This window comes from Melampsora larici-populina (genome assembly GCF_000204055.1).
Source record: "Melampsora larici-populina 98AG31 unplaced genomic scaffold MELLAscaffold_8, whole genome shotgun sequence".
Taxonomy (NCBI): domain Eukaryota; kingdom Fungi; phylum Basidiomycota; class Pucciniomycetes; order Pucciniales; family Melampsoraceae; genus Melampsora; species Melampsora laricis-populina.
The window spans coordinates 575,834-646,805 of record NW_006768772.1 but is presented as its reverse complement, the minus strand read 5'-3'; the positions used below and the strand labels follow the sequence as shown (position 1 = coordinate 646,805).

The 70,972-nt window shown below is 42.5% G+C and overlaps 11 protein-coding genes across 11 annotated transcripts; 6 read left to right on the top strand and 5 right to left on the bottom strand.

Moving 5' to 3' along the window:
- Positions 1–6,432: 6,432 nt before the first annotated feature.
- Positions 6,433–7,839, bottom strand: MELLADRAFT_95842 (uncharacterized protein; the record flags this gene model as incomplete). The annotated part of the gene is made up of 3 exons (XM_007407059.1): positions 6,433–6,468; positions 6,552–7,396; positions 7,476–7,839. The coding sequence occupies 3 exons, from the start codon at positions 7,837–7,839 to the stop codon at positions 6,433–6,435; spliced, it is 1,245 nt and encodes a 414-aa protein (XP_007407121.1).
- Positions 7,840–8,625: 786 nt separating this feature from the next.
- Positions 8,626–9,486, bottom strand: MELLADRAFT_95841 (uncharacterized protein; the record flags this gene model as incomplete). The annotated part of the gene is made up of 2 exons (XM_007407058.1): positions 8,626–8,661; positions 8,737–9,486. The coding sequence occupies 2 exons, from the start codon at positions 9,484–9,486 to the stop codon at positions 8,626–8,628; spliced, it is 786 nt and encodes a 261-aa protein (XP_007407120.1).
- Positions 9,487–10,444: 958 nt separating this feature from the next.
- On the top strand, positions 10,445–13,014 carry MELLADRAFT_95840 (uncharacterized protein; the record flags this gene model as incomplete). Its single annotated transcript, XM_007407281.1, has 8 exons — positions 10,445–10,519; positions 10,566–11,000; positions 11,074–11,226; positions 11,297–11,482; positions 11,542–11,961; positions 12,210–12,338; positions 12,401–12,557; positions 12,638–13,014. 8 exons carry the CDS (start codon positions 10,445–10,447, stop codon positions 13,012–13,014), a joined length of 1,932 nt encoding a protein of 643 aa, XP_007407343.1.
- A 12,629-nt stretch (positions 13,015–25,643) lies between these two features.
- Positions 25,644–27,496, top strand: MELLADRAFT_104064 (uncharacterized protein; the record flags this gene model as incomplete). Its single annotated transcript, XM_007407282.1, has 9 exons — positions 25,644–25,653; positions 25,676–25,914; positions 26,100–26,192; positions 26,467–26,506; positions 26,588–26,647; positions 26,743–26,841; positions 27,014–27,081; positions 27,185–27,373; positions 27,464–27,496. 9 exons carry the CDS (start codon positions 25,644–25,646, stop codon positions 27,494–27,496), a joined length of 831 nt encoding a protein of 276 aa, XP_007407344.1.
- A 2,388-nt stretch (positions 27,497–29,884) lies between these two features.
- Positions 29,885–30,512, bottom strand: MELLADRAFT_104063 (uncharacterized protein; the record flags this gene model as incomplete). Its single annotated transcript, XM_007407057.1, has 2 exons — positions 29,885–30,107; positions 30,394–30,512. The coding sequence occupies 2 exons, from the start codon at positions 30,510–30,512 to the stop codon at positions 29,885–29,887; spliced, it is 342 nt and encodes a 113-aa protein (XP_007407119.1).
- A 296-nt stretch (positions 30,513–30,808) lies between these two features.
- MELLADRAFT_104062 (family 26 glycoside hydrolase) lies at positions 30,809–32,413 on the top strand (the record flags this gene model as incomplete). The annotated part of the gene is made up of 9 exons (XM_007407283.1): positions 30,809–30,847; positions 30,997–31,138; positions 31,288–31,347; positions 31,453–31,554; positions 31,628–31,651; positions 31,772–31,839; positions 31,937–32,128; positions 32,208–32,236; positions 32,314–32,413. 9 exons carry the CDS (start codon positions 30,809–30,811, stop codon positions 32,411–32,413), a joined length of 756 nt encoding a protein of 251 aa, XP_007407345.1.
- A 1,225-nt stretch (positions 32,414–33,638) lies between these two features.
- MELLADRAFT_95838 (uncharacterized protein) lies at positions 33,639–40,175 on the top strand (the record flags this gene model as incomplete). Its single annotated transcript, XM_007407284.1, has 18 exons — positions 33,639–33,875; positions 33,949–34,479; positions 34,554–35,043; positions 35,124–35,628; positions 35,694–36,034; positions 36,113–36,350; positions 36,429–36,575; positions 36,646–36,986; positions 37,045–37,123; positions 37,205–37,263; positions 37,331–37,410; positions 37,488–37,764; positions 37,846–37,910; positions 37,966–38,271; positions 38,351–38,435; positions 38,506–39,362; positions 39,442–39,555; positions 39,630–40,175. The coding sequence occupies 18 exons, from the start codon at positions 33,639–33,641 to the stop codon at positions 40,173–40,175; spliced, it is 5,298 nt and encodes a 1,765-aa protein (XP_007407346.1).
- A 13,108-nt stretch (positions 40,176–53,283) lies between these two features.
- MELLADRAFT_61056 (uncharacterized protein) lies at positions 53,284–53,646 on the top strand (the record flags this gene model as incomplete). Its single annotated transcript, XM_007407285.1, has 1 exon — positions 53,284–53,646. One exon carries the CDS (start codon positions 53,284–53,286, stop codon positions 53,644–53,646), a length of 363 nt encoding a protein of 120 aa, XP_007407347.1.
- Positions 53,647–61,423: 7,777 nt separating this feature from the next.
- MELLADRAFT_95837 (uncharacterized protein) lies at positions 61,424–63,191 on the bottom strand (the record flags this gene model as incomplete). The annotated part of the gene is made up of 3 exons (XM_007407056.1): positions 61,424–62,617; positions 62,690–62,700; positions 62,837–63,191. 3 exons carry the CDS (start codon positions 63,189–63,191, stop codon positions 61,424–61,426), a joined length of 1,560 nt encoding a protein of 519 aa, XP_007407118.1.
- A 611-nt stretch (positions 63,192–63,802) lies between these two features.
- MELLADRAFT_95836 (uncharacterized protein) lies at positions 63,803–64,996 on the top strand (the record flags this gene model as incomplete). Its single annotated transcript, XM_007407286.1, has 7 exons — positions 63,803–63,843; positions 63,902–64,172; positions 64,271–64,403; positions 64,452–64,652; positions 64,713–64,742; positions 64,786–64,852; positions 64,912–64,996. 7 exons carry the CDS (start codon positions 63,803–63,805, stop codon positions 64,994–64,996), a joined length of 828 nt encoding a protein of 275 aa, XP_007407348.1.
- A 3,681-nt stretch (positions 64,997–68,677) lies between these two features.
- Positions 68,678–69,022, bottom strand: MELLADRAFT_61055 (uncharacterized protein; the record flags this gene model as incomplete). Its single annotated transcript, XM_007407055.1, has 1 exon — positions 68,678–69,022. One exon carries the CDS (start codon positions 69,020–69,022, stop codon positions 68,678–68,680), a length of 345 nt encoding a protein of 114 aa, XP_007407117.1.
- Between the last annotated feature and the right edge of the window lie 1,950 nt (positions 69,023–70,972).

The window sequence follows — 70,972 nt, the reverse complement described above, 5'->3', positions numbered from 1 at the left end:
TTTGAGTTGCTGAAACCGGTGGATTCAAGAATAGTACTTGTTAAAGATGGTTGAGATAAGAAAATACCCTCAGGGGAGTGTTGGATCTTGATGCCGACAATTTGCTCGAGATTGTCATTCCAGGTGAGTTCGAATGATTTAAGCAAGGAGTCTCGGATGAAAAGGACGATGTCCATGGATGAACCTGCAATCACTCCGTCGTCTACATGTATCCAAAGTAAAGCTATGCTACCTTTGTAATGCAAAACATAAAGTGATTGATCATTCACACAGTACTTACATCCCATGCCTGCCAACACCGATGAAAAATGCTTCCACCAGCACCGTGCGGCTTGCTTTGTACCGTAGAGAGCTTTCTTGAGAAGTAGAACAAGGTTAGGTAATGTCGTAGAGATGCCTTCTGCTGGCCGAACGTAAACTTCTTCATCGATGGGTGAGTGAGGATAAGCAGCAACGATTTCGAAACCCCGTAAGATCCATCCTTTGTTCACCGTGACAGAGAAGATAATCATCAGAGAGGTGAAACGAGCTGTAGGTGCAAAAGTTTCAGAAAAGTCTATTCCTTCTCGTTGGGTGAAACCGCTAACTACAAATCTGGCTTTTCTCTTGACAACATTACCGTTTGAGTCCGTTTTCTCAGCAAAAACCCACTTGCTCGAGACTGTCTTTTGTCCAGCCGGCAAAACCACCTCTTCCCACACATTCAATTTTGTAAGTACTTCAATTTCTTTTCTACATGCTTCTTTCCATTCATTCTTATGCTCCCCGTTAATTGCTTCTTGATAACTTTTCGGTAATTGAAATGCAATACCGGCCGCTTTTGCTTGAAGAGTAGCTATGTCAAGATCTTGACTTCGTACCGTTTCCGTAAAAGTTGCGTCATCAAGTAAGTATGAAACCGAGAGTGATTCAATGAGATCTCGCAATTCTTGATGTGCTTTGAGATTGTCGTTGGATAAGAGGATGTCGTTCAAAGAAGTATCTTCGTTCGTTGAGATCGGGTGTTGAGGTGTGAGTGATTCATTTGGTATAACCTTCTCATTGAGCCATCTAGCATGTCCTGAGTCGATAAATTCATTTGTTGATGGTACCCAAAACCTCCAACCCTTGCTTTGTTCAAGGTATCCTACAAACCTACATTTGATTGCTCGTTCATCAAGTTTCTTTCGTTTTTCCAATGGTACGTGGACGAAAGCCCAGCTGCCGAAAATTCGTAAATGGTCTACTTGAGGTGAGAATCCGAAAAATAGTTCTGTTGGTGTTTTTGAACCGGTGTTGGAGTTTGGCGTTTTGTTGTGTAGATCTGTGGCTGTGGTGATTGCAAAACCCCAAAAGTGTCGTGGAAGACCGGAATCCCTCAAAAGGACTTGCATTCCAGCTTGAACTGTACGATTTGCACGTTCAATCGCACCGTTTTGTTCGTGAAAATAAGGAAGTGAAGTCTGTACTGCTATTCCTTTTTCAGCGAAAAACGATTTCAGGGAATTATTCACAAATTCCCCCCCCCCATCAGTACGCCAGTGGATGACTTTCCTACCTGTACGTCGCTCTGCTTCTGCGATAAAAATTTTGATGTGTTGTGTGGCTTCAATCTTTGATTTCAGTAAGTATGTTCGCATGAAAGTCGAATAAACATCTCTGATTTCAAGAGAATATTTGGAGCCGGAAATTGTTTTAACCGGGAAAGGCCCGCATAAATCGGCCACAACTAACTGTAACGGTGTGTCGTAAGAGATAAGTGAAGGCCCAATTGTGGATGTTTTCGTAGATTAATTAGCCACTGCACAGTCTTCACAAACAGTAGTTTTTGTCAGTTTTTCCGGAAGTCCAACACATGATTGATCGCGAATTAGCTTGAGGAGGGTTCGGTCATTAGGATGACCCAAACGACGATGCCAAAGCATGAAGTCACCTGTCACAGCAGCTGTTGTAATGGATGGAGGAACAGATTTCAATACCCACTTCCTTCCTAACCGCTGCGCAGTGATTACTCTTGAGTTGTTTCTCCAGAGGTCAATTCCATCTTTTGAGTTTCAAAACGTAATTCCTTCTTCTTCTAGTTGAATTCCAGACAGGAGATTATGGCGCAGACTCTCACAAAAGTATACATTATTAACGTTCAAAAACTCCTTGGAGTTTGCTACATTGCATATACGGACAGTACCAACAGCAGTAATAAAAGAGGAAGATGAGTTATTCGCCATTTTAACTGGTAAAGGTGTAATATCGCGTATTGTAATGAAATGAGAACGGTTGTTAAATACATGATGAGTTGCGCCAGTATCGAAGATGATGATTGAGGGGTCGATGTCAGTATCCAGTTGTGAAACTATGATGTGCCTGATGTCCACGCACCCAGTAAAATCGATATTGGCGAATTGTGGTTCCACAATGCGAGTATCTGATGTTGAAGCAGCCGATGATGATCACTCCTTCTCTTTCTTAGTTCGACACACATCTTCTTTGTGTCCTCTCTTCTTGCAATAGTGACATCTAACTCTTGTCTGTTCAGGTTTCTTCTTAACAACTGTCATCATTCCTTCTGCCACACCGATAGCTCCTCTTTTGAATGAAACATCAGCAGCCCCTAGGGCCCAAGTCATGTTGGATGAAGTGATGTTAGCTTGAGGGTTCGCTCTGAGGATCGGTTCGAAAGTGTGAGTGACATCCGGAAATCCAGTAGGCATGCTGTTTGCCAGGATGGCAGCAAAATCATCATTGTTTGTGAGCATTCCAGATCTTTCAAGTTTTCTCCTTATTCCAGATACTTTCGCGATGTGTCCATCGATAGTTTCAGACGTAGGATCGTATTTCGTGTTGTGTAATTGAGCGTGTAAGGCAATGCGACTGGCATAGGTCTGGCCAGAGAATTGTGCCTTGAGGTAACCGTATCGCTCAGATGGCACATTAGAAACTTGATTCAAACATAAGCTTAATTGTTTATCGATTGTCCAGTGCATAAGCGAAATAACACCTTCTGCAAAGTCTTGAACCCATCCGAATTGAGTTGGCATAATTCCTGGTTGTAAATAGGGAGCACATCCTGGAAAGTGTTGGAGGAGTCGTCTGAAATCCGCATCCCAAATATCGAAGTTTGATCCATCGGGTGCCAAAGTTGCTAATTGATCCAGTTTGATAGGACAAAGCTTCCATAATGAGGCAAAGGACGTATCATTCGATACCACAGGAGCAGTTTGAAAGATGTCCGTGACATTCGAAACGTTAGATTGTTGATTCACGTTCTGTTGATTGTTCTGAACGTTAAGAGTTTGGTCATAATTCGAAGGAGGAGCGTTTTGATTAATCAATTGGTCATTCCCAGCACCGGGTGCTGTAGATTGAACACCTTCCATGGTGGATGGTGGTTGGTCAGTGATGTCTGTTTCAACGAGTTCTTCAATTCGCGAGGTAGTATCGTGATTGATCGTTGATTTGGAATTTGCTGTTTCAAAAGATTTGTCTTCTATGCCGTCTGGTAACGTGTAGCTCATAACCTGTAGAGCGGCAAAGACGGAAAGGGAACTAGAATGACTAGTGTCAGTTTAGGAATACCAAAACAATAGAGAAATGTGACCTTTCATATAGAGAGAAAAAGGAAAAAGGTTCTACCTAGAATGACTAGTGTCAGTTTAGGACTACCGAAACAATAGAGAAATGTGACGAAGGAAAAGCTAAAACACATGAGATAGAACACAGTTTATATCTGAAACAAGTTGCGCGTGGTGTTACAATCAATGACATAATAGTGAAACAATAACCGGTCCATTCCTAAACATTCCTCCATATTCCAACTAGTCTAATCCGAAAGAAGGTTAGGTAGGCTGTGCGCCTTGCCATCCATGATGCCTGGCCAGCCATAGCCGTAACAGATACTGGGTTCTTTCTCTTTACACTTATGCTCACTGTGTGGTCATACACGCTATCTTACATTATTTCTGTATCTATGACCCTGTGTTGTTCTCTTTTGAACTTATGCTCACTATGACTATGTTGTTGTACACGTGCTGTCTTGTTCAACTATTGTATGCCTTCTATGCACTTTTGGTTAATGTATCACCATTATGATATGCAGCTCTTGCCTCCTCTGCAATGTGTGCATGACTCCAAATTACCAGCCTTTTGGCCAGTCGTGTAAGACAAAAATTGTGCCATCACCGACGTTGCCCGCTTCCTGGAGAAACTGGGCTATATTGTAGGTTTCGCCCGAGGTCCGACCCGAAATTATCCGTAAGGGGGCGACGGGTTTTTCTAACCGGGCGATAAAGAGTGGGGTCCAATAATAAATGTATATAGAAACCATAATAATAATAAAAACTTCACTCCCATTTTTTTTTCTGAGGAAGAATAAATCAAATGATACTCTGAATCTTAAATCTTAGATGAGAAATATAACAACAAAAGAATACCTAAGGGAAGTGGAGGGTGGGCTAAAGAGAAAAAACTAGAAAAGTGTTGACTTTTCTGACAATAGTGAACTCAATGGGATAATGTTGGACAAAGGTAAACTGGATGGTAAACTGGATGACATCATTTGTCCAAAATCAAAATAACCTGTAAGATATCTGATGGCATCAGTATAAAAGTTACATGTTGTAAAGTCTGAATTATCCCGTTCCCCTTTGTTAATAACAAGTTACCAACCACAAGTAGTTAATTTCATAAAGTCCCACTAAATCTTTGAAGGCATTTCTCCCAAATTTTAATTATAAGCTTTGAAAGCTTTCCTGAAAAAGCTTTACTGACCAAAAATGTTGCATCAAACAAGTTTCACTGTGAGCATTGACTACCACCAAAATTACTCCACTGGACTGCCAAGAAGAACCACATTGAACTCTTGCAAACAATTTTACTTGATTTTGAATCAAAAGCAGTCCTTACCTCAAGGTCCGACTCCTCATCAATTGCAATTTCTCCGTGCACATCAAGTGTCACAAAAGTTTCCAATAACAATTCAACTTGGATGAATGGTTAGTCTTTGGTCTTTTGAAATGTAATTTTGAAAAGACTCCAGAATTTTCATCAGCCTCTCCCCTGATTTTTGAATGATTGTAAACTTTCTCAAAAAGCTTTGTCTAATCCTACCCAATGTGATAACCTAAATTCCTATCTTTCCTTTTTTATCTTCTTATTTTTTCTTGATGCTTTCCAGCGTATTTTCCTTTTACATTTCTGTGCTTTTCAAATGTCTTTCCTTTAATTTTTCTTGACAAATCCTCATTGGATTTGTCCAAGTGTATTGTATTCCGGATTCAGATGTATCAGATCTGTCCACCTTAATTGTAAATGTGATGTCTTTGACTTCACATAGTTGTACTTTATCATTATTTCCTTATTTGAACTTTGTAGAGAAAGACACCTATATAAGGTTCCCTCTCATTGATTCAGGAATTAAATTGCAAGCAGCTTCTCCAATCCTTCACCTTACCAGAAACCATTGGACATCATACCGTGCAAGTTCAACCACAAACCAGCTTTTCAAAAATGTGTCAATTCATCGTTGGCCATTTGCAATGTAGATCAAAAGCTCCACTGAGTAAAAGGCTGTCATCAATCATGTTACACTCTAAGCATTGACTCTCACCAGGCTTACCCCACAGGATTGTTTAGAAGGACCACATTTACATTTTGAAAAGCATCTACCTCTCTTTTGAATCAAAAGCTTGACTTATCTGACAGTCTCCATCAATCCAAATTTTTCCATGCATGTCAAGTGCAACACAATATTCAGACTAAATTGTCAGTCTGCGCATCAACTGCAACGGAAACTTTACAGCATTCCATCTCCACTTTTAATTATGGGGGTGCATTCAATGCACAGCTTTATCCTGCAATTTTCCTACACTAATCTCTTTCAAAAGCAGTTTGTACTCACTGAGCTGTTGAATATCATAACTGAGTAGCTATAAGCATCTACTACATATGACTTTCAATCAAAAACTGTACCAAAAAGTGTCTTTGATTCCCTAAGTAGATTTTCATTCTGTTCATTGACTGCAACAAAACCTTTACAACATGTCATTTTGGAATTTATTCAACGTTTTAATCCATTGAAATTCTGACTTTTGCAATGATTGCTTTGAACTAATGCTGGCAGTGACAAGAGCTGCTGTGTGACTGCAACTTGTCATCCTCAGTCCCAATAACAAGAATTTGTCACATTGCATTGTTATAAAATCTCTTTGGACTCCAGCATGGCTTCAATCCGATAGGTGATCAACAACCTGATTGATTTCAATTTTGCCTTAAGATATTGTTGAAGAAGAGAAATTCGCCGATATTCCAATGGACTTCATTGTAAATCTTGCATGGGCTTCATATAAAAGTTGCATTTATTGTGTATACACATTTATGACGCTTATATGTATCAAAAATGATACAAAAGGTAGTTGAGAAGTTTGCTTTGGAGGAATCTTGATAATCGAAACGTGTGTTTTAGTTGATTGGGCCATTAAGCAAGCGATCTAGTTCCTGATCATCAAGTGAAGATATCAGTATGAAATCTTTGAAAAACAATTACATCAAAGTGATGCGTGATGAAAATTTGAACTAACCATCATTCCATCTGGCGATAATGGATCGGTGACATGACACTCAACCCCATGAGATTTGAAGGCTTCAATCAAGTCAGGATTGTTAGCTTTGGTCTCACCACGGTTTTTAATAAAGACAAGATGCTTGAAATTAGGCAAATTCTTCAAAGCATTCACACCACCTAATTCCAAAGATTCTTGCCAACAATGTTCAACACGCAATCTTGTAAAGATTGTTCTAACATTTTTCAACATCGGACCTTCTAACCAGGTGAATCCTGACTTGGGATGAGCTGTAAAGAATTGTGTTTCCAGTACTTTCAAGTTTGGAAAAGTTAAGTTTTCAACATCTCGAGGTACATCCTCATTAAATGCACTTGTGAAGAAACCCTCTAATGTATCTTTGACAGGCTCGAAGATTTGTGCTAATTGAACAAGACCACGGCAATTGGAATAACAAAGTTCCATGATTCTGAGAGTATCTTTTGCCGCACGAGTGACTTGAGAATTTCCTTGGATGTTTGCCCTATGAGCTGTAAAATAAAAGTAACGTAAATTTGATAAAGCCGGAGGTTTGAAATCAAAATTTGGTGCATCATCAAAAAGTTTCAAGTATTCAAGTTTAGGCATTGCTGAAAAGAAATTGGATAACGAGTCTAGATCGAAAGATCCCCGGTCCAATTTCCAACAGGTGATGAACAAGGATAATGATTTTAGCTCATTTATAGTTTTGATAGCTTTGATTAAATTAGGCGAAATTGTCTTGCAATCTATGAAGTTGACATCTAAAGCCTTCAAGTTTGTCCCAAGCAATGTGATTGATCTTTCCAATTGGTTAATTGACACGCAAGTTGATCCTTCTGGACCTAAGAGTAGAAGTACAGAAAATGTTGGTCAGTACTTTGAATAAGTGTTGCAAGATAGTGAAATGAAAACCCGAGTTACAATGTTTCTCCAATATACAGGCTTCTTCTTCCAAACAGCAAACTCTTGTGACACTAAGTCTTTTGACAGGACAAGAAAAATTGGGTCTAAATAAACTGTCACTCCAATTATCTAGAATCACTTTTGCACGCTTCGAGTTCTGTATAGAGATTGTTCTGAAATAAAATGGTATAACAGCTTTAGACCACGTTTTAGAAATTAGTCTTAATGCAATCAATTCTTTGTATGCCTCGCTTGTCAGGGCAGGTAAAGGAGGGGGCCCAGCTAGTGACGGTTCCTTCGGCAATTCATGTACAAATTCTTGCAGGATTTGATTGACGATCTCGAATGGCAACCTATTGACTTCATTCATCGTATGTTCCATGCTGTTTTGAATGCTGTCCAGTCTCTGAACAAGACGTCTTTGATGTTTCTTGAGAGATGACTCGAAAGTTCTTCAAAACGGGATACTCCTTTGATCAACTTAGAAACCGGTAAGAGTCCCGAGGTCGCAAACTGTTTCAGGTTGATTGTTTTTCGAATTGAATTACTCGATAATCGATCTGGTTATGGGCGAAAACCTCGCTAGTTTGATTTGTAGGAAATTGAATCGCGATAGACTGAAATAATATAACTGATACGATATCGTTGGTCTATGAAGTGAGAGAATTCTACAAACAACAAGCTGAGCTTTTGTCTGATCTCTGAAGTCAGGGTGCAGGCGCGATTAAACTGGCGCGCCCTGATGCTTTGCTTCCTCGGCAGCGCGCGCACGACGCGGCACGTTCTTTTCTTGAAAACCCTTCCGTAGCCCTCCGTATGTTGAATCACATCTTCAAGTCAATGAAACCCGTATTCAATGGGAGTATACAACAAGGAGATTGGACTCACAAGGCCGACCCAGCTGGCATTTTCTTTGAATAGGTGGAATCTGAAAGCGCCACCTTACAATTTCATTACAAGGAAATCATGTTTCCTTCAATGCATTTTTCATTACGTCCAATTGAAATTCATATTGGGTAAGGTTCCCAGAAAAATAATTTCTGATTATATGTTTGAACGATATTATTACATTTATTTTATCTATCCAAGAAGTCTAAAATTGCAATAAATTGTACAAGAAAGTGAAGAGATTTCGTCATGAGAAGTTTTGATGAGAGGAATTAAGGAGTTAAATCACTGGTCCATTGAGTTCACAATCTAAGGTCTGGTTATCAAATGAAGCAATCAGTATAAAATCTTTAAAGTCTTTTACCGTCAAAATGGAGATATTGGAACATACCATGATTTCATCTGCTGATAACCCTTGATCAGTAAAATGGCATTGAACTCCATGAAATTCAAACAATCTGACCAATTGAGGATCAAGAGCTTGAGTTTCAGTGTGTGCATTATTAGTGAAGACAAGATGTTTGAAATTTGGTACTTTCTTCAAAGCATCCCGGCCAGGACCTTCTAAAGCGTTGTGCCAATAATCTTGATTTTCTAGATTTGTTATAACAGTCCTAACATTCTTTAACATCGGAGCTTTTAACCAATTGACTTCTGGTATACGAGAATCTACTGGCTGAGTTTTGATGACTCTCAACTTTGGGAAGTTCATGTTTGAGACTTGTTTGGTGACCTGAATAGTGAATACGAGTGTGAAGAGACCTTCTAAGGTATCTTTAATTGGCTCTAAAACCTGTTTTAAACCTTTGATAGGTACAATATAACCACGAGAGAGTTCAATCATTTTTAAAGTATTTTTCGCAGTTTGAGTGATATGACAATTTCCTTCCAAGTTTTCTTCATCAGATTGCATAGAAAAGTAACGTAGATTTGATAAAGCCGGGGGGTATAATGTGAAAGTATCCATTTGATCATGATGAGTTGATAAATATTCAAGATTGGGAATCGCTGAAAATAAACCTGATAGTGTGTTGAAATCGTAAGTCCCATAACTTGCCCCATCACAATCGAATGAAATGCTTAAAGATTTCAAATCTTTGATAGTTTTAATGGCTGGGATCAAATCAGGTGATATTCCCATGCAATTAAAAAAAGAAATATTCAAAGTCTTCAAATTCGTCCCAAGCAATCTGATTAATCTTGATAGTTGATCCATTGAAATTGACAATGATGCTTTTGGAACTGAACGCGCATTTGAAACAAGTTATAGTTAGTGCTTCAAAAAACTCATACCAAAGGATCTCAGCTGAAATCAACATCTTTTTGTGAAAAAATGCAGCTACCTTTGTCTTTTATTCCATCTTTTCTTTTCCGGTACCAAATATTTTCAACTGCCAGTCTTCGAACAGGGCAAGAACCACGTGGACTAAATATATCATCGTTCCAGTTATCCAGAATTAATTGTGCGCGTCTTGAACTGTTTATAGATACTGTTTCGAAATAAAAAGGTATAACAGCCTTTGACCAAGCTTGAGAGATCAATCGTAATTCGCTTAATTGTCTGTACGATGAGTTTTTGAGGTAAATTTCTGTAGCAGTTGAATCAGGAAAATCAATTTCTTTATCTAAGTCATTGACAAATTCTTGCAAGATTCGGGCGATAATCTCGAAGGGGAAGTTCATCGTATGCTCCGTAAGAGCATCGCCACCCGTCCGTGTAAAACTAAAAATACATGTGATATTACCGTCTTTCCATGAATGCTTGTCCAACAAGCGTTTCAGACTTAAAGGTCTGTTTGTAAATCGAGAAGAAGATCACGCTGATCTCAAGTAAGCCAGGTCAATCTTGACCTGGCTAAGGCCCGAACCCGAGTCCCTTCCCGTTCCACTTCGAGAACCAGGCCCGGTCTAAGAAACTGGACCTGGTATCGGAAGAGGAAACGAGTTCCTTTGTTTTTCATCTTGGCGTTACCGTGGATTAACAACCCCCTTTCAGTTCCACATTGGTTTGACTCTTCAACTTCCCCATATCTATCTTCCTTTATTCAAATTGATTCTTGCTTCTTGAATCACCTACCAACTTGTTGTTGAAATTAGTAATGGACTCTGTTAACACAAATTCGACTTCGGAGGTGGTTGAACAAGTTAAGTCCACTCACGGACAGTATTGTGCAGTATATACATTGCTGATATACTCTATTTTATCTGTATACCATCTAGGCCAATACCATCAATGCCTTTATCAGTTACGTCGTCTGGTTTCCAAAGACCCAAGAGGGTAAAAATGTGGGGCACCAGTCTTACGAATCTACCAAGCCGGACAGCAAGATACCTGTTCGAATTGACATCAATCCGGCAATGTCATTTGAACTTTGCAAAAGGAAAATCTTAGCCGAAATCGCCATATCTCACGCTAATGCAGCCACTCTGCTGAGAGCAGCCGAGGATGCGACGGCCGACTTGCCCGAGTTGAAATGGTATGCTTACATCTCCGGGACCCGATCATACCCAATGACTGGAGACCGAGTAGTGGTCATCACAAGCGATCTGGAATGGCTACAATGGATTTCTTCATGTGATGCATCCCGAGACAAAGTGTGTGGTGTCAATTTAGTGATGCAAAACCCGGTGTCGGTGCAAAAAAAAAGAAAGCAAGTATGTAGAGTCTTATCGATGAGTGTTTCATTACAGATTATTGATTTCATTTTGTTTTGTTTTGTGTTTGAAGGAAGAATCTCTTTTGATTCAAGCAACCAAGATCAAACGTCGCCAAACTCGCCATGTTGCAAATCAAGCAAAGAAAAATAACAAACAACATCTGACTCCAGAAGAAATGGCGCTAGACAAAGACGCGGAACAGACCAATGACCATCAAACTGAGGTATGAACGTATGGTTTGATTTTACTGTTTGCTGAGATTGAACAAATCCAATTTGGATTTGAACATGTAGTCCGGAGAAAGTACTGGAGGCGACACCGATACCGACGTTCTGAAGATTGTAGCCGATGAGATTTACAAAAAACACCCAATCAAAGCCGATTACGATCGTTCAACACCAGTCTATGTTGACCCACAGGACACAAACAAATTCTTTTATATCACAGCAGGAATGTCGAGAATTTGGGCCAGAGCAAAGGTGTGTCATGCTTTCATTGAACTGGATTACGAGTATCACCTAACTAATGTGCAAATCAGCTTGATTGTGATGCCAAGGGTTCAAAAGTTGTAACTCTTGACATACCACCAAAGGCAGGTGGTATAAAGTGGCTGAGCAGATCAGCAGAAATGATGAAGCGTACCAAGGGTAGCGGGGTCTCTACTAACCAGGACTTTGGCAACTTGATGGCTCAATTGGTGACTTCAATCCAACAGCCACACACTGGTGTAGCTGAAGCAACGAGTGGAGCTGTATTGAAGGCTCCACTCGCCAGGTATCTAAACTTTTGTGAAATTGTGGATCTCGATGGATCAGTTGAGGCGCGTTTGACTGAAGCAGGCTTTGATCAATATGATCTTTTTGACCAAACGTATCTGCCTCGTGATGATTTGGTAAAGCTCAATCTTAGACCCGGTGATATAACTCGGTTGTACAAAAATGTCAACAGATTTGCTAAGGTACTGAATGAGGAGCAAGAAAAATGACTTATCAAATTCGCATGTTGTATGTTTGTATTTCTTTTTTTTGTCAGTTTCATACAACTTTACATTATTTCGCTTCCAACTTTACATTATTTGGCTTTTTAGTTGAGTACTCTGATGTTGTACTTGAGATTATAATTAACCACGCAAATGATAATATCAACGGTTTATGTGCCTTCCAATCGATTTCATTTCGTGTCGAATGAATGCCTTGCAAAATTGAGATTCAAGATCTTGAACAGAAAAAACAGAGAGGTTATCGAAATGGAAACGCTCGAGTTGAGATGAACCACAAGCTTGTTAGATGGTGCTCAACAAGGTTGAACACCATTTTTATAGTGATTCAACCAGCAGTGAGTTGGTCGCTTCCTCCACGTAACCTCTTCCGACATGAAAAATGACATTGTCTCGCAAGCAACCCCAAAGAACTGCTAAGCTCGGAATCAAAATTTATCATCAACCCAAGCTGTCCTTTGCAGCTGGACCCCGTAAGAATCGACGTAAGCCTTTTCGAGGTGGAGTGATTCCTTGGGTGCATCCCAAGAGATATCCTCGGTTCTATAAGGACTTAGGTATAGTTGATGTTTCAAAAAGATCATTCATTGTTGTATCATTTATTGACTACTTTGCTGTTTCTGGTATTGAAATTCAGATGAACTTCCTGACCCGGATATATACTTATTCCTTACGTTGAATCGCAATCGCAAGAACTCCACGGCCAGCAAGCGACTTCGATGGAAGCAAGAGGACCAAAACGAACGTAAAGACTTAGACAGATGGACCCAGGCCAACATGAAAGTCTGGCGTTCCGAACAACAAGCCGAGGCGCACAAGCACTTCTTCTTTCTGAAGGGAGCCCTTGCCGATGTTCAAAACAATGGGCCCACTTGGCTTTTCACTCCAGCCAATCACATGGTTGCTAATAAAGTACTACGAGAATCATCAAATGCAGAAAAATACCATGCATTACCTGTTGAAGAGCGCAAACAATGGCTCGAGGAGAAGATGATTCAGGCTCGTACCAATTAAAGTAGTCAATCTATGCCCGATCTGAAAGGGTATAAACCGTATTGAATACTTTGTAAACTTGTTCATTATTCAACATTTCATGATCTTACTTACCGATTTGATACTTGTATACTCTTTCATTATCAAAGAACCATATATCTTACTTATTCGCTCAAGAATTGTACAACTTATCTTATTCGTATCTGACTTACAATCAAGAAATGTTCACTTTATATTCACTCTTGATGATGTCCCAATTCGAAATGAAAACTGATCATATGCCATAAATTACTCATTGATATTGTAAAACATATGTTGATATTGCTTGTAGATAAAGTGGTGCGCTTGAATAATGTAGATTGACTGTACACGTTGAAGTGTAGAGTCAATTGAGATAAAACGATACATAAATGTTGTTACAAGCCCACCTCTTCGTAACCAGAGTAAGAGTATAATTTTTTCAATAATTCATAAACAAAAATATCGCAAGTGCGATCAACTAACTCAGTCCTTATATCGTACACGTTCTGCAATGATTGAGTCCGGCGAAAGGAAGTCTTCAAGACGCTGAAAGCAGTTTTGATTGGGTTGAGATCAGGACAATAAGGCGGTAAATATCTCAACATGATACCTGAAAGTAGAAGGTATGGTCTATCATTCCTTTCTAACATCTATGAACTACAACATGAAGAGAATTGTGACCTACCTGCATCACGACACAGCTTTGCAATCCGCCCCCCCTTGTGAATTTGAGCGTTATCCAGAATTAAAACGCTATTAGGAGCAGGATAAGGCTGCATGCGAGGAAGCTGAATTTCATCAAACACAAATCAAGGTCAAGAATCATTTTGTGTACAGTTCTGATTGAGCAAGATTACTGACTAATCTGTATTTTAAAAACTTTTCAAAATCTAAACGCTTTATGCTCCCCTCCTTAACTTTAACCGCCAGAACTCCCTTAACTCCAATTGCTGGTAGGAGCGAATATCGCTTTGCCGACATGTTACGGACAGTTCGATAGGATGGTTCACCCTTGGGAGAACGAGCATTGAACCTTAAAAGGTCTCGCTCGCATATTGCACTCTCATCTGCAATTCATACCAAGTTACAAGTCAGTACATATATCATGATTCGAGTACTTTTACAAGCCACAATAGTCTTACCAGTGAAGACCAAATATTTGGCTGGGAACTGGCTCAGCTCGTCAAGAAATTTTTGTCGGGCATACCCAGACCGTTTGCAATGCCGCACATTGGCCTTCTTGAGCGTGAGTTGTAGCCGATGATGGAGCTCAACTTGCAAAGTTGAGATTGACACCCACACGCCTCTTTCGTCGTACACCTGATCACGGATCTCGTCTAGAAATAGACTCGCATCGGTACGGACCAGCTCCTCAATGAAATCGCGGTCAGCAGGTCCGTATGAACGAGGTCGTCCACGGCGCTTGTAGAGGTGAGGATCCCGAATAACCGCGTGAGTTTCGTGGTATAGTTCAGTCCATCTCCGAAATGACTTCGAGTGTATTGGTTCGTGTAAAGCGTTCCGTACCTCGTCGTCGGTCAATCCATCGATCAGCATGTGAACTGCTGCGACCTTGATGGCGGGGTCATATTTTACGTACGGCATTGAGATCAACCGATATGAGAACTTTGACCTTTGAAGAGCAAGCAACAGGATGAAATAGGACAAGGTAATAAAACAGAAATTGTTGAAGAAAGATTTAATCAGAATGGTTGGATGAGAATGGATGATCATGGAAACTGCTTACCGGATAGCCAAGATGAAAAACGAAGGAACTCGTTTCCTCTTCCGATCCCAGGTCCAGTTTCTTAGACCGGGCCTGGTTCTCGAAGTGGAACGGGAAGGGACTCGGGTTCGGGCCTTAGCCAGGTCAAGATTGACCTGGCTTACTTGAGATCAGCGTGATCTTCTTCTCGATTTACAAACAGACCTTTAAGTCTGAAACGCTTGTTGGACAAGCATTTCAGGAAAGACGGTATTACATTTGCTAGAAATGTTGTCACCTCTGGCACGTTTGCTTCACAGCTTTGGAATCAAATTTCGTCGCAGCTGCTGCGCGCAGCAGCGGCTGATGACGCGGCCTGCTCAATCTGGAGCTGGCTGTCATCCCGCTGTTCCAGCCCGGCTCCATCCACCAACCCCCCCCATTCGACACCACCGCGATTATCATCCATCAACCCTCTTCGATAACGAATGTCAATACCATCTTGATCAAGAATTCAGATCCAGCTACATCCTCAAATCACATTCTTACTTCCCCTTTTTCTGCAAGATTTACTATCTATTTTACTCGATCCTGAGTTATCACTTTCACTTTTCAATCATTCAATTTGAAACCTTCATTTAGGCACAAATACCTTGTACAGAACATTCACCTTCTGGTTAACGCTTGCTTGATTTCTCTCAACAAGACATGTCCAATTCGATACCTTCATTCCAAGAATGTAATGCTTCCAAATTTGACAGATAGAGGATGAGTGAGCTAGGATGTGGCTGAATGTAATCCAAATGTTGGCTCGCGAGTGATCGGTAAGAAATGAACAAGAGAGAAATTTGATAAGGATGAAACAATGAATGTGGTCTTATGTGATGAAGCGGCCAACAGGAATTGATGACTTGAGTTCAAAATTTCTCTTTGCCTTTTCTTTACACTCATTTTGGTTGTCATTTTTCTTCGAAGAACATTCCACCAAGTCTCATTAGAAGTAGTTGGATATTGTTCAATTATCCTCACATGGACTCTTCCCGTATATGTTGGAAGGAAACTCATTTGGGAATCGTGTGTCATGATCTTGTTTGGAATTCCATTAAATTCACAACTTTTCAGCAACAACATAAATGCCCACATCAATTGATAATCAGTGGTCTAGAAAGTTTTAAGCCAAAATGCATCCCTTTGAAGTGAGAAAAACAACTGTGCATGAAGGATGAAAATAACTCGATTTTGAAAAGGTTGGTGCTGCTGCCCATAAGATTTGATCTCCTGTGAAATTGGGTTTGGATGTGTTTTGAGAGCAGAAAAGATTGGTGCTTCTTATTGAGGAGGGTTGATGGATGATAATTGCGGTGGTGTCGAATGGGGGGGGTTGGTGGATGGAGCCGGGCTGGAACAGCGGGATGACAGCCAGCTCCAGATTGAGCAGGCTGCGTCATCAGCCGCTGCTGCGCGCAGCAGCTGCGACGAAATTTGATTCCAAAGCTGTGAAGCAAACGTGCCAGAGGTGACAACATTTCTAGCAAATGTAATACTACCTTTGCTAAAAAGCTTGCCCGGTTTGATCGCGAAGAAGAGACATGAGAGGTCAAATTTGGCCGCAGCCTGCTGCGAGGCCGCTGCGCAGCTCGTCAAGATCCCAAATTTGGCCGATCACAAATCCTGAAAGAGATCGACTTCACCCATGGATCTCCGACTTTGAACCATTTTGAGACACATTGTGACTATATTCACAGCATATCTGGAGCTTGGTATGTCCAGATCAACCATACAGTCAAATTCAGCTCTCATTCGATGATATCGAGGACCAAAAGTGCTGTGATGTTTCATAGTCTCCCTGGTATAATGGTCTGCCTAGATGGTTGTCTTCACACTCTTGACCCCTCATTAGTAGTGTGTTCAAGCCTTGATAAACTTTTGTGCTTTTTTGTTTCGGCTCTATGAGACAAACAAGTACAAGTCCAACAAGGACAACATGTTTTTTTAAAAAACTTTTGTTCTTCTTGCTCAGTCAAGAGCTCACCATAGGATGATGATTGGATTGACAAATGTCCAAGATGTAAGCCTTGATTTCATTTCGGAATTTTAGCAAAAAAACTTAGGCTGCTCGGCCTTGAACCCAAGATGGCAGAAGCACCCACGTTGGCTAGTCACGCATTGTTAAGCCGTTCGACGAGAATCGCTTTCTTAAAATGGAATTAAAACAAATCTCGATAACATTCGCAGCGCGATAGAAATCGCATAGACCTGTGAGCATGATTCCATCATGATGAGGGAGATATTTGCGCTTTATGATTGATTTCAACATATCTCAATGTCAGAGATCCACAGGTGAAGTTGATCTCTTTCAGAATCGGTGATTGGCCAAACTTGGGTTCTTGTCGAGCTGCGCAGCGGCCTCGCAGCAGGCTGCGGCCAAATTCGAGCTCTCTTGTCTCTTGTTCGCGGTCGAACCGGGCAAGCTTTTTAGCAAAGGTAGTATACACAATGTGTGAGAAAAAATACGAGCCACCGCACCGTGTAAACACCCTGTATGGGTTACGCTCCGGGCAAATGTTGTCCGGGAGAGCGCAAATCTATACGGTGAGCAAACCACCGAGTATCACCGCTTTAGGAAGAATTGTCCAACCTTAATGTCAACTTGGACAAAAAAAACCCTCTATCTTTGCTTTTATCTTGCCAATCGTTCTCGATCACCTCTACCTTCACCAAGTCCCATCCTTTCCGATCGCTTTCATACCTTTCTCGACTGTTTCTATCTCTTAATTTTCGATTGTGGAAGGGTACCTATGCTTTGTGGTACCCTTGCTCATCATAGCGGTAAATATGCACCCTTTCGTGCGTGGTTTGACCTCATCGCGCCAGATTGCGTCTTCTATGGTCAATCCTTCTTCTTTTTTGGCAAAAATTTACCTCAATCTACCCAACTTATCGATCACGGATTTCGGAGGTAAACTGGTAGGTCGCATTCCTCATCCTATTCGTGTGTATAAAAGGCTTGGGTTTTTACTAATACAATTTGTGCTTCCATCCTATTCTATACCTGACTACTTTATTTCTTTGTCATAACCTTTTGTGTTCATACTTTAGCCTTCAACCTGTCGCTTACATCAGTCTTCTGCCCTACTGTCTTTTGACGCTATACCATCGAGTACTCACCTCTTGGCCAATCAATCCTTGTGTTTACTTCGCACCTCTCACTCGAATATGTGGTGGAAACATGGAAACTGGGAGGTAAATCATGATCGGGAGTGTAAGTATTTATTATGAGGTCCTTGTTATTTGTACATCGTATTGACTATCTTCATTTCAGTTACGGACCATAACCCACCCGCACCGGAACTGGGCCAACAAAGCCATGCAATGTCTCCACCTGTCGTTGGTAACTCGGTCGCTTATAATGGTCATGATGGTCAGTTGTTTTGATTTCTATATTATAATAGCTACACACACTGACTTCATAAACGTGATTTCACCGTTAGCTAACATCAATCGCCCAGGCCAGGCTAACACTTCGGTGATGCGTCCTACAACCAGGCACTCTATCAATGGAGGTAAGATAGATGTTTGTTTATGTTGATTTGTAAGTTTATCAAAATCTAACTCATTGATTGGATTCCAGGTTCCGATCATAATCGCCTGATGTCACCTCAGCCTTATTCCTATGCGCCTCAACCTCATATCACTCAACCCCCTCGTCATCAATCTAATCCGCCAACTCAATGGCATACACCACCCAATTTGTCTATGCCACCTCCAGCCATCGCTTCATTTGAGCCGTTGCTGTCTTCAGAAACGTCTGTTCATACTCTACGTTCCCAACCTTCTCAGTCGCCAGGTGTCAAGCGCAAAGCACCAAGTTCATCTCGAAAGGGCAAAGCCTCTACTTCAACTTCAACCCGAAACACCAAATCATTTACTGCTACTACCTCTGTATCTATCAGTGACTCTCCTCTAGACTCTGACGAAGCGGTATCCGGTCGAGGCGGTAACTACCACCCAGACAAAGATCTTCAGATCTGCCGTTCGTGGTTGAACATTTCTCAGGACAGTCTCATAGGAAACGGTCAAACCTCTATGACGATGTGGAAACGAATTTCAGCTGACTTCAAACATTACAGACTACTTGAACCTGCAATCATCAAGAATCCTGAGCTGTATGTGGAAAGGACTGAGGAGTCCATGCAAGGTAGATGGTGTTTGATCAACAAAGCGGTCAATAAATTCGTGGGTTATTTATCGAAGACAAAGAACCTCCACGGCAGTGGAAAATCGGCAGATGATATTAATGCTGATGCTCATGAGATGTACCGTCAGCAAGAGGGTAGTGTGTTCAAATTCATGCGATGCTATTCAATCTTATCATCGGCTCCGAAATGGTCTGATTACAACGTCAATCTTGCTAGAAGATATACTCCCAAACCACCTGTCTCTGTCATCTCAATTCGATCAACTCCTGCTCCTGCCGACGACTCTGACATTGAGGTCATCTCATCTGATTTACATGATCGGCCTATTGGTAATAAATTAGCTAAAAAAGCAAAGACTCAAGATGCCATATTGAATCAAATGGAGGATAACGTGAAGGCTATGGCAGAAGCTACTACTTCCATAGCCTTGCACTCTGCTGTTCAGAGCAAAGCGGTTGACTTCCTCACTGACGATCTTGTGCTTAAAACTGATATTACCAAACTCAATGGCGAGATCAAGATGTTTTATGAGTTGAGACAGGCAGAGATTGTAAAGAAGCGTATGGCCAGATTGATTGCTGCAGCTAAAGAATAGTTTTGATTTCTCTTGTAATCCTCGACTTCTCTTTCTTCTTTATCGTCTCCTTTTTCCTCTGCACACATGATTGAATGTTATATTTCTTCTATGTTACTTACCTGAAAGTTAGGTATATATCTATAAAGAATTTTCTTGCGATGTGATCGAATGAGTGTTAACAACAAAAAATTTTATTTCTTTGTATATAATATATATCTTTTCGATGTGAATAATTGATACAAAAGTTTCAAGTTTTAAGTTAGCTATCAAGGCCGAGCCACTGTCAAGTAAGAGCAACCGAGACAAATAACATGAAGATTTGGACATATATATAATTGAGATACTAATTAAACTTATAATCGAAAAATAAAAGATTATACAAACAAATTGGCAAAGACAAATAAAACCATCAATACAAATCAAGGATCAATCCGATCACCACCGCGTCTGTTCCACAGATGTTCAACTAGGTCATTCTGGAGTTGAAAATGAGTATTACGATCCTCCATTCGATGTTGAACGTTAAGATAATGTTGATAAGGGGTCATGTCGTCTTCAGGGTGAAGGACTTGTGCAATAGGCACCAAAGGTATTACTTCTCGCAGTCCTCCATCTCTTTCATCTTCTACTACCATGTTGTTAAGAATCACACAAGCTAACATAACAGATTTTAATTTTTTCGGACTCCAAAATCGAGCAGGGCCAGCAACTATAGCAAACCGTCCTTGAAGAATACCAAAGGCACACTCAATGTCCTTACGAATGCCTTCTTGTTTTTCTGCAAAATACTAGTTAAATTATTCGGGAAAAAATTAGAACACAGAATAATATGTATGTGAGTAAAGATAAAGAACGCACCCTTTTCTTCAACTCCTGAGGGTGCGCTATAGTTTGAACTATAGTAGCGTATTTCGGATAAATACCATCAGCAAGATAATATCCTTGATTGTACTGGTGACCATTAATCTCAAACTCGCACTTTGGTGCTTCTCCTCTGCAGAGACGTTCAAATAGAGGGGAGTGATTGAGGACATTCAGGTCATTGAGAGAACCAGGTAAACCAAAAAATGCATGCCAAATCCAGTGATCTTTGGATGCCACAGCTTCCAATACTATTGTCGGACCACCTTCTTTGCCTTTGTATTGGCCGCTATGAGCTTTTGGGCAATTTTTCCATCGCCAATGCATGCAATCCAAAGAACCCAACATGCCAGGGAAGCCTTGTTCTTTGTTTTCCTCAAGTAATCTAGCAGTGTCGGCGGCGTTTGGTTCGCGGAGGTATTCTTCACCAAATCGTGATACGATGGCGGCGCAAAACCTGAACATACTCTCGATTGAGGTAGATTCAGCCAGACGTAGATGTTCGTCGTTCATATCGGCGGGGGTTCCGTATGCGAGCATTCTGATAGCTGCAGTGCATTTCTGCAAAGGTGAGAGGCCGAGCCTCCGGCAGGCATCGCGTTTCTGAACAAAATAATTGTCCTCTTGAGTAACTCCATCAACTACTCGTAAAAATAACGTTCGACCCATGCGGAATTGACGACGAAACAGCTCATCATCATAGCGAGGATTATCAGAGAAGTAGTTGTTGAAAAGCTCTACGTGGGCTCCTTCTCGGTTGCGATTGATGTTGGGGCGTTTACCCTTTTTAGAACCACCGCCGCGACGCTGTTGGTCACCTCCCGAGGTGACGAGGTGACGAGCAACGTCCGTGGTCACTTGAGCGGCGTTCATGATTAACCACAATCTGTCGTTTGTTTGGCCACACATAGACAATAGGTTATTTAAATCAAGAGGGTGGTTGGCCTGTTCAGCCATTCTTATAACGATCAATTTTGATTTCGATTGATTATCGAAAAGCTGAAGATAGTGAAATGAAGCCAAATCACTCTCAACAATTCACAAATTGATCACAATACGATCATGAAAATCTAGTATCGCCCTGATGTCATACAATGATTCAGGACGATACCAATTGGGTCATATTTGTCAATCATCGTTGGTATTTACACGTCCCCGATTTCACCAACCTCCGCGTATAACTCACATGCAGACCGAGGCCTGTCGTACAGCTGTCATACAGACTTGATTTTTGCACTCCATGGGTGGAGATGCTCTAAGGTTTTCTTTCTCGTGTCCGCTATGTAAAAAACGATTGATTGATATCGCGTGAAGGCTGGAAAGTTTTTCTAATTGAAACGCGCGACATGGTCAAAGAATTCCCCAACACTGACCTCCAAAGTCACGCTCACACCCGGTGCCCTGATGCCACGTGGCGCCACAGCTTCGGGCAGGGCGGAGCTTAGGGCTTATGCCATGCCCTGGCCCCCGCACTGGAGCCCTCCAGGGCGCCTCAGGGCTACCAATCAAACATGGGCTCTCCATGATGAGGGTTTTAAGATTTTGCATCAATCAAGTCGCACTGTGAGCATCAAATACCACCATAGTTACTCCACTTGACTGCCAAGAAGAACCACATTGAACTGTTGCAAACAGTTTTCTTTGCTTTTGAATCAAAAGCACTCCTTACCTCAAGGTCCTCATCAATTGCAATTTCTCCATGCACATCAAGTGTCACAAAAGTTTCCAATAACAATCCAACTTGGATGAATGGTTAGTCTTTGGTCTTCTGCAATGTAATTTTGAAAAGAGTCCAGAATTTTCATCAGCCTTCCCCCTGATTTTTATACGATTATAAACTTTTTCAAAACTTGTTGTCTACTTGTCCCCAATGTGATAACCCAAATTCCTATCTTTCCTTTGTTATCTTCTTGCTTTGTCTTAACAATTTCCAGCATACTTTTCCTTCTAAATTTGTGTGCTTTTCAAATGTCTTTTCTTTGATTTTCCTTGACAAATCCTCATTGAATTTTTCCAAGTAGTATGCCGGATTCAGATGTATCAGATCTGTCCACCTTTATTGTCAATGTGATGTCTTTGACATCACATAGTTGTAATCATTATTTCCTTATTTAGACTTTGTAGAGATGGACACCTATATAAGGCTCCCTCTCCTTGCTTCAGGACTCAAATTCCAAGCAGCTTCTCTGATCTTTCACCTTACCAGAAACCATTGTACATCACACTGTGCAAGTTCAACCACAAACCAGATTTTCAAAAATGTGTCAATTCATTGTCAGCCATTTGCCACTTATATCACAAGCTTTGCTGAGTAAAAGGCTGACAGCATTCATGTTACACTCTGAGCATCAACACTTGTCAAAATTAACCCACAGGACTGTTTAGAAGGACTACATTTGAATTTTGAAAAGCATATACCTCTCTTTTGAACCAAAAGCTTGAATTACCTGGCATTCTCCATTGATTGAATTATTTTCATGCACATCAAGTGCAACAAAACATTCACACTGAATTTTCAGTCGGCACATCAACTGAAACAGGACATTTACAGCATTCCATTTCCACTTTTATTCATTCAATGCACAGCTTTATCCCATATTTTCCTACACTAATTTGATTCAAAAGCAGTTTGCACTCACTGAGCTTTTGAAAAGCATCACGATGAACATTTAAAAACATCTACTACATATGACTTTCAATGAAAACTGTACCAAAAAAACATATTTTATTCCCAAGTAGATTTTCATTTTTTTTCATTATGTTCATTGACTGAAACAATACCTTTACAAAATGTCATTTTGGAATTTATTCAAGGTTTTGCATTCAATGCATAGCTTTACCCTTCATATTTGCTCCATCTAATAGCTTTCAAAATTGGTTTGCCAGCTTGTGATTTTAATACTCAGAATGGCACAATAATGGCCTGTAAATTTTTGAAAAGTCTTACACTTTGACCTTCAATCACAATAGGCAGTAGTTCCATAAAATTATACACCACAGTCCCTTCAGTTAAATGCTTTTAAAGCAATCTGCACGGTTTGTCAATTCACATCCACAAAGTTTTGAAAATGCAACTCCACAGAAAAATGCAAGTTGATGTGGTATTTGCCCAATTCAAAAGGTAATGGATGATATTCATATAACAGACAATAAGGTCTTATTGCCTGGTGGTATCTATGACCTATCAATGTCTGATGGAATTCATTCTCATGTTGCATATCTTACAAAAATGACCTTGTACCGCATGACCTCACATATTAATATCATGTTGTCAGTTTGATTAAGTTTTCATCATCAATTTTCCTTGATCCATAAACACAGCATGCAAGTAGGCTCGTGGATATGTATTATGAAGGTGGTCAATACAGCAAGTATCTCTAAGCTTTAACTGCATTCTCATTGATAATCTTCCAGAACATCATATCCATCTCAAGTCCACCTCACTATTCAATTGCACTGATTGATATGAACTAGGGCCCCAGAGGCTGACACCACCCTCACAATCTGTTGGTATTGAACCAGTAGGTCCATTCTCTCTCTGCAGGCAGCTCATCTGCTCCTTCAAAACTCGCACAAAGGGACTAAAAGCAAGAAAATTGGCAGAATGAGAGAACTTTCTCAAAAATGGGGAAGACTTTCATCACAATATTGTTCTTGATTAACTCTACAGTTGTTTATCCTATCAAGTACATTTGAAACCAGTTTTTGTGCTAAATTTGTATGCAAGAAATGTGAAGTAGTGAGAGCATACTATTTGGTGATTAAGATTGTAGGTAGGAAGAAAGGGTTGAACATCAGACATAAGATGAGTGTATGTATTTAAAACAATACCACTTTAATTGAACAAAAACCAATTTTGATGAGCAGTGATTTACATAATTGTGCAAACAATGCAAAACAGAAAGCATGATGTGATCAGAGTAAAAGCAGACCAAAAGCATAAAAAGAAGAACTCAGAAGCACTGAGCCCCATTGTTTACCGTGACCACGGGAATAAAAGCATTTGATCAAAGATCAAAAGCATTGGCAGCTATTGGAGTCCCGGTTTGTGTTTTATGATAAGCAACTACTTATTTGAGAGATAAACTTCAACCAAGACAGTGTGAAATTTCTGGATTATCTTTATTTTGAATCTTGTCAAAGTGTGCAATACCATATAACGTCTTTGATAGTTATTTTATTCAGAAGGGTTACTGACACATTAATCTTCCTGATAGATGGTGAAGCTCCTTATACATTGGTGTTACCATATGGGACTCATGAATTGAAGTTTCTTTGGTATGCGAACCGGTGTTTCATTTATCTGGCAGCGGTAGTCGACAATTTGCATCGCCCTTCCTGCGTTTACAGTCCGGAGATTGATTCAAAAATGATAAGCGTGAGTTCCACAGTCTACTGGATGTTGACATTGTTCAACATGAAATCTTCCTTCAGGATGTGTCTTGAACATCATCAAATACCAAAAGTGTAGATTGCCACACGCTCATCATGTGATATGTGGCTTACCGGTCAAAAAGAACTCATCGTTAAGATGTCAGATTGAGTAATGACTGGCGCAAGGGGTTTCCGCATCACTCTTCCTTATCCTCCTTACACTATTTCAGGATATTGGCATATTGGGATTTTTAATTTGTTTCTGGAACCCAGATTGAGTGGCTCTATGTGCATTAGTGATATACTGTCACTGAGCAACTGCATAATACATAAATTTGCGTTATCAATGTTAGATTATTTCAATCTGCATGGTGGCTCAAATGTATCCATCCTTTTGTGAAAATTGACCTATGTTATGGTAAACGATTCACACACGTATAACGACATATAGCGATTAGAGCTTATATCCTTTGCCTCACGGCGGGCTTGCCTGCCTATAGGCTATGCTCTAGTTGGTATGTCATGTATATCCTGAAAAGACACATGCCTAATGGGTGGCCCTCCCGCGCCCGCGGCTCTCAGAGAAATTTGGATTGGATGTGCCAAGATCTCACTACACCCATGGCTTGGCGGATGAGATCATATCTGATGATATAGCTCATATCTGCTCATTGCCTACACAGTGCAGGTGATGGCGGAAAACCCCTTGCTGTTGCACAGGTTTTAAAGCCAGGCAAAAGGTCGGTTGGCTTCAGTTTCCGGTCTTCGAAGTTTGATAGCAGGTCCTTAAGAAGTTAGCGCCCGTTAGATCCTCGCGTTCTCCGCGCCTTATAACCAAGAACGTTTTCCCAGACTGAATAGATAAAATGACACGCTACAATCGCTACTTGGCAATATTTTCGATTCTTTCCTCATGTCTGATAGTCAGCTCCAGTGATCCCAGAGCCAAGCGTCCGAGGAAAAATCCGAATCCGACTCTTGGTTTGAACCCGCACAACTTGCACAAAAATGGTGTTGCGATCGGATTCCTACCCGGCTTCGGTGAACCGATATCGCCTAATAGTCCAAGTCAAATCAATGGGAAACTACCAGCTCCGATGGCTATTGTGAGTCGTGCAGAGAGGTTGCGCTACCAAATTGCTAAGATTATCATGCTATGCATTGTCCGTACTTCCGGCGCCTTGGTCAGATGGGAGATTACTTTTATCTCGAGAGATCGGGACTCGATACTGGAGCCTTGAAGGCGGTAAGCCATTTCGCTTTTTGTGTAAATGCCGCACTTTGTCAGACGTGCAGGTTGTGATCAAGAATCTATCCGTGATAGCTTTGGTTTCATCTCGTTAACATGTGTCTCTAATTTGGACAACAGCGTCTTGGATGCATAAAACGATTGAATGGAAACCCAGTCTGGCAGATTGCGTTAATGCCATATCAAGGACTAGAGACTGTGACACAGCAAGTGGTACGATTTCAGGCGTGAATCGCGTGAAACACGTTGAAGTAATCCTTGACATACTATGATCATTCCCTTCCATCTTACAATGTCTCCTCTTTCTGGCGTACCGTTGCGATGTGATGGAAAAACCAGGCCGACAAAATCGGAGAAACTATGCTATGGATCAACAACCAAGGCGTAACCGTATGGTTGAGGTTTGCACATGAGGTTGTTACATGCTCTCTCTTATCAATCGTCCTGGAGTGACTCTTAGTGAATATCCTGATAATCTCTTTTACAGATGAATGGTGAATGGTATAAATGGGGCATGCAACCCAAATGTAGATCTACTCCATTTCCCTTCAACATCCCACAATGAGAAAAAACCAGCGTAGTGACTGAGACGAAAATTCCTTCTTAAGTGTTTCTGAGGAAATGGAAAATGATATCGCAAGCTGTCAAGTCTAGAACTTCGAGGACTTGTCAGTATTGTTTGCTGCATCATCAGTCCATTCAACGGTCTTGCTTTTCATGCGTTTTCCCATGTTGATGAGAAATCGTTCTTGAGAATCGATAGACATGCTATGGGCTCCAAACGCGTTAACAGGTGGCGTAAACGATGTCAGAGGAGGTTATGCGCCGTATTGGCCGGGGGCACAATATGTGGATATTCTTGGTAAGAATGAATCGTTAAATCCACAGCCAACAAGACGAATTCATCTGACCTTGGTCCGAACAGGTATTTCGTTCTACCACTATGGGGGTCAGCCGCACTTCTTCCCTTTATTTCCTCTGCCCTTAAATTTAACTTCGTCAGGAAGTTGAATGAAATTTGTTGAGGAGGACAGGGTTTGAGCGCAAGAATGTCTTACCTGATCGAACCAAGGCACTCAAGGTCATCAAAAAGTTCTCTGACGTGAGCTTTTTTCAGCTTTCTTTGGCAAGGTAAATCCCACAACTGAATTTTGTGCAACCTCTTCGGTCAAAATCACATTCTCCTATACATTCATAAAATTCAGTTGTACTCCACTCCAAATAATTTACCAGTTGTCCTATCCGAAACTGGAGCGTCCTATACGGTTTCCCTAGAGACTGGGAGACCTGCACCGGGTGGAGCTTCAGAACATGACATGAAGCTCCGATGGCTTAAGCAACTTTTGGGAGATAACTTAATCAAGTCTGTTCCGAATTTCAAAGCGTTTTCTTGGGTTAGTATCTTGCTTCCTTTTTATCTTTCAAATGGCAATTACGGCTTTATTTTTCTGACAAATCTTCACTCCAATCCCACCTTTACTTAGTTTGAGGTCAAGAAAAATGAGGATGCTTCGTAAGTCCAAACTCTTCCTCTTGGAACACAACGTCATTACAGTCACTAAGTCTCCAATATTTATGAAAAAAGTGGAGACTCTGTTGTAAAATCTGAGGACTTCCGCTTATTGATGGGGCATAAAAGTTTGAGTAAAGCTGCAGTCTCTTATCTCTCTTCTTGAAGAAGAGCCACTTCGACAACAGAACTGGACTTGAGTCATTTTCCATTTGAGTTCTGCACCACTTTTCATTTGATCTCACTATATTTTGATTTCTTATCTCTCACTCTGATCTCCAAATACTCATCAATTCATGGACAATTATATCATCTCATGTAGCAATTCAAAAGCTGGTGATTCAATAAGCAAAAATCTTATATGATGATGCCAGATTCGCTTTAGAATTGTAACTTATTATACACTGATACATATATACATTTGCACACTGGATGCATTTTTGTGGACTCTTGGTCTCATTTGCAAAGTCATTTATTTTTGAAGCTTCCATTAGGGCACATTTTTTTTTGTGAAGACAAATGATCTGATGGAAGATAAACTATTGATCAAGGCGCTTCTGAACTGATGAGATTATTTGTATGCGGTAAGGTAAGTTTACGAAAACATTGGGTACGTCTCACACAGTATGGTGAGCAATATACCACTGTTACAATCAAACAGATTTAAACATTCCTAGGTTCATAACAATTAATCATCACATTCTCCCAGGTTCTCTGAACTTTCCCCAGTTATACAATCCAAAAATGATAACCTCTAATACTTTATATTCCTGATCTCATGTCCTCATGTGATGGACCTTCTCCCCACAATCATCCTTGATCATTCGCGATATCTCCTACTCTTGTTAACAATTATTGGAGATGGGAAAACTGCGCTGTTTGATATCGCTCTCCCTTCACACCTTCATGCCCTCACCTCCTTTGGGGCACGACTTGGTTATTTGATTGAAACTGGTTTTCCAACTTGTCAGCCCGGCCCCTGACTCACCGAGATTGAGAATGATCTGGTAGACAGGAGGCTAGATAAACTTACACAGATTGGGTGATGATCAGTTTCAATAAAGACACCGGAAGTGGAGTGTTCCAAAGCAGATGTTGATAGAGTCTAGCTCATTTGGAGAATATGAAGGAATCTTGTTAGGAGCAAGCAGAATTGATGAGAGACAATTTCAGGATAAGCTAAGTATACAAAATAGCACAAAATGCCATTTGCTTTGCTACAGTATGGCTCTTAGCAAGTTTCAATCGAATTGAATTGTTAGCTTCGCACTTTTTGTCGGACGCTAGTTGTCGTTTGCTCAGCTGCGTTTGGCCTGCGGCAATAAACCAGGTGACTTGGAGTTCCAGAATTTCTGGCCTGTTTGTTCACTTGAGAATCGTCTACCGGATTGAGGAACCTGGCAAGTGAGAAGATTTTCAAGTCGTAGTCGAAAATCGGCTGCCACCCGACCACCCCCTAGTCGCCCATCAGATATTTTGATACTCTGAGTTGTAGGTATATATGGACTTAGAAGATCAGCTCTCCATGGATAATTTTCGCATAAGTGTAAGCAGTCCGCCTAGTGTGAATGGTAAGGTCATCGTACGAGTCAATTTCAGCAGATTTATTGGCTACGCCTCTTATATCCATTCGATGGCTACATGTCCGGCGTTCTACATTGATGGGTCTACCAGTAGATGGCGTTGCAATTTTCGTGCAATTTTCGTCAGAGTCTCGCGAGGTATCGTGACGACTTGAGCAAGTCCCTCAGTCAGACACTTGATCCTCGCAAGCTTCGAGCTCGTGAAAGGACAAAAGAGCCCTGCGAGAATGGACTTAGGTTAAGTCGACTTGAGTAGGTCTATGCCGCCTGACCGTCGCTAAAGTCAGCCAAAGTACTAGGGAAGGCTGTTTACCAGAGCTTTCATCAACAATCACTTCTTCATAGTTCGATATTCCTTCTTCTGATCCGTACGCTTGATGATTTACCATATCTTCCGAGGTCATCGCCGCGCCATCTGCTATGTCTCGAATGAAGCACTCCGCACATCACTGGATGAGTGATGATTCTGTGTGAGCCTTCTAGGTACATCTAGTACCCCCTAATGGCTCGTCTCATACTCTATGGAGGTACCCGAAAAGTATCTCCATTTTGTGCAAGTTGAGTGGAAGATCGCCCAATCGCATCTCCGCTTCACGCTGAAAGATGGAAAGGAAACAAGACGACTGATAAGCTTGTGATAGGTTTATTTCTTTCGGTCCAAAGAAGTGACAATGTTATGCTCCCCAAGCTGTTGAGGATTGCACCAAGAATAAGCGATAGCATGTGCTCTGAAAGCTGACGTCTTCGAACTTGTGAAGATCGTTTCCTACTTCCTCGGATGACTATACGACTTCCGAAACGACCACGACATTTCAGGCCCAGCACTTCGTGCTTCTCCAATTCGCACCCAATGCTCTTTTACGGTAAGGCAGTGACCAGCCTTCCCGATGCACCGTATTGGACGGCGCAACTCGCTTCAAAAATCTACCTACTGCACTCTTGATGATCCAGCTATCACACCTCGCCAGCTCATCGGACCATGCAAAGACCTGTTTGGCAACTTGCTTCCCTGAACCAGCTAAGAGATACGGATTCCTTATAAATCGAGGCTCTCAAAAATAAGTAAGGCCGAGTCTTGGTACTGATTGAGTATCTGGTACTAGCGCGCTATCCAAAACTTTCGTGACCACCGAGCCCACCATGTTTCCTTGCTACCATCTCACACGATCATTGACTTGCCTGACTATCCTTATGTCTCTCATTACATACACGACTTCAAAGCTCGACTCATCTCTTGGACTCAACCCATCAAATCTTCACCGCAATGGTATCGCTTTCGGGGTACTTCCGGGATTCAAAGAACCCATCAAACCCAACACACCTGAACAGATCAACTCCAAATTGAGGCGACCAATATCTATTGTAAGTTATGGTTTCATCTTTGCATCTTGCTCTTTCGCTGTCATACTTGCGCCCAGGGAACTCTATGCAGCGAGTCATGATTGGCTTTAACGCAATACTCACGCGTGTCTTGATATATCTTTTGTACACAAAACGTGATACCATCGTGATAGATGGGTGACTACATTCACTTCGGAACTGACGGATGGGGATACAAGGTTATGGATTGGGTTTGTTAACCAGTTTTATCATATCGAGTGTTCTTCATAATTGTCTGATCTTGAATTCTACTTCTCTTCACACGTCCTATCTCTTTCCTTGCTCTATGTAATCCGAAAAAGCACGTCAAAGCCCTACAGGAACTTCCAGGGAATCCTGTATACCAGGTCGCCTTGATGCCCGTTGGGGGGCTCTACGGTGTCACAGAAGCAATGGTTTGTAAAATTTGTAAAATATCAATTTCATCCTGGAACCAACATGATAGATTCCTGTGACCATCTTCCAAATCATGAACATGGGATGTAAGACAGGTCACGTTTCCTATGGCCATTATTGATAGACCATGATTGTATGTGATTCATAGGCAGAACGGATAGCCGATAAAATGCTCGAACTCAACCAGCGTAACATCACAGTTTGGCTACGCTGGTGCCACGAAGTTGAGCCACTTCCGCAATTTCACACTTCTAAACATATGCCCTCTCAAATCGCTCCGCCAATCCCCAGTACTGACAATAACTGATGTGTGATCTAGATGAACGGAGGCTGGTATGTTTGGGGTCATAAACCATCACGCAAGTGTCTCTTGACTCATCCTCTTCAAAAAATGATCACCAAATCCTTGAAAGAAATTCACTTATTGGTAACCAAACAGTTTTCAAGAAGAAATGGAGAATGGTGGCACATGCGGTCAAGAGTAAAGCACCAGACACATGTAATATCCCAATTCACTGTCTTGATTGAGTGCTGAGCAGCTGATCTTACAGGTAATGTTGACTAACTCGGTCTCGTTTTTTGGGGCCGTCTAAATTTCCTGTAGATATGATGTGGGCCCCCAATGCGAGGTACGGCGACAGCATTCATTCAATTCGCGGAGGCTATACACCATACTGGCCTGGTGGCGACTATGTGGATATTGCAGGTGAGGTCATATCTTGTTAATTGTTGTCCTGTTTCATGACTTTTCATTGACATCATCTCTTTCCGACCTATAGCTCTATCTTTTTATCATTTTGGAGGTACGTAATTTCTTTTTCATCCGTTCATGTGAAATTCTCGAATGCTCTACTTCTATCTATCATATGTCAAGTCTTTAATCATGATCTAAAACTGTTGTCTAACTAATCCATCATTCCTAGGATCCAGTCGCAAAAACGTAATACCTGAACCCACCCAAGCTGTAGAGAAACTGAAAGAATTTTCAAAGGTGCGAAAGTTTTTCCCATACTTGTTGAGATCCTCAAGCGGAGAGGATATACAGAAATGACCAAGATTGAAAACCTGATTGCAATTTCCATGATTAGTTGTATGGAATGAAAGGGAAGCGAAAACCAATTGTCATAGCTGAGACATCAGCACCCTACACGAGATCTATGGGTAGTGGTTGGGGGGATTGGGGATACGAATCAGAAGAAAAAATTAAGTTGGCATGGCTTAAACAAGTTTTCTCTCCAGCAATGAAATATGCAGTTCCTGAATTGAAAGCTGTTTCATGGGTGATTTTCTATATCGTTCTTCCACCAAGCTACTCGTCCTAAAGTCTGACATTACAATCTGAATGAAAATTTTATACAGTTCGAGATCTACAAGAAGGAGACACCACCGTAAGACAAAAATTTTCTAAGCTTCCATCGGATAGAAAGCTGATAGATCATAATCATTTTTGGTTCACGGCGTCTAGCGGGCGATGGTACCCCAAGTCAGAAGACTTCCGCCTCCTGACAGGGGACACTTCTTTGAGCAGAAAAGCGGCTGAATATCTTTCTGCCGAGCCAAATTGATGGGTATCACATAAATTGTTTGTTCTCTGCCGCGAAGCAAGAGGTTGTAATATATTATACCGCACTGTTCATTTTCTCAGCTCTTAGAAAGTTGATAGGACTGTTGAGAGTGATGAAAAAAAAGATTGTAATTCCAAAGTTAAGACCAGTTTCAGATCAGAAAAAGCCAACAGTATAACGTAGAGTTCTTACCATATCAAATTCAGAGACTCATAGAGAGACAACAAGGAGCAGACAAGACATGACTCTGTATATACGTAGTCCATAAGGTCAGAGACAAGAACCTGTTGTGAGGATGATCTTCGTCCTCATCAAAGCGCCATGAGGATATTTTCCCCTGCGATTAAAATACATCTATATGGATCAAAGCAAAAAGAAATGCCCTTCTCTAGGTTATATTTTGACATTCGCTGACTTTCCTTCCCAATTGGCTCAGATTGCGCACCAACCTGAGCTCAAGCACCAGCACCGGCACCCTCGCCTCTTCTGGTATACACTCATTAGCACCTTTCCACATATTTTTTCCACATTCACCAATTTTTGCAGGCCATTCAAGACACAAAGGATATAGTTTCTACCATTAAGACCCAACGAGCCTCCGGTCGGAAAATTGTAAAATCGACAGCTAGAATCACCATGAACGGAAAACGGGTGTTCACCACCTCGTCTGTGGGTAATTCAACTTTGGAAAACTGCATCAGAATGCTATCATCAAGCTTTAGAGCATTCCAACCCAAATAGGTTGGCTGTTTCTTATTACACAAAAATCACTTGCATCAACCATTTTTTGAGATTTTCAAGTTTTTTGAGCATAATTGGATTTGGCTGACTTTTGGTTTGATGCAAGTCAACAAACTCACTTGGCCATGTTGATGATTTCGAGCATGTCAAGTCATGAGATGAATAAAATGAGAAACAATGGTGTGAAAATCTCCAGAATTGGCTGGAGAGTCCGATCCGAGGCTCGGTGGGCCGACTCTTGAGTCTTGATGGTCTAAACAGTAAAACTTAACTTGATTTTTTGGTTAAATATTGGCTAAGCCCCTGGCGTAAGCGCCTTTGTTACAGAGTATGTCGCTGTGTTTTAGTGTGATTACATGTGATTTGAAATTCTTGAACAGTTCTTCCGTTTGTGTCGCAGCATGAGCGTTGACCAAAATCGCTATCTCCCTCTTTCCTTGTTGACTACCCTGTTTCAAAGAAGATCATCATCCTCATCCTACCAATGGCTCCTTTAGTTATTCGTGATTCTGATGATGATAGTTCCGACCCACCGCGTACGACAAAAAAAACTCGCGTCTCAGCACACGCAAGTTCAGAGCTATCTGAGCTTACCGTATCCTCCACAACGTCCCAACGCGATTCTCTCAAAGTCGCCAAAATCATCACTCGAGATGATGCCAGTGATGACGAAGAACCGACTTACACCTGTGTAGTGGAAGGTAGTAAGAAAAAAGTCAAAGTCAATGATACCGACGTGATTTCGTGGATGAAGCTATCTGCTAACCATGTCGTTTCTTTCATTCCTCATTTAGCTCAAGGAATCACAGCTGGAAAAGAAGATGGTCTCTGCATTCAAAAAAGCGAGCGAGACTGTCACTATTGAGGATTCTGACGATGATCACACCGAGTCAGGTAATGCGCGAAGTGAAAGCAAGTCGGACACCAATTTCATTTCAGATGACTCAGATGAAGGCGGCAAACGCAAGAGACGTAGTGGAAATCGTCGTGAAACTAGGACCTCCGGCAGAGATACACGCGACAGTGATAGTGGCAATAGACGTAGTACTCGCGATACTCGTCATCGAGGTAGCCTCAAATTGAAGGACCCCATCATGAGCGAGGAGCTGAGAGAATCAGAATCTGATGAACATGACAGCGTCAAGGTCCACAGTACTCGAGCCCAGAGGAAAAGCGATCGAGATCAAAAGAAACGCGATCGAGATGAAAGTGAGGATCTCACCGAGCGTGGAAGCTCGCAACCACGAGCACACAAAGCCAAATCACCTCGAAAAATCAAAACCAAGCTCCGAGTTGGAGATCGCCCTCGCGATGAACACCATGAGGTCAGTACATCTTGGATCATCGTTTATATTTCTTCTTGTTTGGCTGATAGGAAATTCTCATGCTGCCAAACAAGTCCTGCGCGAAATGTTCTGGACCATTCGAACCAGACTTGGTGAAGAACTGGAAGAAAGCCAATCAGCACCGCAGTGGAAAAATCACCACACGTAGTTTACTTCATAGGTTTCCGACTCTTGATGATGTATATGATCAGGGATGTTGGGTCGACTGTAGTGATTGTTCAATGGGATATCACTATGGGTGTCTGCCATTTGAGATGAGAAAGGACATAGCCCGCCAACATAAGCAAGAAAGAGAGGCACTCTTGCTCAAGGAGCAGAACGAAGCAGCGGATCAACGTCAAGACACACCTTCTACTGGTGAAGCAGTTTCAGCCATGAAAAAAGAACAATTGCCGAATATTCGGTTGTCAATCAAATGTCCAATGTGTATCAAACCACACGGCGGAGAGTGTATGATCTGTGGAAACGGGCTCGAATCGGCTCAGACGATTGATGGTAAGGGTTCTTCATCAACTCCCGCTACAGCTTCAGCACAAGTCAAAGGTCTGTCGGCTTCAATTCCACTTTCTTGACGTTTCACCATTATATTGACGCATCTGCCCTGGGATCCTCACCTATACTAGTGGCTGATAAGGACGAGAAGGAACCTCAGACAAACGTCAAAAAGCCGCAATTGTCAAAACCTGATGATTCGGATGTTGATGAACTGGAAGTCGATACATCTAACGATCAGCCAATCTTCTTTCGGTGCACCAGCTGTAAAAGACCTGCCCACTATCTTTGTCTGCCGCCTAGTGAAGAAGAACCCGAAGACGACATCGATAGAATTGCCGAATACTGGCAGAGTGACTGGACTTGTAAGGACTGTAATGAATTGGAGGAGCTCTCTATACAATACATTATAGCTTGGAGAAAGCCAATGTCTTTAAACTCTAGTCAAGAACACAAAAATTCTACCAAGTCCAATGATCAGCTTGTTGGAACGCTGCACAGTCCATCTAAAGGTAGAAAGGTTGAGAAAGCCGCCAAAACTCAACTCCCCGACATCAAGGATCCGTTCGACCAGGCCGAATATCTGTGCAAATTTGAGGACTTCAGCTTCGCTGATTGTTCATGGGTCCCACATTCGTAAGTCTTTATAAGTACGTGTCACTCACGAAAACCTTGATGTTGATGAATGTTTTTTGTTACAGATACATGGCCGCCAAACATACGATCAAGCTACGAAACTTTTTGTCAAAAGGGCCTCAACTTGACTTGAAACAATTGAATGGGCTGGCGGATGAAGCAGAGGAAGAGGACTCTGGGGACGAAAACGAAGACGAATCATTGTTTAACCTGGAACCTGACCAAGATGCGGAATCGAAGATACCGAAGGCGTGGCTCACGCCCGAAAGGATTTTATCAGTGGAATTCGCGAATGAAAAACTGATCGACGATATGAAAGAGAAGGATATCCCTACGACAGCTAAAGGAATGTATGATAGAATCGAGAGAGCTTATATAAAATGGGAAGAGCAAGCATATGTATCCTGTGAGTTCTTCCAACCTTCTTGCTATCTCACCCCTCTCCTGCGTACATATCGCTTTTCTCATGTTCTCACTCTCTCAGCGACTTGGTCGGACAAAACGCCAAAGGATTCACCATACTTTCCCGCTTTCATGGCTGCATTAGAGCATTATGTCAAATTTCGCAAGTTTGTCGTACCCGTAGTCAAACATGAGAAGGAGTTGGCCAGACTGGACGCTCCTAGGCCCCACGGTTCCTTCGTTGCTTTCGAAACACAACCGGACTACATTCCGCACACACTGATGGATTTCCAGTTGGAAGGAGTCAATTTTTGTTATTAGTTGGTGGTCACCACTGTTTCACGCAGGGTGGTAGTGATGACTAACGCTTCATGATCTACCCCTTGATTCTGAAACAGTAACTGGTATTCACAGCACCCCACCATCTTAGCAGACGAGATGGGGCTAGGGAAAACTGTTCAAATTTGCTCACTGATCGCCGTTTTGACCAAGATAGAAAAGAGGATGCCATTCCTCATTTGTGTTCCTAACAGTACTATTGGAAAGTGAGTCTGTTTATCGCGGTACCTATCTGCTATCTATATCTCGGATCATTGAACGTGTTTTTCTGGACAGCTGGGTTCGTGAGTGTGCCAAATGGCTTCCAGATCTTAAATGTGTTCCCCTTCCTGGGGCCTATGATTCATGCGAGATTGTGGAACAATGGGAGCTGTTCAAAACATTGCCGAAGTGCAAACCGCAGCTTTCAGCTCATGTGGTCATAGCGACCTATCAAGCTGCCGAGAAAAACGTTGCGGTTCTGGCAAAAGTTCAAAGATGGGAAGCTGTGATTGTGGACGAAGGTCAAAGGCTCAAGGCAGGTCCCAAAGGAGGTCTCTTCAAGGCTTTACACAGCATGAAAGCCGGTCACAGAATCTTGATGTCGGGCACCCCACTGAACAATAATCTTCGAGAACGTAAGACATCTCGCTACTCACAGCGCATGATGATCATTGACCGATGTTACCTACACAGTCTTCAACCTTTTGAGCTTCTTGAGTCCCGAGGAATACCCTCTTGATGTCATTGATGAGTTGGAACAGCGCTATCAAGAGTCAGTCCGCACCTCTGCTTCACGTTTTATGTTTTTGAAAACTGACCTGATGACCTCTTACACGTCGGACGCGAATCTCAGACTAACGCCCGAGTTAATCGAAGAACTTCGTAACACCATTCGCCCCTATATGCTAAGACGTCAGCATGTGAATACCCTGGATAGATGAACGTGACGGTTCTAACAGAGATGTTGTTTGTATTTCAGGTACTAAGGAAACCGCTTTAGAGCTACCCAAATTGACAGAGATTATTGTACCAATATCGATGAGACCACTGCAAAAGAAAGTACGTACATTTGAAGCGATACAGCTTCTCAGCCTATGCGTGGTACTATGATTGACTTGGTCTTCCATACATCTCAGGTCTACAAAGGATTGCTTTCCAAAAACGTCGCGGTCATCACGGCAATATATTCAAAAAAGAAGAACAAACATTCCAAAGCAAGCTGTATGAACTTATTGATGCAATTGAGGAAGGCGCTTGCACACCCTTACTTGAATGATCCCGAAATCGAACCGGACGTTAGTGATGAACAAACTCATGATAATCTGGTTGAGGCGTCTGGAAAACTAGTTTTTCTTCAAAAGTTTATACCGAAACTCTTGAAACGAGGTCATCGCATTTTGATTTTTTCACAGTGTAAGTCAAATTTGGTGTTTTGATAGCCTCTCTCCTAATCATTTATCCGGATCCACGGCTGATGATCGCCATACTTTCTAGTCACGATCTTCCTTGACATCATGGAACGATTTCTAGAGGGAGAGGAGCGACCATACCTACGACTGGTATGTTGTCCACTGCATGGAGCTTGGTGATTCTCGACTACGCGTAGCTAAACAGTCTACCTTACAGGACGGTACAACTTCACAACTAGACCGACAGACTCGAATCGATGCATTCAACCGCCCCAATTCTAATCACAACCTATTTCTGCTGTCCACTCGGGCAGGTGGAGCGGGCATAAATCTAGCCACAGCGGATACGGTCATTATTCTGGATCCCGACTACAATCCTCACAATGATTTGCAGGCTATCAGTCGGGCACATCGATTTGGCCAGAAGAAACCTGTCAATGTGTTTAAACTGATGACCTCTGCTTCAGCTGAAGAAAGAATTGTCCAAATGGGAAAGAGAAAGCTAGTTTTGGTATGTTGATTTTTTGCGATCTCTGGCAGTTATCATGCAGTTTAACGTGCTGATATGCGATTTTTTGCATGGCCCACAGGATCATCTCGTTATTCAGAAGGTCTCTGAAGAAGAGACCGAGGCGCACGATGTTGAGAACATCCTCCAATACGGAGCCAAGGAACGTGAGTATACCAAGTTGAGGTTATCGCGATGCACGATAGACGCTAAAAGCGTGATTCTTGTTTTCGAAAGTCCTCACTGCGTCCGAGGAAGCCTTACAACAAGACATACGATACACCGACGCGGAGCTAGACGAATTGATTCAGCGTACTACCGAGGAAGCAAAAACGAGTGAACCCGCCGATCCTGCTAAGAAAGACGATAAAACGTTTGCATTCGCTCGAGTTTGGGAGGGAGGTTCGCGTGGGCTGACTAGTCTGGACAAAGTGGGAGATGCCGAGGCAAATGAAAATGTTCAAGAGCAGCGAAGTTTTTGGGACAGTGTTCTGCAAGCTAATCAAGAAGAGGAGCAATCTTCAGCTGTAAATAATGAGACTGAAACGGGACGTGGATATCGTAAGCGTAGAGATGTTGCTTATGTCATCGCCGACCTAGATCCTTCACCTAAGAAGCGCAAAACGGGGCCGTCAAAGAATGACGATGACGATATGAAAGGTGATGGGGATTTCCAGCTACCGGAAGACATTGTCGATTCGTCCGACGACGAACCCGGCGGACCAAGGCCTGATGATGAGGATATCACTGTACTGTTGAACGATACTGTCCCAGCTGATCCAATGGCTATTGCGGCCAAAAAGGCGGCCTCTGAAGAAAGAAGGAGGCAGAAACTGGCTGATCGATATAGCAGAATGGCACAGGGCCCGGTCGATTGGCCAGCCCATCACATGACGAATCAGCAGCTTCCACAAGCAAATCCAGCTCAGTATCTTCCCAATTCGAGTACACATCCGCAAGTCATGAATTTAGCAGTGCAAAGTTCCCAGCCAGTTGCTCCAAAGCCGAAGCATCCAAAAGTGACTAATATCACTATGCCCAATCTTGATGGGCTGAATTCTGCCGCATCAAAGCGTGCAATGGACATGGTTTTGGTATGATCATATTTCAGATATTTCAACCACTGTATCCTCAATTTCCCATCTAAGTCACGATTCTTTCTCTATCTGACAGCGCGATATTCAACAGAAAGCCAGAGCGCTCAGCGATCCAGCATTGGATCAACTATTAGACTCAATGAGAGGACAACCATCTTCACGCCAGAAAGAGATTATGAGTGAAGCAGCAGTGCGTGACTTCTTTGTCTGTATAGCCGAAGTCTATCTGATGCATCTATGTGCTGTGGTCTTCATCTTATTTAGGTATTGGTTAGGAAGTTGACCAGACGTAAAGCTAGACAAGCAAAAATAGCACAACAAGCGATAGCTATGGATCAGCAAGTGCACCGGCCAGCGAACCCGATGCAACACCAACCAATGCACGGACCGCCAGTTCACCCGCCACACTTACAGCAGCAAGGCATGGGGTTAGCTTTGCAGCAACAGCAATACAGCCCGATGTATGCAACACAACCTCATCAATCGACATCTGCACGGAGTCCACATCCACCTGGACCACTACCTCCCCCCCGTTTCTTAGAAACCAATCCAAAGTCAATCAAACCTTATTTACAAAACCCTACTCTTCAAACTTCTACTAGTCAACCTTGGCCAAGTATGGAAACCAGTCGAGCTCAAGCGAAATCCATGGAATATAGAAACTCTATGGGTAGTACTAGTTCATCTAAAACCAAATCAAGTAAAGAAAAATCACGGAAAGAAAAATCACCTATTACGCAACCTAGTGGGCAATCATCAAATGGACAGATCCAGAGAGGACCTGAAGGTTGGGGTAACTGGCAAATTTAAAAAACCTACAATTGCTTTATATTGTTTTTTTACAATGAAATGTTCACGTTCAGATTCATTGTTGATTTTTGGAACGAAACTTCGCATATGCTTTATGATTACATATTTCATTGAAATTGCTATAATATATACTGGATACGTCATAAACTTGTTGTAATTCAAACTTTTATGCAAAGAGAACTCGATTTTTTAGTGTAATTCAAGAAAAGATGATTATAGTTGTTTTAATTTTTAATTCTTATCACAGTTCCTATACACATATATACATTTTTTTATCATGTTTTTTGAAGAGGAGTTGCAAGGATTTGATGACATAAAGTTTGGAAAGCTTTTGTTGGAACTCTTAGAAATCAAATGCTTAATCTAGCTTCTTTTCGAGTCTCACATTCTGTCTATGTACTCTTTCCCATATTGAGGCCTTGCTCTGACCCCCTTTGAATCCACAGGCCAAGGCCCAGGGTACCGCGGGTGTCACACTGGACAACCCACGTGCGAAACTGTGGAAGGCTGACTTTATCTGTATTGTCATCATCTCTAAGCGCCCATTGAGTCCATCCATCACCACCCCATTGTCTACATGCCAAGGTTGTCAAGGAACTCACTTTCAAGATTGGCAGCTGTGCTGAAATGCAGGGCCATTCTAGCAACATTGATTATAAAACCCTTCAACACATTTGCTGGAACTTATTTTCAATCATAACAGTCAAAACCATATTGATACATGTGGAAAAGAAATTGCTTACACAAGCACACATAGATTCAAAGCAGAAATGACATTGAAAAAAGAAATGACAGTTTCTTGAAAAGTACTTTAAAGACATTGAACAAACTTCTCACAATGACTTTGCATCTAAAATAAAGCTCAAAGATAATTATAGTGTGTATATTTTCAAGTCCCAGTACTGTCACCAATAGGGGGCAGTGGTGTAGCACAAAACGCAATGAGAGGTTGTAAAAGCCAACAAGTCATGAGTTTGACGGTAAGTAAAAGTAATAATTGACCCTTATCATCTACCTGTTATGATCTCACCTTGGGGTTTCTTAGATTGGGATGAAGGAAGTGTTTCTACCAAGCAATCAGGTTTGTATTTAGATTGTCGGATGAGGAACTCTATCATACATGACGTAATACAAGTTTATAGATGATGAAAGTGTGTGACATCTGTAGTTAACTTTCACCGGTGTTACATTTAGGGTTTGTAACACTACCTCAGACCATGCTGCTCAAATTGTAATTGAGTCTTCATGGTGTGGAACACATTCTCACTTGGATTCATTTCAGGCAAATAAGTGGGCAGATAAACCAAGGGGACCCCAGCCAGCCCCAGCTCCCTTGCAGAGCTGCTTGATAATACCACCATGGTGTACACAAGTCTTTTCCGACACCAGGACCAAGTTAACTCCTGGGTAAGGATTTATTACCAGAAGCTGTTCAAAAGGATGAAGAGGGGCCATTGCCGATCATGGTCAAGGCAATAGAACAGAATAATAATGAAATGCTTGACTCACTAAACCCAAGCAAGCAAGAGTTAGACATGAATTCTTTCCACTGGACCTCAAGTGAAGCTGAGTAAAATCAAAAGGTTGATACAATGGAGTTATTTTTGTATAAGCTGTTGTATGATGGAATTTGAATCCCTTTTGAGATTTATGAAAAAGGGAATGTGAATATCTTCAGAGAGTCAGGTAAATAAAAAGAAAGGATATGAAAGAGTGAAAAGCTTTAAATAAATCAATTAAGAGATATCAAAAGAGCTGATGACAAACATATAGCCTGATGACAGTTTGGATAAGAGATTGATTGGAAAGTCTTGATTCACAGAATTCACAAGGCAAAAACTTTAAAATTCCATTGAATGAATTGAAGTGAGAGAAAGGGAGATAAAAAGGGTATTTTGCCCCAATCAAGTGTCAAAAGCTCAACAGATGAACCAATAGCCTGAGAAACAATGCTAAATGATAGCCAGCCCCTATTGGGTAGAGTAAGTAGATGATTGATCTGATTGGTTATTCACAATTGGTAAGTTTTTGAATCTGGCTGATGATTTGCTATGAATGAATCATATGCATTTAGCATGCAGGCATTGTAAAAGCAATGATGATGATTGTCGGCTTATACTGAAGTACTTTTGAAAAGCATATGAAAATTGGTCCACATTGCTGAAAACCATGGTTTGAAGTGCAGCTGAGAAGCATTAGAAATTTGATCAACACAAATGAAAGTGAAGACACTATAATCAATAGCAGAAGTGCTTTTGAAAATCTTAAGATATAAATTTTGCGGCCAGGTAGTTGAGAACATAGGAGACAGCCTCAGAAAGTTTCAGCTGAAGTCACATGACATACATTGAGGGACTTCTCAAAAGAATAGATGTTAGGTAGAAATTAAAAATTAAATGTTGAAAATCATAACAGCCTTGGAGTGGATGTTTAAAGTGGAAGAGGCAATAAGTATATTTGCATTGTTTCAAAAAGCAAAAAGTGCAATTCAAAAATGAAGAGAGATTACAGATAAAATGTGCAAAATACAACACATTGAGGTGCTATTGAAAAGCACAACAACTGTTGCATTGGACATATAAAACATAAAAGCTGATAAGGATAATTGCCTTGCTTTGGAAAAGAAAGGGTGAAGCACTATGAGAAGGGTCATGGTGGTGAATGGAAATGCCTGAAGGCAAGTCTGGCTTGCAGCGCCACGCAGCGCTGAAAACCGAGAAATCGGCAGCGCTGCAATTTTTTGGGGACTTAAAGGCTGGCAGCGTTAGCGGTGGCGGAGGAAATTTTTTTCCAGGCTTTAGTAGCTTAAAGCAAAGTGCTTTTTCGCAGCGTTTCGCAGCGTTTCAAGCCAAAAAAAAGCGATTTTTTCAATTATAAAACAAGTTATAATTTTTTAAAAAAAACAATTGAAATCGATCGATTCTTGTAAAGACAGTAGAGAAACATAATTTTCAACACAACAGCAAGTGTGAAAAAATCAAGAAAAAAACAGTTATAAATAAATTTGACCTCATAAAGACTGTAAAGAAATGTTGAAAAAAAGATATTGATTGAAGTTGAACCCGTAAAGACTGTAAAGAAATATTGAAAAGAGAAATTGAAACAAATTCATGATCTAATCTAAGAAAGTTAAACTAAGATTGAGTATTTCTGGTTCTGGTTTTTTTGGCAATTGCTTTCTTTGCATATGCCATCACCTTGGTAACTTCAGCAAAGTCACCACTCAAAGGCACCCCTTCATTAACCCACAACTGACCACTTACGGTCATTTCAATCATTCGAGGAGCCAAACCGCCTCGTTCTGCGGTACAGATCTTACCAGCCACTGAGAACAAGCGTTCTGGTGCACCAGACGCTTCTGGTGTTGCAAGGTAGTCTTGCGCTAAGGCTGAAAGCACTGGGTATTTACCAGCATGAGCCTAAAGAAGATCGAATTTATGATCAGGATGGAATAAAACATATCGATAAGTAATGAATAAGGAAAATAACTCACCTTCCACCAATCCAATGCAAGTTGTGGATTGTTCAAATCCCGAGTAACCATAGGATCCACACCTTCAAGATACCGATCAAGCTCGTTAAGATCACTTGATTCAACTACATCACCATAGAAAGATGTCATTTCTGTTCCAAAAGTGTCGACAGGCGTGGATTTGGATAGTGGAAGGGTTGTGGTTGGTTGGTTCTCAAGGTTCATCTCCGCCCGTTTCTCATTGAATACATATTTCAGCAATTCCTGAGCTTGATTGATACCGTGAGCACCCATTCCAAAAGCGTGAGAAAAGAATTTAACTCGTAGTCCGGGGTGGAAGACCGCAGCGAGGGTTAGGGTGTCGCATTCTAGGGCTTTGTTCAAATAGGCAATGATCTTGTCGATCATGATATCTACCATGGGGTAGAGAGGGTTGTTCTTGTGCATGTTCTTCAATCGAGCCTCCATGGAGGCCTTAAGTTGAACATACTTCACAAGTACCAAGCACACGGTCGGCTTATCGCCCTCCATTTCGCGAGTCAATATCTTGAAGGGCTACAAAAAGAAATCATGGAATCTTCAGAAATTGATATGATAAGATAAAAAGACTGGAACATATTTGGAAGTACATACCGTAAGGATATCCAACATATCCCTCATCGCTTGCCAATCAGCAACTGAGAATACCAACTCCTCAAAATATCCACCCTTTTTGCCATTCTTTTTTGAGTGACGCCTCTTCGAATGGACTTTGTCAAGATCATATCTCATGACTCAATCAATGAGCTGGGAGAAACACAGATACATTAGAGTCTACCAAAAAAAGAACCCAAAGAACAATAAATGAAACAGTAATTGTAAGCAAGATCACTTACATCTCGAGCCTGCCACATTCTTTCCCAACGTCCAGCACGTATACCCCAACGTATACCATGTCCTGATAGAAGGGCCTTGAGAGATGGTAAACCATCTAATTTACACTGAACATTTGCTCTTTCTCGGCGACGATTGAAGTCGGCCCGGTGGCCACTGGCGCGGGTAAGCTTCTTGTTGACCGTATCCATCTAAGAAGATGCAAGGCAACAATGAATGAGATTAGTAAACATAGAAATGACAATGACCAAAAAAGAACAAGAAATAAAATGAAAGACTTACATCTTTAGTGAGTTGATTCATGTATGTATCCGCAAGAAGATAGGCAGTCTTACGTTTTTGATAGTTTTCAGGTTCATTGTCTTGCTCCGAGTCTTCTTCTTGTTCTTCAAGTTCAACTTCAGCAGTCGATTTTGAGGAATCATTGCTGTGAAAACTTTCAAGATCGTCTTCATCACTATCATCGTGATTAATATCGGTCTCTTCATGATCAACATTGATGATTGCCTCATTGTCTTCATCTTGCTCATTGATGACAGCCATGAGTTGAGCTTGTGGAAACCGTCCTAAATTACTATGTCGGATACAAAGGGGTTTCATACCGAGGGCATCAATACCAGCCTTGACAATTGGGCCCATCTTGTGGCAAAAGCACCGGATCGACATCATTTTTGGATGCCACGCAAGCTGATGGTCGGCATACAGACTCTCCTGGGTCAGCTGTCGATGCTTTCGCGCCCCATAGTGAAGTTGTTGCTCCCTGAATCTGAGCAGCTGGCGAGCATGTAAAACAATCAAATAAGTCAGCATGAGAATGAGAAGAAAAGCCAAAAAAAACATGATAATGAAAAAAGATATGTGAGACTTATCTTTTGATAGAGATTATTCATTTTTAAGATGGTCACCATTGGCTCGGCCAGAAGATTGCCCTTGTGATGCCAAGCAACCAGCTTCATACTCAAGTGACGGACCACGTAGGTCCAGTCGTTCTTGATGTACGATACAGATGCACCAATGAAAGCATGCAAGTTTCCTTTAACGGTCCAAACGTCTTGGATAAGACAAAACTTACTACTCACTTCCTGGTCAAAAAACAGGTCAGTATAACGATTGAAAGAGGAAATGTGAAAAAGAACAAGGGAGAGAGAAATAAATGAAATGATTACCCACCTTGAGTTCTTTTTCAATTACCATATTCCGAAGAGACAGATACAAACGCTTAATCTCTTCAGCAGACCACTTACGACCAAACACATGTAAGTCAGGCCGTAACCAATAGAAGATCGCCTTGAGCATCGGGTCTTCAATTCTTATGAAATGTAACACGTGGGAGACTTGCCAAACCGCAAGACATTGGTTAAGAGTCTGGTTGGTGAAGGTAGGTGGTAATTTGACAAAAGAAGTGAGAGATTGTTGATGATTGTCTCTAAGATGTTGAGCGCGTAATTCAGATACAGTCGGAGGAAGGTTGGCGCCAGCCGAGATAGCCTGTTGACGGCGAGGACAGCCGGCTCCGGATTTGCCAGGCTGATTGTGGCCATCTCGATGACCTTTAAGGTTTGATCGTCGTGAGCTGGCACTTACTCAAACTACCTTGTGGCATCTTTGGCACTTGTAGGATAAACCAGGTCGGTCATGTGGCTACAAGAATCATTTCCAATCAGCACAACATGACAATGAGGAGTGAAGATAAAAAAGAAAAAATGAAAAAAAGTACTCACATCATTTGGACCATGAGTAGGTGGCTCGAAATAGTCAAATTCATCGTTGTATGGCTTGACTTCAGGCTAGTTCCTCTTCCGCTTCCTGATACGCATGTTCTCCTCATCGGAATCCTGGGCCAAGTCCACTTCAGGAGGGCCCGATGGATCCTATAGATAATTGCAAGCTATCAGTTTATGTGTGATGTACAACTCCGAGTCTGAGTATGAGTAAAAATAATAACTCACCTCTGCATTAACTTGTACCCCAGAGTTTTCAGGATCAACATCATTTACCGAGGAGGCAATACTTGATTTGTAACCGTCGTTGTTGGCAGGGACCTAAGTATCCAAGTGAAGAAATGAAAATTGATCGAAAATATTAATGAAAGAAACAGTACAATGAACTCAAAATGAGATCTACTCACTGCTGAAGATGGACATGAGACCGTCATTGATTGGAGGCCACGTGCAGGTACTCAATTGACTTTGTCACCAGGTAAAGATGCAGATCGTTCTCGGTGTCGATGCACATGTGCATCTCGGACATCTCTGACAGTGAAGAGATCTCCTGATCCAGAAAGGGCTCGTTCAGAGTCCGACGAGGGGGTTATCATACTAGGGTGTCGTCTAACTGGTGTGACCATTCGAGAGGAACGGCGAGGGGGGGCAGGGTTCTCATCGGTTTTGTAACCAGAGTTGTTGAGAAAGGATTTGATGGTGTTTTGCTTATTCAACATGATGGAAGACGGTTCAGGTAAGAAGTGATTTTGAGATTGATAGTGATATAATGAGTGGCTAGAGAGTATAGATGGTGGTGGATTGGGTTTATTATTGGGAACTAGAACTTTGAAGGTAATTATTAAAGAAAATAAAGGACGGTCAACAACAATAATAGATGTGATTGATAATCAAAATAGAAATCGGGGAACTTACTGCCTTTATACCTCAAAAAGAGGGTTCCTTTCGGCCATCTGTCCGTCCACGACATGGGGATTTGATGGTCTGAGTCCGTCAATAGATGATGTGGTCGATTGTTCGAGAGGTGATAGATGACATAGATGAGTGCCACTGCCACAGAAAGAAGACTAGAACCACCACTGTTCTTGATCGAATATCCTAACAACAAGAAAGAATTGAAGGATCAGATCTGAAGGCTGACAATAATTGAAATCGGAATGTAAATAAAGGCGGTTTGGTGTGATCTGGATGGGGGGTTGATGATTGGTGGGAGGGTTGGAGGCGTAGTGGAGGCGTAGTGGAAATTAGGTGGACCCGGGAATATAGGCGGTCCGCGTAGTTCAATCAAAAGACAGGCTGGATTTGGCAGCGCGAAACGAGGCGCCCCGGGCGCCCCGTCAAATCGCAGCGCTCAGCTCCGCTCCGTGTATCTTTATGCGCGGCGAGCCAGACTTGGACAGAGGACGTAATGCCATGTTGCTGTTTCATCAGCTAAAGAAATAAGAACGTTCTCAAGTGCAGGTTCTCTCATGATTATGCAGGTAGACTTGGCCCTTTATGAGGTTAAGCTCTGTTTCATTTCCTCGTGGTCAGTGTAGCGTTATCAGGTAAAGTTGAAATTGTCTCAGTAACCTGAATTTATCCTTTTTTCTGGCATGCACTTTGACAAAGATGAGTATCAACATCCACATCCAATTTGGGACTGTCAACACCTTGATCCCAAGAGATGGACTCGCAGAGAGTTTGGCTTATGTCTGCGATGGTATGTAACTTCATTTCATAAATCGTACAATTCTGTGATCCCCATCCTGTCTAATCAATCTGATTCCCTCGAAAAAATACAATAAATCCTGTCCAGCGTCTTCACACCTAAGCCTTTCTCACTTTTTCCGTCACTCCGAAAAAATACCATCTTTTGTTCTCCTCCCACCCATCCAAGCTACTTTGGGATGTGATCCAACAACACTATCTGTCCTCAATTGTGTTATCTACTTACTGACTACTTCTTGAATATTCTCTGCTCAAAAATAGTTCCGCCCGCAGAACTCTTGTGTTTAACCTCACTCTTTTTCTGTTTTTTCCTTTGTCCGTCTGACTTTTGCGCTTGATATTTTTTTCATGCACACTGATAAGACTTTGACTCATGAAGTTCAGACGTAACAACCCAGCTGCTAATCCGCCCGGATCCCAGACCCATTCTTTGTGAGGAAATCAATCTCTAAGGTGGATGCCGAGGCCAAGTCCAATGCCAATGCCGAGGTCAATGCCAAGAACATTCAGATTGAGTCCGATTTTGGAAAGAATATTGAGGTTAAGAACCCCGTGGAGGAGCGTCGACAAGTTGAGCTGGATGCTTGCTGCGAAAGAACCGACTGTGCTAAAGTAGCTCTCAAATCCTTGCCAACAGGCTAGAGAAGTTTGGAAAGTTTAGCTAGATATAATCCAGTAGAACATTCAACATAACTAACATTGAAAGAGGCCTAGTGAAGCACTGAAGCGTAGATTGACGGTATCGACAACAGCCTGGAACTGAGTGAACAGCGCGATGACCATTTGATGGAAGCCCTCCTGTCACACGTTGTGGGTAAGCAACATGCTTTAATTTGGCACCACTTCGAATGCTCGTGCGCGCATTCATGAAAATCAACGTACGTCTTGACCAAGACCAGTGCATCTGCATTGTTGGAAGTCGGGAAATTGAGCCTGGATTGTTTGGACTGTCGTAGTAATGGTCGTGACCGCAGCTTGTGCTTGGCTTACAGTGCTTATCTGACCGTTACAATTTTGGATAGCTGTCGTCGAGCTTTGAAAATATGCAGTGACTGTCTGAACTGTTGTGGTCTGTGTGATGGAACTGGCTTGCGTGACTGCAAGCTGTTGGTCACTATGAGATACGGTAGATAAAAGAATCAGCCTCTTCACAAAAATCGGGATATTGAGAGAATAAGGAGTAATTGACTATCACCTACCCGAACGGTAAAACAGTAGCCCTGACAGTTACTAGAGATGGAATAAACGCAAAGCAAAAGATGAGTGTTCAGTCTAACCGGAAGACGAGAATTGAAGATAGCAAAAAGGAAAAATATAATGAGACATGTACCAGCCAAGGCCAGTGCAGCAGAAACCCAGGATAGATTCATAGTGCAAAGTTTTGATAAGGTATAGCAAACTATTCTTTCAAGGCAATCAAATATAATTGGATATGGAAAGCTCGACGTAGAAGAGATGCGCTGGGGAGGATGCTGTATTCGAAGCTCGAAAAGAGTCGTGCTTTTATATTGTCAATCTCAAGACAGGCAAGGAGGCACCGCCATACGAAAGACGGGCGAACCGCGCCCATCTTTGTTAGGTTCTCTCTGCCTGAGAGGGATCAATAAAATTGTTCTATCGCCCGATGTCAAGGATCTACATTTCATCAAAGTTGAACAAAGGGTTTGGACAAATTTCCGAGGACAGATTCGAGATTGATGCTCAAATCCCGAGGTTGGATGGGTCAAATCCGAGCAGTCTCATAGCCTCATCAACACTGTACCCTATGTTTCTATGTTCTTGTACATCAGAAATTGTCAAGGTGATCTCGAAAGTATATCGAAACAATGAAAAGATCAGCGTCTCTGCCTTCTGAAGAGCATGCTGCAACTGGTGGATAAGCCCACCTTCCGACCATATCTCGGATACTGAGCTATTAGACTGTTCCGTGAAGAAAAACGCGATGCACCATATTCACACGATTTCATGCCTTCACACGGTCGAGCGAATAGCGTTGCAACCAGCCCCTCTGACAGCAGGTAGACCAGGTACAATATCGAATGGGGCCGAGGTCTCTGTTCTCACCAAATACCCAATCCTCGACTACTCGAGTGTCGAGGGATCGGCTTTCGTGTCTGGGTTGTTTGTGTTCGCTCGTCGACGGTGGAGACTGGTCGAACTGAGGTTTAGACCTTTAGGCCCACCAATATCGCTGCGCATCAGTCTCATACATTCAATAATGGGATCAACCTGACTATTGCTATCTACGTATAGATCTTTCATTCAATAAGATTTTTTACACTTCGAAGGTAGCACTTGTTGCTCTGTTCGAACTGCTTGCAGCGATCCCATTTGCAGCTTTGGGAAATGGAGCCATCGGTACGATCTGATATGGAGTAGCACTCTTGTAACGGCCGATAGTTTTGGAGTTTGGGTGGACGTGTCCTTTGCAGGAACTGGAAATGGACCAGGAAGGCTGGACAAATTGAAACATGCGACGTTGATAAGCTGATCGCGTTGAAATCGAGACCGGACAAGCTTCCCGTTGGATACAAGCTTAGGCGAGGTGAGTAAGATTCAGAACCCGGTGTTTGGGCGACACGCTAGTGAGGAGGTTGCGGCAGGTCAGCTATGTACCTACGATCAGAACATGGATGGGCGAGCGTGTAAAGGATGCCTTGGTCGTAAATGGCTCTTGCCTCGGCCGTTTGATCGGCTTAAACTGCAGGCTCATTCTAGGATGCCAGCTTTCAAGATTCATCCTACCATGATCTAAAACAAAATATTCGATTTTATTGTACTTGAATGGCCTAGCCTCCCAGTTTGATCAACGACATGACCTACATACTCATTTGGCAAAGGGTATGAAGGAGCCTCAGCAAATATGAAAATAAGAAGATCCTTCGAGATGGTCATGTTACTTCTTCCTCCAGGACCACGGCTTTCAACAGCATTCAAAGGTCAGCGGACTTTAGCGTTCTGTTCTCAATTTGTTTACATCTTCACCACATGTTATTCAGACTTAATGCTCTTATCCGAAGGCATTCTAAGGAAACTCTTGGGAACTTTTTCACTCTTGGCTTTCAACCTCTACAACCTGAACTCCTACGACCCTCCTCGTCATTTTTTCCTTGTAGAGCGTCTTAGAATCTGAAAGGTGTAGTAAGATCTCTGACCTGAAGAACGATTACTCCAAAAGCAAGAACCCGGTAGAAGAGCATATATTTCACCCAACGCCTGAACTGGGTGCTCTTGAGTGCTGAATTGAGATGCATGCATGCGCTTCTCTATTTTAGCCTTCTTGTGTATCATTCGGCTTCCATCGGAGTTTGTTTCTATTTTGTTGTATGCAGTATGATATGCGAGCGCCGAGAGCGTGGGAAGAGACAATCGGCAACAGGTTGTCACCGTGGCGAGAGAAGAAATCCGATTTGGATGCGCCATGAGACGAGCTTGAGGAGAAAGAGTTGAGATTGGTTTTACAAGCTAGAAGTAGAAGTTGAGCGAGCTCATCATTTTGAGTCTCAAGGGAACCGGTGTGCGTCCAAGTTCTTCAAATCTTTTCGTCAGAATACCAAGGAAGCATGTAAGAATTGCTTTTTAAAAGTGTTTGAAAAGCAGGCATAAGAGTGTAGACAGCATATGTATTAAATGTCAAAGTGCACACACATAGAAACAATAGCAGGGCCAAAGTTCAAGTGCTTTTGGAAAGCATATGGAGTTGATAGAACTTACAAATGTTGCAGAGTACAATGGCAGCTTTTAGGAAAAAATCATGATTGTGTTGGCTTACATGAGCTGTTCAGGGGTGAAAAGACATGTGAATACCTTTAAAAAGGAATGATAAGGCCTGCACTTTGAGAATCTTCAAAGCTGAAGCTTCAAAGCTGTGGTAGAAATAGTTATAGGGGTTTTTGAGGAGTGGTAGAGTACAATGGCTTCTTTCAGAAAGCATTATTGATCATGCTTGAATGCAAGAGCCCACAAGCTTACCAACAATCACATGGCTGAGGTTTGAGTGCTTTTGGAAAGCATAGGTCTTTTGTAGAATTTATGGAATAGGATAAGTTGAAAAGCTATTTGAAAGCATAAGGATTATGGTTGCGGACATTTAAGGCATCTGAAGAGGTAAGGATAGCTTTGTTGCTTTTGAAAAGCAAGTGTGAATTGCTGTTGAAAAGCATAAAGGTGTTAGTTGGGGACGTCAGGATTGCTTAAGCTGACAAGAAGTGCTTTTGAAAAGCACACATTCCCAAATCAAAGCCTAGGTGTAGAAAATGGCAGGGCAAAAAAATATAAATAGAGCACCAATGGATCAGCCAACTAGGGGGTTTCAAATTTGGTTTCTTTGTGCGTAATTTTTATAATTGCGGACAAGTTGCTCATAAAAAAACTCCTTGTAAAACCATCATGTTTTTAATTTGGGACACCTAAAAAGGTCTTTAAAAAATTTACGCATATTTTACGACAACAGGCAAGTTGTTGTAGCCACTAGCGTAAAAATAAGTAAAATTTTCCAACTTGAAACCCCTAATATGAAACCACACAGTGCATTCCTTGGGTCCCTGTGGGATCAAATGCCCCTTGTATATCCAGAAGGGGAATGTGTTAACTTAAATCCCTGTAGAACCTCTACTTTAAAGCAGAAATTTCAGCATGAAGGCTGGCAGAATTTTTTAAGGGGGGCTTGAGGATTTAAGTTGATTAATGATACAGAACCTGTAAAACACTTTTGGGTTGGTTTTGACCACTGTGGCAACCACTTTTTTCAAAAGAAGTGGACAATCATTCTCAAATTGGCTGCACGCCGCAGGAATGGAATTGACAACGGACCGGATCATGGTATCAATTTGATTATCAGTCGGTCCTTTTGCCATTTGAAGTTCCACAAGTCAGGTTGTGGGCACGCTATATTTTGTGTGGGCGTGCCAGGGCTGTTCTTCTCTGTTTTTCTACATTTTCCTGCGCCTAGGCACCACTAGGCGCGCCGGGCGCGTTTTTGTTAGAAAGAATCTGCTGCGAGCTGAAATGCTGCTTTTTCATGAAAGTACCACAGCACCTTCAAATCCAAAGGAGAGATAGATTATTAATTGTCATTAGAGTCCTACCACTCTTGTTGACAACTACAATATTGGTTGGACTTAGAACTCCTGAGCTTTGGCGTGATTTTCAAAAAGGCGCGCCGAGCCAATTTTTACATGTTCTTCAAGCCGGGCGCGCCATTCAAAAGGCGCACCGATGGCGCGTTGTTCACACCGCGCCCACAACCTGATCCACTTGGCTCAGCAAGAACTTTGAACCAATCCAGGTCCAGTTCACTACCGCTTGTTCAAGATTTCAACATCGGTTTCCCATGTCTCTTGGTTCAACGAAAGCCATCCTGATTAACAACCTTCGACCTAACCTGACACTCTTCACTGCACCTCACTGCACCCTCTGCAACGTCTTTCGCACCGAACTTTTGAAACTCAAGGACTCCTCTACCTACCCCTACAATCAATTTCAACTTTCGTATTACAACATCCGAGACTCCAGTTTGGAAGATCATAAGCTCTATCGAAGGGCCTATCAGTACGATATACCTGTACTTCACTTAGATGGAAAGGAACTTATGAGACATCGACTTGACATTAAATTACTCACTCAAAGACTGCGCGAGTGGCATCAACTTGCTGCCAAGGATACATTGGGTCAATCGCTTTACGATTCAGAGTAGACACTGTGGTTCAAGAGAAGGACAACATCGGGATACAAAGCACAAGCTCGGGCACGTGCCCAGAAGTCCGGATTTCGTTTTTGGCTTTAAAATTGGACTCTGATCTTCTCATCCTCTTCAGAAGCTGACACGATGTCAGGCTCTTACTCAAGCTCCATACACGACCCGTACTCCCATCACATTCCCGCGGTCCTTGATGTCAAGCGATTGGAAGCCACCATACCAGAAGACTATACCTTTACCAATTCAAACGAGTATGTCTCTCAGCCAACACATTCACAATCATCATACTCGCTCGATTGCAATGATCCGATTTCCGACCACCTCCCATACCTCTTTTTCTTTGACACTAGAGCACAGGCGGGCTCGCCCGCCCTTAAACCTAAGTAGTAACCTCAAATGAAACAGACACGGAAGGCGCAAGCAAAGGCAGAAGTGTTAAAGATCAGATGACTCAGCCTGAAGCAATAAGCTTCACGCTTTGAATTAAATGATTTATTTCTACAGACAGAGGAGAGTACAGTTCACTCATAAAAAATGTATATTTAAGATATATCATCCTATATTGCATTTATATAGTTATCAATTGCGTAGGGAGCCACAAAATAAATGAAATAATACATGATACAGTGGAAGGGAAACACAGATGGCTTCCTGAGATATAGTATAATCTTATATTTAAAGAAGTTCCAGTGATCAATTTTGACTTAATTGCTAGTTTCTGCTGAGTATGAATCCTCTCGCTCGTAATACCAGCATCCAACACAAAGACATGAGGTAATCCACACTTTTGGACTTCAACTTGAATCAACTGAGCTCGATCTTGCAACATCAAAGGATCATGAGTAACATAATCTTAAAGGATTATAGATTAGAATAATTCACCTTTAGGTTGATATGAATCGGGTGCACGGTAGCTCAATATCTCAAATATACAGGCTGAACAGATATATGTAATTGGTGACAAAATGCAGAAAGCAGGTTATCTCAGTTATTGAGTGGAATTAAAGGAGGGAGTGTGAGTGAAAAACCGGACCAAGGATAGGGCTAGGTACAAAGTAGAAAAGTCTCACTACCTTTCTTTTACTGATCAAGCATGCCGTGAGCGGAAGATTCATCCAAGTTGAGTTCAATACTGATATATGATCATACCATTTAACTTTGATCCTGGTTCAGAAAAATTGGAAATCGGTTCACATTTCATCCAACGGCATGTACTTTTCTTCAATACTTCTTCAATATCATTCCAAACCAAGTCGGAGAGAACAGACAACTAACACTTTTTTGAATCTTTCTGTGGTAGGCTGTAGTCGCTCAAGATGTTGATCTGGTCGGTGATCTCACTTTCGGTCCTAGTACTACCTCTTTCATGATATACGATTCTTAAACCTCTACCAGAAGTTCAACCTTCACTTCTTTGACGTGGTATAGATTGCATGATACATCTTTCTTGTACGATCGTTGGATTTAGACCTATCACATTTGGATCAGGTTGTATAGTGGAAGAACCATCAGTAATATGTAATCGGTAAGTAGTTTTTCTTTTTGTACAATCAACTTGGATCTTCAAAATTGACATACTTGATATTTTGATTCTTTTGAACAACAAATTGGAAACAAAACATAACACTCCAATGGAAATCGGAAGTGATAATTCATTTTCAGTAGGAGGTAGAGTATAGGGTAGAGTAGAAGCCAAATCAATCGGATCACATAACATTTTCAAAAGTAAATGTAAAGTTTCATCAGATATTACCATAAGCGATCATTGTATGATAGGAGCGGGTTGTAAATTAGTATCAGAAGTTCAGAACCCACCACTTCAGGTTTTTGAAAATGGGATCCTGGAACCGATGGTCTTATCAGATGAACCTAGGATGATAGGATGAAAACAGGGTAACATAGATTGATAGTGAAGATATACAATGTGTTGTAGCAGAAAGCGCACCATTACATATCAATTGTTAGAGAGTCCGGTGCTTAAGCTAGTCGGATGGAAGGATGAGTAGAAGGATGAGGCCAGGTGTAATGCAACCTTCTTAAGAAAGATTGAATGTCGGATGGATGGGCCAATTGCTATACACGCAGATGATCATCAATAGAACAAACCGGACTGGGAAAAGTACCGACTGGTCAAATGCTAAGCAATGGAGCACTTAAGAAATTGGAAAAGTGGGGAGGAGAATGATCATGTTGGCCACCGCGAACAGTATATACAATGGGATTATGGTATGCGGGTTGGGGAGGAGGAGTGAGGTAATGCATAGAAGAGGGATGACTAATTGGTAAAAGTGATGTCTAATTTGAAAGTAGTTGAGTGAACACTTACTAAAGGTTAGTTGAACAATCATTTATTGCGAGAATGCAATATTCAGGAGTAAAATGAGGCTGCGAATGGAAAGATAGTTCGATGTAAAAGATATAGAACTTAAGATTAAAATGGAGGTGTGCATGCAGGTGATATTTGATGCGTCATGGCAGTCGAAATCATGTACCATAGGAAGGGATGCTTTGGAAGTCAATAAGGGTACTCAAAGTAAGTATGTACGTGTACATACTTTTTGCTATATACTTTTTTTGGCGGGGAAGACGAGGCCAAAAGTATATTTTTTTCTTTGTCCCCGCCAAAAAAAGTATGTAGCGAAAAGTATGTAGCGCTACATACTTTACTTTGAGTACCCTTTATATACAATGTATCGGTTTTAAATCTTTATCAAACATTGTGGAACCCATATACATATTCCAGTTGACAAACTTCATCTATCAAGATTTACGGTACTCAAAGCTACATAGTTACACGTATATAGTTGTCGTATATACCTTTTTTTGGCGGGGAAAATAAAACGAATATACTTTTGGACTCGTTTTCCCCGCCAAAAAAAACTATGTAGCAAAAAGTATGTACGCGTACATACTTGCTTTGAGTACCGTAAATATATAGGATTTTGTGTTATTTAAGACGGTAAAGGAAATATGATACAGTAACAAAGTCAATGGTGGTCGAAATAAAGTACCGTAGGTAGGGATGATTTGGAAGTTCATGTATAAGATTTTATGTCAAATGAGGCAGGAAAGGAAATAGTATCAAGGTTAAGGGAGACGTTACTTGAATTAGGCATAGGGTGGATGCATCAGTTTAACAGCACCAATAGGGGAATAAGCGAGAAGGGAATATTGAAAGCTCACAAGAAAAATGCTCAATCCAAATTAGGCAAAGAAATGATGTCAAATTAACAAAATTCGAATATAGGAATTATGAGTGTCAAATGCGGATGGAGGCAACTTTGCATTTAGGATATGACACTGAGAGATGTCTTAATGCGGAGGAACAGGGGGAAAGGAAGGTTCAAGGGGTGGATGGGCGTAATTTTTGAGTATAAAAAGAGGGTTACTTTGCGGGACCCACTCCTCAGTTATCTACAGAACTGTTGGGTGGTTATTTTCGTGATGGGATTCGATCTATGAGTTGTATCCTCACCCACATGGATCTCTCTTACATCCGCGTCAGAGAGATCGTAACGGGGGAGTGGCGGAGCCCTGCCATCGGGTTGGTTTTCGTGAACCAACCGCCCGGCCGGCCTCGCGCCTTCAGGCCCGCCCACCCTCCAATTTTGGAACCCTGGTTTCGTCTGATTGAGCTCCGGGACCCCATCCTAGGCAGCACGGTGCTCGACTCGTCGCCTAGCCACCTGAGCTCACCCATCACGACGAAGCCCCGACCGTGTCTCTTATTTTAAAGTTTTCTCAACTCAATTGGTACTGATAAGGTTTCAATTGAATGTATGGTTTTGAACCACCTTGTACAGCCTAGTTCCACCGCATTTACGCTGATCATGCAGCCTGCCTTCCCTCATCTCTCGTCTAGCGCTCGCATGAACTTGATGGTATCCTCCACCTCCTCTTCCGAGTATGCCTTTAGGTAGCGAAGGTAAGTCAAGGATTTCCACCTTCCTTGTCTCGCGATCGTTTCCATTGGTGTACCTAAATTATAACGCACTGACGCTCCTCCTACCCTGAAAGAGTGGCCTGACCAGGTTTCTAAACCTGCTTTCCCCCAACTCTCGCCTGCTAGTTTCAGGAACCGTGGTTTTGTCAAGGCTTTCACCTTCCCTCCATTCGTCGTTCCGAAGATCAAATCATCGCGGTCTGCTCTTTCATTTGCCAATAAGATTCTCTCCAAGGCTGCTACGGGATCTAAGACGTTATATTGTTGTTGTAGGTGGATTGTTTGGATTTCCTCTGTTTTCGCCGTTTTTGCTTTCTGTAGGTGCAGCTTCGCGGAACGTCTACCATCTTTTTCTCCAAATTCTACATGCCTCCTTAACAACGCTCCTTGTTCTGGCCTACTTCTCAGCAGTTCTCTGAGTCGTGCCATTCCCCAGAACGCGATCAGTGCCACTGCTCCTACTAACTTCAGCTCGTCGGATTTGTCGTAAGTCTCTTTAAATAGTTTATACAACTGTGGAATCATTATGGGTCGCTTATTTGTGACCAGTTTTTTCTCTTCCTCTAGTTTCTTCGTTGCTCTTATTAGCACTGCTACGAATTCGGTGTCAGCTGACGGTCGTTTGGTATGTCGTACCATGCTCCAGGCTCGAATGCCATCTAAATACTTCTTAATTGTTACTGACGAGATCTTCCGACTTGGGCCGTTATCTCTCTCTATCTTCTACTCTCCTGCCCAGGCTATAAACTCGTAGATGTCCTTGTCTGATATCATCTCGTTCTCGTCGAAGTTCCCTGAAGTTTTTTCTTTAAACTCAATGAACTTGCTCATACCACTTGAGTAACTCTTCAGAGTACTTTTCTCCCAACCACTTGTTGCTGCATGCCTCCCGGCTAACGACGTCGCTTCCTTCGCGTCTTCAAAGTGTTTTGGGAGCACCGGTTGAGTTTCTCTCGGCATGTTCTAGTGTGGGTTCACCTGTCGTTCTAGGTTTAGGTTGGGTTGCAGCGGCAGATTGTTGGACGTTTTAATGTCTTTTGGGGGCACGATTTTGGGCACGAGGATATGGGTCAGGTTTATTGTTCAAATTTCATTTCTATTTCTATTCTTGTCTCACGTATCTCCGTAAATCTTTGGGGACATTGATCATTATTTCATCTCTCACATGTTTCGATGAATCAAAACCTCTCGAGAGCCTGTCTGCGGCATTATCTTTGGACCTCACCCTTTCTTGCTTCAACCCGCAATCAAGCTCCATCATCACATCCTGGATTTTTATCCACTCTCTATTTACCCAGCGGTTTTTGGATTTACCATTTCGTACCGCTCCTTCCGTCACCACGTTATCCGTGAGTACTAGGAACTCCTGTCCTGCTACCGGCATCAGCCTGACTAACATCAACAGTCCTAAACGTAGTGCCACGGTTTCGGCCCACGCAATCTCCTTCCTTGAACCATCTGCTTCAACTCGGTTCCATCCGCTCCGCAACTTGAACCTCGCCCATTTCCGTCCTATTACAATGCCAATGCCGTAAGAGGTCGATGCATCACCAACCCATGCAACATTCCTGACGCCCGGACTCGGTATCAACCTCCGTGGGTTTGTTGTGGTAAGTACCTTCAACCACGTCTTCAAATCATCTCGTACCTCCTCTGGTATGTCTCTTAACGCCAGTTTGTGCACCCATTGTGCCATCCAATGATACATTGCTACGCAATGGCATTTCAGCTGAGGGTAAATCAATGATGCATGAGCTAGTCTACCCGCTAATTTCTCGACTTCTTTGTGATTTGTTCTTTCCAGTGCTATAAAGTTTTGAATTTGCGAAATTCTTAGAAGCCTTTTTGAATCTTGTAGGCCAACAGTCTTATTCTTACCGTCCCATACCATTCCTAGATATTTCTGTTGGTAATCGAACTCCTTCCATTTCTTTGGGTTCGTCACTACTCCCAGTTTGTCGCTGAGTTCTACTACGTCTATCATCTTAAACTGATTTGTTCCATTGTCTGGTTTCACGAATAAGGTGTCGTCCACCCACCGAAATGCTCGGGTGAAACCGAATTTCCTTTGGACTATCATTTTCCATGTGTTGGCTGCTTGACCGAATGATCCGCACCCTGCCACCCCGCCGAACGTGATTCGGGTGTCCAATAGCACTTTACCATCAAACGTTAGGATCATCAAATATGGCCATTGGCCTGGCCTTGTCGGGATTTGTCGATAGGCCTTTGCCCAGTCGTAAATCCCGAGGAGAACTGGGTAGTCAATTGAAAGTAGGAATTTCACTACTTTGTCGAAGTCATCCCAAGAGGTGATGAAGTCATCCTTGTCTACCATCGCATTCACTGAATTGATTGTTGGCTCCTTTCTTGGAAATGAGAGGTCGTTTATTGGCCTCAAGGAACCGTCTCCATTAGTTACAGCTCCTAGGGGGTTTGTACGGAAAAATCCTAATTTCTTGTAAGCTTCTTCTTTAGTGAACGGGCCAAACATCCTGCCTGCTTCAATTTCTTTTTTCAGATTCTCCTCTATCTCCGCTTTAGCTTGGAGGGCTGACGAGTGATTTGGCGGGCAATAGTATAGCATATCCGGGAGGTGGATCTCAGGTATTCCTTGATCAAAACCTTCCAGGAAACCTTTCAGAATGTGGTGTTTTTCTCGCAACATGTTATTTGCTTTCAATTCGCGCTCCCACACCTTGAGATTCATCTCTCATCGTACCCCAGTCGGCCACTTTGCCTTTGTTTTGATCTTACTTTGCGTGTGGTTAGTCTTTTCCTTCCCTCGCTCCACACGTGATTCAGATCTCACTATACAACCGCCCTTGGGCACTGGGCTTTAGGTACGACACAAAACCGCGAGTGAAACAAGTCGGTAGAGCGGGGCAGAAAAAAGGGGGGCTCATGTCAGGATCATGGTGTGTCTCTCACTTAGTTCTTAATCATACTGAGCAATCTTTATAAAGTTCATTTCATTTCATTTTGTTTGTGATCTCTAACTCACTAAGTCCTTTTTTGATATTTCCCGTACTTAGCACCTTTAGCCCCATCCCGGCTACGGCTACGACTTCTGGCTTTCTGATAGCCGCTGTATCCTCTGCTTCTCTCAGGACTCCTATCGCAATAGCTCCTCTCATCGTATTGACGATCACCTCTAGAGTAGTCCTTTCTATATCTAGACGACGCTTCTCTCTTAGCTTTCTCGGCAGCCTTTTTTGCTCTGTACTCCAAAGGGGGTAACCACCCCTCTTTCTTCTGGTACATTAACTCTGTTTTTGCCACTGTTGATGTCAACGCCCCCGTCTTCGTGGATGAAATTGATTTTGGGAGGCCTGTCTCGGGGTTCAAACTCTCTCGTGGTCCTCCTGGGGCGTAAGGGTTTGTGAGAAAGACTCTCTTGTTCAGGTTCTCGCAAGTTTGCTTCACTTCATTGAGAATCGCCGTCTGAATTTTCGAAATGTTGCAAATGTTCTTGTCTGTAGTGGCACGCATTACGCCTTGACGGATCCTCCTGCAATATCGTAACACCACCATCCATCCGGCCTCCTCTCTAAGTTCTATCACCAGCTGTTTATGCTTTTCAAACCTCTCGGCCTGCGTCTGCCAGCCTTCTTGGCGTACATACTTTATGAACAACGACATGGCATCTAGCCATTGTTCATATTGCATTGTAAGTTCGTCCATTGGTGGATCTCCGCTATAAATCCTCACTCCTGCTCCTCCTTCAAGGATTTTTGAGTCCGACAGGGCTTTCCTCGTACTCCACACTTGATGGTCTTGGATTAAGAAGAGTTTATTGAACACTGATAGGGAGATGTAGGCCTTGAAGGTTCAAAGGTAAACTTGCAGCATTGGTGATAACTGGGTGAGTCCTTTCAACATCTGTACTGACTCGTCGCACAAGATCCGTCGTCCGTTCTCTATCACATCTCCGTTTGAGAGTACCATTCTACCCTTCCCTGACTCGAGAAGGGCCTTTGCTAAACCTTCTTCTTCCTCTGAATTCACTCCTCCCGAAGTTGGTGGTTCTGCTTCTATTCTAGGTGTTTGAATTGGTATTATCGGAGCTTGTACCATTCTTCTTCTGTCTCCACCAATAGACGATTCGTCTAATGACTCCTCTTTGATCAACCTGCGTGGTGCTGGTGGGCTTCGACGAAGTTGTCTTTTGTCGCGGAGTCTAGTGGGCGAGCGGGACCGCTGAGGGTCTTCGAGCTCTTCCTTGTTCCTGGGCGACGAGGATCCTCCCTTTCTTCTTTGGGATCTTCCCCTTGGTTTAGGGGATCTTCGCCGAGGGGATTGTTGGCGTGGAGATGGTGATCTACCTCTACCTGAGGGTGAAGAGTCTAGGGAAGAATCGTCTCGAGGATTACGCCGTTGGTGGTGTGGCACGGTTTCTTGTCTTGTCACGGTTCTAGTGAAGCGGTTCGTCTCTTCCCGCGCTGGGTATCCTCTTTCGCCAAGGTCTGTTCCTGATAAAACCTGATGTCCGATCTGGCCTGTTATGGGATCTTGGCGACGTTGTTGATCAAGAGCAGGAAGGGGTTGTTGTGGAGGGAGAGGTGGAGGCTGCGGCCCTGCAGCTGCAAGCTGTCGGTGCGAGGGCTGTCGGCTTTGTTGGTGGTTGGGTAACGGTGACACTCTTCTCGCCGTCAGTAGCCGACTTGGGCCCGCTGATGCGTTACGACTTTGCCCTCTTTCCAAGAGAGTAGGTACGCTTGGTGCAAACATCTGCATGAATTCTGCGAGGATTCTCGCTCCTTCGGCTCTATCGACCGCGTTGTTACTCGAGTATAGTTCCTCGATTTGCGACTGCATGATGATCGCTCTGTCACCCTCCGCTATTTCAAGAAAGGAAATGGCACTTGTAAGTATCTGCCTTTGATTTCCCGTATAACGACTTTCGTTTATATGCTCATCGTGCGTTGTTAATTTGTAGGCTTCACCTCTCTGAGAGTGAACATGCCTCTCCCAATTTGTAGCTGGGGCAGCTCTTCCCACCATTCTCGCTCCACACTGGGTAGCCTAGGTTCAGGGTTTGAGACAAGCCATGTAATATGCGCTTACGTCTGACAAGACACATGGATATGTGCTTACGTCTAGCCTTCCTGGGGATCAACCCTGGCTTCAACACAATAGGTTCGTTTCAAGGAACTTCCATTCACACGTGGGATGAAGACTGATGACTGATGATTAAGAGAAACAGGCTTGAGTATAAAAGGGGGTCAAGAAGAATTCACTAACCTAGAGATGAAATGTCTTCCCCGTCGAGATCGTCTTCTGAAGAGGACTGCGTTCTCCGACCTTTACCCTTGTTTTTTGGTGTAGGGGGTGGCCTCCACGAACCATCCCGTTCCGTATCAGACGAGCCTCTTCCGTTCAGGACTTCCGGTTGGATCTCCTCTCCGTCGATGTTTCCACCTGTGATCAACAGCATGTCGTCTTCTTCCTCACTTTCTTCTTCTTGAATATCTTCATCTGGATGTTTTCTCTTCAAAGTTCTTTTCTGTTGTACTAAGCTCGGGCCTGGCTCCACTCCCGTAGCTTGGGATGTCGATCTTGTTAGACGAGCTTCGGCTTGTGCAATCCTTGCTTCCATTGTCGATTAATCTGGATCTTGGGATTTCTAACGGATATTAAAAAAAACTTTCCGACGCTGTTCGAAAAGATTGGAAAAGATCTTAAATGAGATATGATGAGGATGAGCCTTTGACGTTGCTTTGCAAGGTGAAAATCTTCAAGTTGAGAATTTTGGAACTCCAGTTCCAGCATATCTCAACTTGTCTTGCACGGGTCTCCGTGCGCGTGTTGGTGCACGCCCTCACCTCCGCTAAGTCACCGTGGGCTCAAGAACCACGGCGTGCCTTGTGGTTCTATCAAGGAAATCAATTTGTTTGATGCGCACCTCGCCAGCAAATCATGATTTCAAAAGATTTCTGATGGCTGAAACTGAGGTGCGTACTGTGTAGATGTAAATTTGTAAGGTCCAACCTTCAAGTGATACGTCAGTGCTTATGCTCTTTAGTACTAAGGCATAAATGCTGATATTTTGCTTGAGGGGGTGGGTTTTACTAATTTACATTTATTTAATTTAATCAGCGGCAAATCCGCTGGCGCTTCCTCACCATCATGTCAAGATGGCGACTCAATTCTCTCCTATACTTATTGTCCCCAAGCTACTCTAGTCTTGGGGTCTACTGACGACAACAAATGTGCACATCCATCCACCATTTGGAGGTGTTTCAATTGCGGTAATGCCACTCATGGTCTAGCAGGCTGCCAGGAACCTAGAAATGAAGCTCTGATTAGGTTATCAAGGCAGATTTTCCAGACCCAAAAGCTTAGTACCAGTGGAGAGGCTGATGAGGACTGCAATCAGGCCAACCACAGTTTATTGGCTGACATTGGTGTAAACCTCCTTGACCGACAGAGAGAGCTAGCTGCTAGTTTTTTTCCTGGTCAAGTAAGTGCCGGGCTTCGTGAAGCTCTGTTTTGGGATTCAAATCTTGAACACGCTGATCCCGATTTTATGGATCCTGAACAGCTGATGCCTTGGTACCACTGGTTTGAAAAGTGGGGAGTAAGTTCATCATTACCTGTGGTTGAGTGTTTGATGGGGTTTGACATGATACTGATGCAACTTACATACAGTATCCGCCTGGTTACGCAATTCTTGAGACTGATAAATTGGACCCCTTCAAGGCTGTAACACATCGTCTTGCAGAACTTGATGAAGATCTTCCATGGACTTCAACTCAGGTGTTAGAGATGCATCGAGGTGAATCACCACCGCTGAATAGCAATGAAGAAGGTTATGATTCAGATGAGGAAGTGCTTTGACTCCTTCTACCTGAACGAGCTGTCTCATCGGTTGTTGTACCTCCCAATCTACCTCTTGATGTCACCAGCATTGACGCTCCTCTACCTTCCAGCCCGCCGCTTTTACCATTGTCCTCAGGCCGGTCCCGGCGCTTACGTATTGTCAAGTATAGTGGTGCACGGTTTTGCCATGATCATTTGCCAGTATATAATGGCCAGATGTTGAAGCGCAAACAAACTTGTAAATGTCTCTCCCCTGCATCCTCCTCTCCTCATCCATCTAAATCGCGATATTCCAAAGACTTGAAAATGAGGCAACCTCCGCCAACACGTCCGTCTTCCTCGCGGCGATTTGTACCCTATCCACCTGCAAGGCTATCTCATCTCGATGTTGCTCCGCAAAGCCGGAACAACCCTTATTGGAAAGGGGTCAGAAAAGAGGTAGATCTCTCACCCGAGTCTTTGACCCCACTGCCTCATTGGTCTTATCCCCACTCTAGTAGTGCAGCTGATACTACTGATAAATTCTTTGATGGCCGTAAGAATCATCCCTATGTTAGAGAATTCGGTCGTCCATCAATCTGACCGTCCAAGTCTTCATCTTTATCTTCACAGGTCCACTAGAATCAAACTCACGGTCCTCCGCACCTTCCGTCTACTCACAAAATTCAACATCTCCCAGTCCATGGCGATCCTTGCGAAATCCAAGCTCCACTGAACATAGTAATGCAACACCTGGATCATCTACATTGCAACCATCATTTCATCCCTATACTCAACACCGGGTAAGCTATGCTGCGCACCGCAACAGGCCAAAACAGCGCGGCGTAGCTCTTTGAAAAAAGTGTTTTTCCCAAACTTGGTAGCGCAACACTCAAAATGACCAAACAGCAACGCTGCAGTCAGCAGTGTTGCTCCAAACCGCTGCGTTACAGGCGCAACACGCTGTGCAACAAGCCAAATCAAGTGCGACCAAGGAAAAAATTAATTTCAATTCAAAAACAACCTTAATGATAGTCGAGAAGTTATTTAAATAAATAAAAGGTACTGAAAAAGGTAATAAAATCAATAAACGAGAGTAATGAATACTAAAACCAGCAAAAGAAACAAAAAAGTGAAACAAAAAAGTAAAAATGTTAAGATTAAGTCCTAGGTATTCCCGTGGCTTTGAGTACCTTTGTAAGCTCATCAAAAACAGTTCCAAGCTCCACACCCTCTCTCAGCCAAAGCCTGCTTGAGACCAGGGTTTCAATCGTACAGGCAATCAGGCTGCCTTGACTGCATGAGCACACATCGGAAGCACACAAGAATATTCTCTCTGCCGCGCATGATGAACCCGTTGATGCTAGGTAATCCCTAGCCATAAGAGCCAATACCCGGTATTTTTTTTCGTGGGCCTAGTGAAGGAGAAGTTACAATGAGTATCAGTACCAGTGAGGACATCATCAAAAGATTAGGAAACTAACCTTCCACCAGAGTAGACTGGCTTCAGGTTTCTGAAGCTCATACTCGTCTGTCTTCATCTTGTCCGATCCATGTAGGTAAATTTTCATAGGCGATTCATCACCTTCATCAACTTCAGGTTCCTCTTCAGAATCGCTGCCAAATATATCTGGTTTTGGTGAAGAAGTGTCTGAAGTTTTCAAATTGTTTCCATGTTCGGTTTGAGATCGGGTGGGTTTGGTGAGAGGTGAAGATCGCTCATAATCTCGGTAAAGACGTCGAAAGGTGTTTTCGGCTTGCATGGTCACTGAAGACGTGTCTCCAAACCACTTCACAAAAAATTTAAGTCTGAAAAAAGGGTGTAGCATTGTGGCCATGACTAGAGTCTCACAACCAAGGGCCTTGTTAAGATAGTCATTGGTTTTTTCCTTCATCTTTGCAAGCATTGGGTAAATAGCATCGGATGTGGCAAGAGGCGCTATCTTCTTTTCGAGACTGTTACGAAGTTCAACGTACTGAGGAATAACCATGCAACCAGTTGGTCTGTCACCCTCCATGAGGAGAGTGGTCTTCAGGAACGGCTTGCAACCAGAAAAGATGCATGTCAATATATTGTAATATAAGCCAATATCAAAACCCAAAAAATACCTACCTTGAGTTACTTGTTGATTCCACGAACTTGGGCCCAATCGCTTGTTGTCATCTCCAGTTCATGGAAGTAGCCGTATGGCTTCTTGTTCTTGCGAGGTGGTCTGTTCTTTGTGTGAACAACATTTAAATTGTCTCGGCATAACTGATCAATGACCTGGGTGAGATGTAAATTAGTGTATGTTAATTATACTAAGGTTGAAATGATTGAACATGATATCATATGATGTAAAATACACTTACCTCTCTCGCAAGCCATGCTTTATGGCGGCTTTGGTATTTGATATTCCATCGAATACCATAGCCTGCAATAATTGAACCTTTGAAACCTTTCTGTTCACTAACTCGATCAAATTGCTTCCGCCACGCAGCCGAACGTGTTATTCGCCGAGTGATGAAGTCTAACTAAGATTGGTGAGAATAAGATCATATTAGAGAGAAAGATACAAAAGGTGAGGTATGAAAAGAGAGATAAATGACACTCACCTTGCGTAAGATATAATCCACTTGGTTTGCTTCCCGTCGGTGTGTTGGTTGGACTTCATTGTCCTCAACAACCAATTCAGGACAACCCTCTTCTTTGGCATCTGCAGCGTCCCATTCGCCTTCGTCATCCAGCGCAAGCTCAGCTGGGGGTGGAATTGGTGACTCCTCAAGATCCTGTAAGTCATGATCAATGCTGTCTTCTTCTTTGAGAATGCTCAAGTTCAAACCTGCATCAGTAGGCGGTGGAACCACCATAGGTTCATCATCAGGCTTCTCCTCTTCCGCGATAGTGCCTATGATAGGGAAATGCCCTTGGTCAGTCTCCTTCACCTTGAGAGGTGGCAGAGCCTTAACACCAAGCGCCGCCAAACCCGCATTGACGATCAATGCAAGTTTGTGGCTGAAACAGAATATGTGCATCGAGTCCGGGTCCCAGTTGTATGATGCAATGTCGTCCTGTTCAAGAAACTGCTTGTGCATTTCACGTGCCATGGTCTTGTTGTTTGACCCGGAATCGGTCGTCTGACATAGCATGTATTACCCAATGAAAGATGTCAGCACTTTGGGTTAAAAAAGACAGTAGAGATAAGTAATAACCTATCTTTTGATATAGTCCATGTTTGACCAAGATATTGACCATTGGCTCTGCGAGCCATGGTCTGTGATGGTGCCAGGTGATAACCTTCAAAGTGAGGTGTCGAACACGGTAATTCCATTGGTTGTCCACAAAAGTCGCTGACGCTCCAATGAACGCATGTCGGTTGCCTTTGGTTGTCCAGCCATCGTGGACCAAATTGAATTTTGATTTGAGAGACTGACATTGAAAGCAAGTTTGATTGTGTCAGTCATAATTAAGTAATGCTTGGAAGAGTGAGCTTTGACATACCTTCAGTTCAGAAAACACTTTCTCCTTAAGAGAAAGATTGATTTGCTTAGCCTCGTGAGCTGCCCAACAACGACCATAAAGGTGAGCATCTTTTTGAAGGTATCGGATGATTCCTCGGAGTATTGGATCTTCAATTCTACTCCATGGTTGAGCTTGACGGATCAGCCAAAGACAGGCCATTTGATTGAGGGTCAGATTGGAAAATGATACGTTGAGTGTTGAGACTACAAAAGAGTTCATGGGACCAGTCTTTGCGAGAGCCTTTCGGGCTTCGGCGACTGACAGAGGAACCAGAAGACTTGGTTCCTTTGCTTGGGCTTTGAGACGTCCGGAGCAGCCGACAGCAGATTGACCAGCTGCTGTGTTACCATCACGGTGGACCCAGAGGTTCCCGGTCAGGTTGCTGAGACTCACCCTGACCGGGTCATTCTCGTTTCGGTTGCAGAATCAACAAGGGTAGGAAAGGGGTGCCTTGGTGGGATCCTATAACAAAGAGAGATGGGGACAACCGCATAGGACAGAGCGAAGTCAGTATTATTTGAAATCAATTGAATGATATTGACTTACATCATCCTTATGATTGGGATCATTCTTTCTATGAAACGGGGTTCCAAAATAGGCCTTGAGTAGATGAATTTCCTTTGCTTCTTCCTTTCGAGTCTTCGATGCTACTTTTTCATTCTCTTCTTCTGAATCAGCCTGCAACGTTTCTTTACTGGGATTTGCTGAGGCATTCTGGAAGTTTGAGGTGTTAGTAACTTCTTGATAATTGGTTTTGAAATGAAAGATATTAACAGAAGATATTAACAAACCTCCTTTGAGCCGGATTTGCTTTGAGTAGCCTTTCGTTTGCGTTTCTTCTGCTTCGCAACTGCTGAACTGATTGATTCGGAATCGGATACATCTTTGGTAGAGGCAGTCTTACGCTTCTGTTTAGTTGAAAGACTTTGGACGACATCTGATTCGTCTTCGGTGTCTTCAATTTGCTGCATCCGATTTTTCTTCTTGTGTCTTGGGGACTGACCACTAGCTAGGATGACACTGTCAATCGAAACGCGGCGACGGGAATCGGGAGAAGGAGCAATCATCCCGGCGCGTTCAGGCTGCTTGCGAGAGCGTGATGGACACTCAGAGGTGACAGATGACATTGGGTGGTTGATTTGTAGGGGTGGATCTGAATGGAAAAATTGAGGAATAAGATGTGGGATAATTTGGAAAAGATAATTGAGGGGTTATGTTAGCAAAGTATAGAAGCGAGTAATAAGAAACTGCACTGACCAAAATGGGGACTAATCCAAGCCTCCGAGTTCCAGGAGTCGATAAGGCCTGCACCCGGCCCGCTCTTCGCCGGGCGGCCCGCCAGGCGGGCCGGGCCGGGGCAAGCCCGAAAAGCCTCAAAAAGGTGTTTAGCCCGAGAGCGATTTGCGCTAAGGCCCGTCGACGGGCTGGCCCGGGCCCGGCCCGGGCCAGAAATGAGTCAAAGGAGCCATTTTTTGTTTTTTTCAGCACAATTCTTGTATATTTCAGGCTGAGAGAGAAGAAAAGACAAGAAAACAAATGAGAAATGAGTCAAAGGAGCCCTGAATCTTTTTTTTCAGCACAATTCATGTATATTAAGCAAACAAAGGTAAAAAAAATTTAAGGCGTTTTTGATTGTTTGATGGAGTTGAAAGATAGAAGAAAAAAATCAAGTGTTTTTTTTGTAAGAGTGAAATAAAGACAAGTTGTCCCAGCTTTTGAGGCAAATCGATGCCTCAAAATTCAATGGATCCATAGTAGCCCGTTCATCTGTCCAGACTCTCCCACCAGCAGAGAATGATCGTTCAGAGGGTGTAGAGGTAGCAGGAATAGACAAGTATGCCAAAGCCATACGAGCAAGAGTAGGAAATTCACCGGCGTGAAGACCCCAATATTCTAAAGGATTAACACTTTTGTCGGCGCGTCCACTGGATAAGTACATATCAACTTCTTCTTCAACAGTAAGATTTTTTTTACGAGTGATGAAACGACGTGGCCCATCTTCTTTGGGTTCTGATTCAGCATTATCAACATTTTCTGGTTGTCCTTGATGAAAAGTTGCAACCTCCCTGGTAAATTTGGTTCGCAGTTCCTCTCGGTCATACAGGCCAGCCATCTCAATCGTTAAAGTCGACAGTTCAAGGAGTTTACTTCGGGGATCAAGGACGTTCGCAAATAGATAAACGGGTTTTTGGAGCGCTGATTGATGGTATTGTTGGAGCTTGATTCTCATCGGTCCTATGGCTGCTCGAAGGGGTTCGTTTGCATTGCCTTGCCAGGCCTGTCGAGCACGAGAAATTGTTAAGAAGATGTGTAAGTGATTTTCAATACTTATGGAAAATGTTTGGAAACATACCTTGTCCAACTTTTCTAAAATCCATTGATAGACTGGTGCGGCATCGGCAGTTGTTGGGTATTGGGAACCTGATAGTATCTTTGTAGCGGTGTTAAGCGGTGTGAGAAATTCTACAAGATGGGCGACCAAATCCCATTCACTTTCGGTAAGTGAAAACTTTGCATATTCTCGATCATTTTTGGTGCGATAATCGATTGCAGCCTTGAGTCGATAAGATCTCTCATGAGCTTCACAATCAGAGTTCCAGCGTGTGTCGACCCGTCTGATAAGTCGAACGTGATCCTTTTCTGGGAGCATACCCTTAACAAGGAGCATAAAAGACTCCACACGTTGTGGAGATGCCTCGACATAGTTGGTAAAGCCAATCAGGCGAGTTAGAGCACTCGAGATTTGTTCGGTGTCTTGATGTAGCCAAGCAGCGAGCGCAGGAGGTAATGAAGGGTTTTTGTTGCCTAGTTTCTCGGAGAACACATGAAGTCCTGCTTTAGCGACGAGGTTAATGACATGCGCGATACATCCAAGGAGGTGTTTGTCAGCGTGGAATTGTGGGACTACTTCTTCAATTTTTCTTCCCATGACAGAGTTGTTAGACGCGTTATCAGCAGTGATGCAAAAGAGTTTATTGATTAAATCGTAAGTCTTCAACGTTTCGAGTAAGTGTTCACCAAGATTTTCCCCAGTATGAGGACCGTCGATCAACTTCATTCCGATGATAGCCTCGGAC